Source organism: Miscanthus floridulus, chromosome 6 (assembly GCF_019320115.1).
Source record: "Miscanthus floridulus cultivar M001 chromosome 6, ASM1932011v1, whole genome shotgun sequence".
Classification (NCBI taxonomy): Eukaryota; Viridiplantae; Streptophyta; class Magnoliopsida; order Poales; family Poaceae; genus Miscanthus; species Miscanthus floridulus.
Genome location: NC_089585.1, coordinates 98098381 through 98168898, shown reverse-complemented (window position 1 = coordinate 98168898; position 70518 = coordinate 98098381). Strand labels below are relative to the sequence as shown.

The following is a 70518-nucleotide window of genomic DNA, read 5'->3' as shown; positions in this document are numbered from 1 at the left end:
TCCTCGAACACCACAATCTCACCTGGTTGTGGATCGGGGAAGCTTTCCCCTTCCAGCACACACCATTCCGTGAGTGCCTTATTGTGGAGCACTCCCATGGCGACGAGGTCTTCGATGGTCTGCTCATTGCTCCGCGATTTCCACCACTCCTTCGCCATGACTCCACCTTTCTTCTGGGCATCTCTCTTCGCCATTAGTCTGTCTTTACTAAAGAGGTGGATGCAGTGGCGAGCGGGTTGGCGATGATTTTCGGAGGAATATGGTTCGACAAGAGGAAGAAGAAGGTTGCGGCGGCGAATGACAATGGGGAATGGTATGAGTAACTTACCAGATCTACATTATAAATAACAAAGAGCTCCGTCATTTTGTCCACCCGAGATTATTGGGAGACGTGTGCGCACGCCGCAGATGGTTGTTAACACAACCTCGAGATCTATGCCAATAAATGTGCCCCATCGTTACCAGTGTACGTGCCTTTTCGTAGATAGTGTAAGAGGGCCCACACAAACGCACCTCCATACAGGTGCCAAGCGACTGTTTGCCAGAAAAGAGTAAGAAGACAGAATGACGTACTATACCCATTTGCTTTTTTGACCAGACGTGTCAGACTGGACTTGGCAGAGAAAGGAGATACATAAATACACCAAATAAATACATCAATGGTGTTTGTATTTTCGGTGCTTGTCTTGTGCTCAAGGATGGATCAGACCACTGCCATGCTCGGGGACTGCACAGACCACTGCCGTGCTCATGGACTGCCAAGACCACTGCCGTGCTCGGGGACTGCCCAGACCACTACCATGCTTGTGGACTACCAAGACCACTGCTGTGCTCGGGGACTGCCTAGACCACTACCGTGCTCATGGACTGCTAAGACCACTATCATGCTCAGGGATTGCTCCGACCACTTTTGTGCTCGGGGACTGCTCCGACCACTCTCATGCTCGGGGACTGCTCCGACCACTGCTGTGCTCGGGGACTGACTGACCTTTGCTTGGAAAATGGTCCTCCTCGGCTACATGTGATTTGTACTCACATACAGTTGAGAGACATTTATTTAGACCTTGCTACAAGGCTCATATTTCGCCTTCCAGCAAGCTCGGGGACTACATCGGTACGATGCACCTGCCGGTGCATCTCGTTTTGCCTGTACGGCAATTGGATTCTTAACTTCAGCGGACATTCTTTTTAGACCCTGGCACCACGTGCCTATGTCACCTACTACCAGGCTCGGGGACTAAGTGGGCACACTTCACCTTGTGGTGAAAGTGTTTGTTTAATCAACCCCTGTGCTTTGAATGATTGTAAGGATTATTAATGTGCTCGGGGACTGTCCCGACCACTGCTTGAATAATGGTTCTCCTTGCTACATGTGATTTGTACTCAAATATAGTTGAGAGACATTTATTAAGACCTTGCTACAAGGCTCATACTTCGCCTTCCAGCAAGCTCGGGGACTATGTCGGTACGATGCACCTGCCGGTGCATCTCGTTTTGCCTGTACGGCAATTGGGTTTTCAACTAAACTGGGAATTCTTTTTAGACCCTGGCACCACGTGCCTACGTCACCTACTACCAAGCTCGGGGACTAAGTGGGCACACTTCACCTTGCGGTGAATGTGTTTATTTTTTCGACCCCTACGCCTCTGATGTTCAAGGACGCTATGTTTCAAGACCACTTACATTTCTTTTCAGAAATACAAGTGGGCACACTTCTTAGGACAGAAATCTTTTTCTTTTTTCTTAAGAGCACCATACATTCTTCGGACAACCTACTTCTCCGGTGATGATGGTGGTCAGAGACGTCAAGGACTCAAGCTCTACTTGTCGGAGAAGGTTAAAATGGCGTGTCGTAGCATAATGCATGATGCTCGGGGACTAGCTGTGGGGGTATTAACCCCTATACCCTTACGGCTAAGCTTGGGCCAGCCCGGATCAATGGGTCCGGTCCACCCGAAAGACGACGTGCGGCCCAGCCAACCTGATCGGAGTCCCGCACAAGGAGTCAAGGCGGATTTGGCGATCAAGCAGGATCCTGGTCGGTTAGAATAGGAATCCTTATCCGGCCACATATGGCAATTGTAACTAACTAGGATTGGTTTCTAGATCTGTAACCCTGCCCCCTGGACCATATAAGGCGGGTAGGGGATCCCTCTAAAAAACATCTCTCATTGACATACAGCAATACAAATCAGACGCAGGACGTAGGTATTACGCCTTCTCGGCGGCCGAACCTAGATAAAACCTCGTGTCTGTCTTGCATCACTGTCTTGTTTGTGGCTTGCGCATCTGTCTGCCGACAATCTACTACCTTGGGTATACCTCTAGGTAGACTACCGACCATATTTCATCGACACACTCATGGGGCCATCCTTTGTCATTAGGGTGCCTTGGGACGGCCGTCAAAACCATCGATGGGCCAGCCCTCGAACTCCTAGGCCTAGGTGGGCCAGAGAAACATTTTTTGACCCGTATCTCTTTTGCCAGTAAAGAGTCCTAGTCTACCCAGGGAGGCAAAATGTCCGATGCATCTTTGAAGGGAAAGGATAGGGATTGCGGGCGTATATCCCACAACATGACGTGGTGGCAGATCATGGTAGACATGGAGATCTAGGTGGATGGTTGACTTCCTCGTATCTATTGCCCCTATAAAACCTAAGGGTTCACCCCCAGGGTTTCATACTTTGCCTCTTTGCCTTTGTATCTACAACCTCCACTGCCAATCACCTAAGCCTCCTACATCTGTGTCTTAGCCATCATTGAATTTGCATCCACCCACCCCAATCCCCCAATGGAGCCATGGTGTCGCTCTGATATCACCCTCTAGCACCTAGAGGGCCTCATTCGTCGTGGTCTTCTTTGCGCTTGGACTGTCGCTGAGGAGTAGCTACCCGATGATGAGGACATGCCATTGTCGCCCGACGGCTACATCGTATCCTTTGCTCACTTCCATGAGTGGGGATTCACCACCCCTACACACAAGTTTCTTCGTGGTTTGCTGCACTACTACAAGGTAGAGCTGCAACACCTCAATCCCAATGGAATCTAGCACATCGTGGCATTCGTCGCCATGTGTGAGGGATTCTTGGGGATCGGTCCCCACTTCGACCTATGGCGGTACTTCTTTGTCGTCACCCTCCTAAAGAAGCGGAAGAAGAAGTAGGAGCTGATCATGCTAATGGGATGCGCCAGCATCCAACTCTGCAACAATCGGGTTGGCGAATACCCGGTAATGTGTCTGTCGACCTCCAACAAGGGGTGGCATTTGCATTGGTTCTACATCAAGAATGACGTGGCCGCCCCCTGCCAAAGTTCACCGAGCACCTCATCGAAGAGGCCTCAGACTCATGGAGGAAGTGGGAAGTCCTAGAGAAGGATAAGAAGAGGATCTAGGACCACCTCACCACCCTCTGAATCTTGAAGGAGAGGGGCCTGAAGGGGTCAGGCATCATCGGCGCATACCATATGAGGAGGGTGGTGTCATTGATGAGGCATGCGCTTTCCCTACACATGATGGTGCCCAGGGCATCACTCGATGGGACAGTGCTCACCGAGGGAGCGCTCTCTGCCTCCTAGGTAGCATAGTGCATCAAGGAGGTGATGGAGCCTCTGCAGGATGATGCTAGCTCTATCCTCAAGTTTGTGTATCTGGTGCTGGGGCACCCCCAATGTGGCCAGAACTGTGGTACATCATCTTCGTAAGTTTTCTTTCCTCATGCCTATTATTTAATTGAACTCCCGAGCTCTTGATGCTAATATTGAGATAGGGGGACCAGCCGAAGAAACTCGTCCTTATGGATCACCTGGCTCTGTTGCCGAAGGACCCATCCATGATGGTGGCCAACCATGCTGAGGCCGAGCGGTAGAGGAAGGTGAAGGAGGACGAGAGGAGGAAGAAACAGCAGAAGCTGTGAGCATGGGTGCGAGGGGAGGACACGAATAGTGATGACGATGATGATGAGGAAGATGACAAGGTAGTTGCCAACATCGAGTGGGATGACCTAGAGAGCGAGGATACGCTGATAGGTATCCACTCGTCCTTGTAGGGACCATCCCGTTTCATGCAGGGGGAGGCGAGTCCGTGAGGCCAGAGGAGGCGGGCTAGATCGTTGGCCCATCCTCAGAACCAGTAGGAGCGGGAGGATTTGCCGCCATGCCCGAGGTGCTAGCAGAGGGGGGTGGCCCTATTGCTGCACCAAAAGAGCCAGTAGGGGCGGGTGGATCTTTCGCCATGCCTAAGGTGCTGGTGGAGAGGGGTGGCTTCACTGCCGCACCCCAAGAGCCAATTGGGGCGGGTGGATCTACCGCCATGCTCGAGGTGCCAATGGAGGGGGTGGCTCCACCGCCGTGCCCTGGGATGCAAGGGAGGCGAGCCCCTTTGCCCAAGAGTAGGGGGCAGGCTCAAAACGGCCCTACCCCAATGAGGTGGAGCAAGACCTAGGGGTACATCCCCCAAACGTATCCTCCACCAAACAGCGCCAATGTAAGTCATTGACTCCTCTATTTTTTTCTATTCTTCTCTATTTTTAGCATGACTTACGCCTTTTGTTTCTTGCAGCATCCTAAGACGGGGCAACTTTTTAGCGCTGGCGCCCAAGAAGAGCGTTGCCATTTAGGCCAGGCGGCAGCCGGCAGCCGACGTCGCTCCCATTTTGGGCAGGAGTGGTGCCAGTGTTACTGCCTCGTCGATCGATCAGGCATCACCCGTGGTGGTGCCCATGCCCTTAGTGGGACAAGTGGACATGAGGGCTCAAAGGACACCCTTGGAAGTCATTGAAGAACCAGCAATGAAGGCAGTGCCGTTGCCAATGACGGGTCAGTCGGAGCTTTGGACCGCACTCATGGTGCCAACCTCGGTGGGTATGATGCTATCGGATGAGGCCCCATGGAGGCAGGTAGAAGTGGTGGCGGCCATGACAAACGGGCCATGGTTGGATGCCATTGTGGCAGCGCCCAAGGCAGCAGCGCGAGCCACACCTCTAGTGGCCCAAATGATGGCTCTCGATATGGGCCAGATAGAGGGGGACATAGCTGAGGGGTCCCCAAGCGTCATGGCGGTGGTGGAGAGGAGCAGTGGGGGGTCACCCTTGGCCTTGGTGTTAGGAGGCAGCCACTCACCCACATAGGGCGAGCCTCTGCTCTAGTGGATAGATCCACAAGACCCAACGTCGACACTCTTCTCGCTCGATGATGCTACTGAGAGCATAGAGTGGGAGAGTCTCAACAAGGGGATCTCAGCTATGCTAGAAGCTCTGAACCAGTCTAGGGGTGCCCTATGCAATGTCATCATTCCCACTGGCTAGGTAATCATTTAATCTTGCCTTTCTCCCTCTTCTTTCTTCATGTATTTTTGTGTTCTAACCATCATCTTTTTTTAGTCCCTTATCGCTCGCAGCCAGGAGAAATCCTAGTTCCTTCATGAGTAGAAGGAGAGCTAGGACTGCCTCGTTGAAGAGGCCTAGCTACGTGGGATTGTGTTTGCCTAGCTTGTTGCCACCCAATAGAAGGTGGCCAAGATGACTCCCCTAGCTGAGGAGGTGGCCAGTCTTCGGCTACGGGATGTCGAGGCCCGTTGGGACGTAGAGGAGGCCAAGAAGGCATTTGAGGAACTATCAGCGAGGGCACGGTAGGATGAGTAGGAGGTTGCCAGAGTCCAAAAGGAGCAGGACAAGCTGCTCTAGTGGGACGCCGAGACCCACCAGTGGATCCTCGACCTCCTAACTGAGGCAAAGAAGGAGGAGGAGCTCAAGCTAGGAGCTGAGGAGAGGTTCGCAGCCCTATAGCAGAGGTCGAACCTAGATGTTGAGATGGTGGCCCATATGTGCAAGGAGCGAGATGAGCTATGCCAGACTATGGAGAGGCTCTGCTCAAAGCATGGCATGGCCTATGGGGAGCACGACTAGGCCATCTAAGAGCACGATGACGCATAGTAGAGGATCGACTCCCTCTAGGCCAAGCTTGGAACCATGGTAACCCAAAGACTAGAGGCCAAGAGAATCTCCGCCATGCTAGCCATGGAGCTCACCAAGGCACAAAGGAGCCTTCAGGTAGAGAGTGATGAGCACGATCTCCTACATGCTGCCCTCAAAGTGGTTTGCGATGACCTAGAGGTGGCACGGCCGAAGGGGACCTGCTTGCTTGTGGCCTGTGCCATAGATATCACGACGCGGGTGCGCTAGCTTGAGAGGGAAGCTCTTCACTCTGGATCACCCAATCCTTCGCCATCGCCCACTCTCACTATGCGAATAGTATTAACTTGGAGACAATGAGCCTTGGCTTTGCACCTGGCTACGAAGCCTCCAAGCTAGATGAGATAGAGACGGCGGTGGCTCCTCTCGCACGGAACCTAGTGGATAAAGTTCAAGTCATAGTTCTCCCCCAGAGGGGATAGTTAGTCAAATAGATTGGATGAGGTTTATTGTAACCTATGAACAAGTGTCGATCCTTATATATCATAAAAACAATTTTGTCATTTTGTTTTGTTTGATTGAATTTGTTTCCTTCCCTTTTTGTATGCGAAAAGAGAAGGCTCACGTATTTTGACCCTTCCATTCATTAAGACCATTGGGCCCGAGGTGTAAGGGGAGAACTTCGATCACGCTGGTGAGCAAAGACACCATAGCCACTGAGGCGTAGGTGTTTTTGTAGTCCAACCAGACATGATTAATTATTCATTTCCACAAACTTTGCCGCTAGGCTTAGCGTGAGGAAGAGGTCTAATGTGGCGACTATTTCAGAAAAGGTGTACCTATACCTTTATCAGCCATCGAGTGAGATTCGACCCCTTGTCGTTGCTGAGGTCGGATGTCACTGAAAATCAAGGGGAGGATAGCGAAACTTAGGAGAATGCATCTCTTGTATTCACATGTACCCTCCCCCTAGGATCTTAACTATCATTCTATGATCATGTGTTAGGTCTCCTTGCAAGTCCATCCTTCCTCAAGCCCCCGTGCGTGGCAGGGATTCGGTCAAGGGTCGGCTCATTTTTCTGACTATCGCCCTGTCCATGGTTTCCACAACTAGAGGGGTTGAGTTAATGTTACTTGCCTCGGTGGCTTGAGTGACGTGCTCGGTGAGCTCGCTAATGGGCATGTTCGAGCAAAATTCAGTTCCGTCGCTTGTGATGGGGTCGGCAAAGCCCTCGTGTGGCATTGCGTTGCTCCTTAACCCGCCTTCCAATAGATTCCCCCACAATGGAGATTCTATGGGCTCAGCTAGAGGCTAGGATTGAATGAGAAGGTTGAGATGAACTTGTCCTCTTCTAAGCGAGATGGGCATAGGCCGCTGAGGCTCATTTGCGTTTCCCCCCTGGTTCTTTGTTCGACACGAGGTGGCCTCAGGCCCTCCATGAGCTAGCCTTCGACCCTCAGTATTTTGATCTAGGATCGGGCGGCTTGAGCCCCCGAGCCCCGTGGGGTTTGGTAGGGGTCGGCCGTAATTCATGCGTCACCCCATCCTCGGTTTCCACAACTGGAGGGGCTGAGCTAACGACACTTACCTCGATGGCTCGAGTGCCATGCTCGGCAAGCTCTCTAACGGGCATGTTCGAGTGGAATCTAGGTCCATCATCCGCTAACGGGGTCAGTAGAGCCCTCATGTGGCATTCCACTACTTCTTAACCAACCTCCTAGCAGATGCTCGAGCTATTCAATAGGCTCGGGTGGCCAGTTGGCCTCTCCTCGATGGAGATTCTGTGGGCTTGGCTCAAGGTTAGAATCTAACGAGAAAGGTCAAGATGTCTCTATCCACTTCTGAGCGGGGTTGGGCAAGGCCACTTGGGCCCATCTTGTTTTTTCTCCCCTGGCTCTGTTTGGCATGAGGCAGCCTCGAGCCCTTCATGGGCCGGCCTTCGAACCTCGGTCGATCGCCGTTCATATCAAATGAGACAACTACCACTTCATGACGTGACATGAAGCGTTGTGATGCAGTCATCGCATGTGCAATGCTTGGATGTATGGGATGATTGAATGGACAAATGTATGAATGATCATAGTTAAGAAAAAATGGGGGTTGGTAATGTTACCTCGATGGCATCAGTGACGGGTTCTGGGAGCTCTTTACTAGATATGTCCACGCGGGGTTCGGGTATACTACTGGCATAACCTGCATGAGTCTCCCATTCTTCCATATATGTTTCTAGGCAGCGGGCTAAGCTGTTTGATTGATTTGGGCGACCTGACAACCTCTCCTTGATGGAGATTCAATAGGTAGGCCCCTCCAAATCCTTTCTGAGAAGGTGGGGGTTAAGGTTTGGAGTGCGGATACAAAGACTCTGATCGTGCTGGTGGACAAAAATGCCGTAGCCACTAGGGCATAGGGTCCTAGCGGTCCAACCAGGCCTAGTCAAAGTTTGCGCCCACACACCGTGCCTCTAGTTTTTTAAACATAAGGAGGAGTCGGGCAAAGAGAATGTCTAGCGAATAGACACCCTCGCCAGCCCCCGAGCAATACCCGATCCTCTACCATTATTGGGGTCGAAGGCTCGGTAATGAAATTAATACGTAAAGTAAGTAAGTGAGGATGCTTATCTTTTGGCAATGGTCTTGAGCCGTCCGATCGACCTAGGCACTAGTTTTACCTCGGCGGTAAGAGTGTTGGGTTCGAAAAGCCTCCCCCGGATATGAGCGTGATCCTATCTGTTCCTTATCCATTTCTCGTTAGTGGCCAAGCTATCCGATCGACTCGCGTTACCAATCGAGACAAGATTCCCCTGTGGAAATAGAGGATGAGAACATCCCATGCAAGAATTTAGTTAGGCAGATAAGCCAAGCATCGAATTTGTGAAAAATGGACGAGCTCTTCGTTATAGCAAACAACCTTTTAGCTCTTCTCCCTCTTTTTGTAAAAGAGGTTTAGTGCATTCTGACCCTTCCCATAGTTAAGGTCATAAAAGCTCAGAGTGCGGGTGAGCTAGCTCTAATCACACTAGAGAGCCAAGGTGTCATAGCCATTGGGGCATAGGTTTCTCATTGTCTGACCAGTTATACTTAGAGCTTGTTCCCGAAAACCAAGCTCCTAGGCCTTAATGTGAGAAAAGAGGGTAGGCACAAGGAATTTTTGTAGGATGAATGTACTCATATCAGCCCCCGAGTGAGGCCCATCCCCTTACTGTTGCTAGGGTCGGATGTCGCAAAGGATCGGGGAGTTTTGATAATGAAACTGATAAGGAAAAGTGTGTTTATTAGGGGTAAAAGAGACATAGCTACTCGATGTCCTAGGCATTGGTGAAGATTTCACCGTCGATGGTCTTGAGCTTGTAGGTGCTCGAACGGAGCACCTCTATAACTTTGTATGGTCCTTCCCATGATGGGGAGAGTTTGTGGTGATCCTTGTTGCTCTGGATGAGGTGGAGGACCAAATCCCCGACGTTGAAGGCCCGACCCCACACTTGTCGATTGTGGTACCATCGCAATGTCTGCTGGTACTTGGCCAAGTGGAGGAGGGCAACATCACGTGCTTCACCTAGCTAGTCCATGGCATCCTCGAGGGACGCCTTGGCTCCCTGTTCGTCGAACGCCCTGATCCTTGGCGCTTCATAGTTGAGGTTAGTTGGGAGGATGGCCTCGGCACCGTAGATCATGAAGAAGGGTGTATAGCCGGTGGCTTGACTAGGGTTGTCCTTAGGCTCCAAAGTACTAAAGGAAGCTCAGTGACCCATCATGCGCCAAACTTGTTCAACCAGTTGAAGATTCTAGGCTTAAGGCCCTATAGGACCATGCCATTTGCACGCTTGACCTGCTCATTCATTCGGGGATACATGACGGTGGCCCAATCGACCTGGATGTGGTATTCATCGTAGAATCGAAGGAACTTCTTTCTAGTGAATTGCGTGCCATTATCCATGATGATGGAGTTTGGGACTCCAAAGCGATGGATGATGTCGAGGAAGAACAACATGGTCTGCTCAGATTTGATCGTGGAGATCGGCTGAGCTTCTATCCACTTGGTAAATTTGTCTATGGTGATAAGCAAGTGGGTGTCGCCCCTAGGTGCTTTTTTGAGAGGTCCGACTAGATCAAGCCCTAGACCATGAATGGCCAGGTGATGGGGATCATCTAGAGTGCTTGGGCCAGTAGGTGAGTCTGTTGAGCATAGTATTAACACCCTTTGTAGGTGCGTACGATCTGCTGGGCGTCCGCTATAGCGGTGGGCTAGTAGAAGCCCTATCAAAACGCATTTCTGACTAGGGTTCTAGGCATGGCATGATGACCGCATATCCCACCATGGATATCATTTAGCAAATGCTTCCCCTGTTCAATGGGGATGCAGGCTATAGGATTCCAATGTGGCTTCGCTTGTATAGTTTGTCCTCCACAAGAACAAAGGACGTGGCATGACGTGTGAGCCGTCGAGCCTCTGTCTTGTCCGTTGGCAGTGCGTCACGAAGGAGGTAGTTGAGGTAAAGTGTCCTCTAGTCGACTAGAGGGTCAGGCTCCATCACTGGGTCCTCTTTGACCTCCATGACTTCAGGGCCAGATGGAGCTGATGGTTGGTCAGCCCTCGGGCCTAGATTGGTCGGACCATCACCGCCCCATTCTGACTCCTCATAGCAAATCAAGGGTTTGTGCTGATCGCTAGCAAAGATGCCCGTTGGCACTGGCTCTCGCCCAGATGCTGCTTTTGCAAGCACGTCGGCCATCTCATTGAGATGCCTCAGGATGTGGTTGAGCTCGAGGCCATCGAACTTGTCCTCCAACTAGGGGACTTCTCGGTAGTACACAGCCATCTTTATGTCATGGTAGTTTGACTCCTTCATGACCTGGTCGATGACCAGCTAGGAATCTCCTCGAACATCGAGGCGTCAGATGCCTAACTCAATGGCAATGCATAGGTCATTAATGAGCGCCTCATATTTAGCCACATTGTAGGAGAAGGGGAAATGGAGACGGACCATGTACATCATGCATACCCCGAGGGGCAACACAAAGACCATACCTACGTTGGCGCCCTTCTTCATTAGCGATCCATCGAAGTACATCATCCAATACTCTTGATCAACAACTATTGGTGGCTTTTGGACCTCGGTCCACTCTGTGATGAAATTAGCCAACACATGGGACTTGATGGCCGTCCGGGAGGCATACGCAATGCCCTGACCCATTAGCTCAAGTGCCCATTTTGCGGTTCTTCCCGTGGCATCCTGGTTTTGGATGACCTCATTGAGGGGGAATGACATCACGACTGTCACTTGAAGTGACACGAAGTAGTGGCATAGTTTCCTCTTGATGATGAGGATGGCGTATAAAAGCTTCTAGATTTGGTGGTAGCGGGTCTTTGAGTTGGATAGGACCTCGCTAATGAAGTACACAGGGCGCTGTACTTTGAGGGTGTGCCCCTCTTCTTGCTACTCCACTACCAGGGTAGCGCTGACCACTTGCGTGGTGGCCACAATGTAGAGCAGAAGGGGTTCTCCATCGGTAGGAGGAACCAGGATCGGGGCCTTCATCAGACGTAGTTTGATCATGTCAAGTGCCTCCTGGGCCTCGGACATCCATTCGAAGTGGCCAGCCTTTTTTAGAAGTCGATAAAGGGAGAGACCTCATTCGTCGAGGCGCGAGACAAAGTGGCTGAGTGCGGCAAGGCATCCCACAACTCGTTGTACTCCCTTTATGTTCTGAATTGGGCCCATCCTAGTGATGGCTGAGATCTTCTATGGGTTGGCCTCGATGCCATGCTCAGAGACAATGAAACAGAGCAACATGCCCCTCAGGTCCCCAAAAACACACTTCTCAGGATTGAGTTTGATGCCATTTGCTCAGAGTTTTGCAAAGGTCTGCTCAAGATTGGCTACGAGGTGGTCAACCCATTTGGACTTGACTATGATATCATCAACATAGGCCTCAATAGTTCACCCGATGAGGTCTTCAAAACACTTGAGCATACAACGCTGGTATGTAGCCCCAATGTTCTTTAAACCGAACGCCATTGTGACATAGCAGAACAATCCAAGGGGGGTGATGAAAGATATCATGAGCTGGTCGAACTCTTTCATCGTGATTTGATGGTAGCCAGAGTACGTATCAAGGAAGCAGAGGGTTTTGCACCCCGAGGTAGAGTCAACTATTTGGTCTATGCGTGGTAAAGGAAATAGATCCTTTGGGCATGCTTTGTTGAGACCCATGTAGTCAACACACATCCTCTATTTCCCACTCTTCTTTCATATAAGAACAAGATTGGCTAACCACTCTGGGTGGTACACTTCCTTAATGAATCCAGCCGCCAAAAGCTTTGTGATTTCCTCACCGATGGTCATGTGTTTCCCCTCGTCGAAGTAATGCAGGTGTTGTTTTGCCAAGCTTGGAGCCTAGGTAGATCTTCAAGGCATGCTTGATGACTTCTCTTGGAATGCCAAGCATGTCCAAGGGTTTCCACACGAAGGTGTCTTTATTGGCGCGGAGGAAGCCGACGAGCGTGCTTTCATATTCGAAGGAAAGCGTGGTACCAATGCGCACCATTTTTCCTTGGTGTTCCTAGGGTCTATGAGGACTTCCTTAGAGCCTTCCGCTAGCTCAAAGGACTCAGTCGACCTTTTGGGGTCGAACGTTTCTTTGGTGACCACTTTTATGATGTCCACGAGGTCTCCGGAGGCTACGATCGCTGTGACGTGATCGCAGCACTCGACTTCACACTCATAGGCACACTGAACGGATGTGCTGATGGTGATGACCCTGCCTAGGCCCGGCATCTTTAGCTTGAGGTAGATGTAATTGGGCACGGCCATGAACTTCATGTAGCATGGTCGCCCTAGGATGGCATGGTAAGTTCCATGGAACCCCACCACTTCAAAAGCAAGAGTCTCCATCCTATAGTTGGATAGACCCCCAAAGGTGATGCGTAGATCGATCTACCCAAGTGGCATGGCCTGCTTTCTAAGCGTGATGCCATGAAAGGGCACTCTGGTCGACTGAATGCGCGCTCAGTCAATGCCCATTGCATCGAGCGTCTCGACGTACATGATGTTGAGGCTGCGGCCTCCATCCATCAGTACTTGGTGAGCCACTTCATGCCGATGATTAGGTCAACCACGAGTGGGTATCTCTCTAGCTACAGGATGCTCTCTAGATGGTCGGTCCGATCGAAGGTAATAGCAGACTCTGACCACCGGAGGAAGGTAGGTGTGGCCAGTTCAGTCGTGTAGACCTCATGACGCATGATCTTCTGGCGGTGCTTGGAGTCATAGGCCTCTGATCCTCAAGAGATCATGAGGCAGCCATTCGGTGTTGGAAAGTTGTCATCCTTCCCCTCAGCGTCATCCATGGTAGGGTCGGGGTCCTTCCCATGCTCCCCTTTGTTGGAGCCTCCAGACAAGAACCACTTCATAAGGGCATAGTCCTTGTATAGATGCTTGACGGGGAAGGCATAGTTCAGGCATGGCCCCTTGAGTAGTTTTTCAAAGTGGTTTGGAGTGTCCTCCATGGGTTTCAGACCACCCCTATGGTCAGCGGCAGCCATGAGAGAGCCCTCACGCCATTGCTTCTTGTTCTTATTTTTAGTGGGATGGTTGGAGGCACCTTTGCTAGCATCCTCGTCCCTCCTTGCCTTGCCATTGAGGCAATCGAAGATTGCTCCGATCGCTTCTTCACCCGAGGTGTGGCTGGTGGTGATGCCAAGGAGTTCCTTGGTGGTTTACAGACCTTTGTGTCCTAGCTTGTGAACCAGAGACTCGCAGGTGGTCTCAGATAGGAAAGCCCCTATAACGTTAGTGTCGGTGACGTTAGGTAGCTCATTGCACTAGCAGGAGAAGTGTTGGATGTACCCACAGAGGGTCTCACTGGCCTTATGTCGGTAGTTTTTGAGGTCCCATGGGTTCCTAGAGTGCTTGTATGTGCCCTGAAAGTTTCCCACAAAGATCTCCTTTAGGTTCACACAACTCTAAATTCTATTAGACGGCTGGTGTTCAAACCATGTTCATGTTGAATCGGCTAAGAACATTGGAAGGTTGCGGATAATGAAATCATCATTATCCACACCATCGGCTTGGTAGGCAAGCTAATAATCCTCGAGCCATAGTCCAGGGTTTGTCTCCATAGAGTACTTTGGGATGTTGGTTGGTGGTCGGTACCTTGGTGGCAAGGCAGCGTTGAGGATGTGTCAGCCAAAGGCCTAAGGCCCCAGTAGGCTAGCGCTCGGGCTTTAGTCCTCGCTGTTGTCGTAGCGTCCACCACGGCGAGGGTGTTAGCCGTGGCTAGCTCCCTCTCCTAAGTCATTGTGAGTACGCCTACGAGCATCAAGGGTGTTATGTGTGTCACGGTTGCGGCCGAGATGCTAATGCACAAGGACCGCGGCACGCTGCCCACTGCTTTGTGGCACCTAGTGGATTGACGCATCCCTACTAGGATGCTCAGAGAGCGTGCACTAGCTGGTGTCAAGCTTGCGTCGCTGAGACAATGAGCTCTTGGCCTGATGCACCGCCACACGCACGAGCAGTGTGCAAATCTCGCGGTGGGCCTAACGATCCTTGGGCGTTGCGGCCTCTAGAAGGCCATGGAGTAAGGCCACAGCGGCAGCGATGTTCTAGCTTACCCAGACAAAGCGAAGGAGGGCTTCATCGTCTATGATGATCCTCTAGTTCACGTTGTAGGCCATGGCGCGTGCGCGCCAACCGTCTCCGCGGCGCTCTATCTCCTAATCGAGCTCCACGCATTCCTGCTCAAGCTGGAGTCATGCTTCCTCGATCTCTTAGTGTTGGGCTTTCAGCTGCTCCATAGGCATGCGTGGTGGGGCCGTAGTCTCCCTCTCGGCCTCGTTATTGAGGTCATTTGTTGGGGTAGCCTCCCCCTCATGGATGCTTTTGACGTGCCCCTTGGGGGTACCCATCATGAAGCATTCATGAGAGGGGTGATGGCTTCCCCTGCTAGAGTCAGAGCCAGAGGGTGACTCTGGCTCCTCTGCCAGGAGGTCATAGAAAGATTCTATGATGTGTTCGATCACACCCATGAATTCATCATTCGTGGGAGGTGGAACCATGTGTTGTGGCACACGGCGGCCAATGGTCGCCGTGGTGTTGCGGAGACCAAATGGAAGCACTATCGGGTTGCTCCGTATGAGGTGGAGGCGATGTGGGTCCTCCCTAGATGGCTAGGGTCCTAGGGAGACGCCGAGCTAGTGCTCAAGCCTCCCATAGTCGAGGCCAATGGAGGGGAGAGGTTGGATGGCGGTGTGAGCCAATGCCAACTCTCCTCCCACCATGATGATGAAGTCCAGGTCCTCGAAGCGCATGTGTGCGCCTGAGACCCAGCTGATACCATGGTTAACCATCCGTGGCATGATGTTAATGTCAAAATGAGCAAAGGTCCCCTACCTAGCGCACCAATTATCAATGTTTCGAGTAAACATCGAGTAAATTTGTGTTATTACGCGTCTGGCCTAGATGATCCGCCCCTGAGGGCAAATAGCGGCGCCCACAACACTATAAGACAACTGTCGGCGCCTACAACACCGTTTGGGCTCTGACATGCCTAGAAGGGCTTAAAGCGCCCATCTTGTCATATCCTAATGGTACTTTTCTACAGGCGTGTAGGATATGGTCCTCGGTATTGCGATTGACTTGAGTACCCTGCCTTATCTATGTGCGTAGTTATGAAGGAGCAATGAGCAAACATCAAGAGAGGCAGAGCCAGTCCCCGAACGTCGGGCAAGGCAGAGCTAGCCCCTGAACATCCGATGAGGTGGAGCCAACCCTCAAACATCGAGCGAGGCAGAGCCAGCCCTCAAACATTGGGCAAGGCGGAGCCAGCCCTTAGACGTTAGGTGAGGCGAAAACAACCCTCAAACATCAAGCGAGGTGGAGCCAGCCCTCAGACGTCGGGTGAGACAAAGCCAACCCTTAGACGTCGAGCGAGGTGGAGCTACACCCTAGATGTCAAGCAAGGCAGAGCTAGCCCCCAGACATTGGGCGAGGCAGAAATAGCCCTCAAACATGAGCGAGGTGGAGCCAGCCCTCAGACGTCGAGCGAGACAGAGCCGGCCCTTAGACGTTGGGCGAGGCGGAGCCAGACCTCAAACATCGGGCGAGGTGGAAACAGCCCTTAGACATCAGGCGAGGTGGAGCCAACCCTTAGACATCGGGCAAGGCAGAGCAAGCCCTCAGATGTTGGGTGAGGTGGAGCTAGCCCTCGAACATCGGGCGAGGTGGAGCCAGCCCTCAGACATTAGGTGAGGCAGAGCCAGCCCTTAGACATTGGGTGAGGTGGAGCCAGCCTTTGGATATCGGGCGAGGCAGAGCCAGCCCTTAGACATCGAGCAAGGCAGAGCCAGCCCTTAGATGTCGAGTGAGGCGGAGCTAGCCCTTAGATGTCGGGTGAGGCAGAGCCAGCCCTCAGATGGCGAGCGAGGTGGAGCTAGCCCCCGGATGTTGGGCGAGGCGAAGCTAGCCCCCAGACGTCGGGTGAGGCGGGGCCAGCCCTCGGATATCGGGCGATGCAAAAATAGCCCTCAGATGTTGGGCGAGGCGAAGCCAGCCCTTAGACATCGAGCAAGGTAGAAACATTCCTCAAACATCGGGCGAGGCAGAGCCAACCCTCAAGCACCATCCAAGGTTGAGACGACCCTCGAGGGCCAGACGAGGCGAAGCCCACGGCCTTGGTGGCTGGATGAGGCGATGCCTAGCAAGAGGTGCAGTCGTGCTCCTAATGCTAGGACAAATCAATGTTGATAGGTATTAACTCCTCCTCTTCGAGCACCCTAGTATTGGTCCCTAACAAAATTGTAACTCAACGAATTAACATGTAATACATTCATAATTGAATGCTTAAGGGTTATAGCAACTTTACCAAGACCAATCACATCCCCTTTTGAATTGTCCCCAAAGACAATATTTTCATTTGAGTGCATCATTGGGGAATATGATGAGAACATACTTGTTTCTCCGGTCATATGATTTGCACATCTACTATCAAGCACCCAACTTGATCCATTGGAGCAGTATGCCTACAAAACAAGTTTAGTTACTAGATTTAGGTCCCCAATTTGACTTGGGGCCTTGCATGTTAGTCACAAGAATCTTAGGAACCCAAATAGAAGTATTCATATATATGTTGGTTTCCTTTCCAATATATTTTGCAACCACTTTCCCACTGTTGTTGTTCCTCAAAATAAAGCATGATGTTAAGCTTTATCGAGGTGCATAAGTCTTCGGTTGATAGGCATACTTATTTTTGGTAGCTCACACTGATTCCTTAGGCTTATAGAAAACCTATTTCTCCTAGTACACCTTCTTGGGCTTAGTTTGATTAGGAGCAGATTGGTAGCCTTCCCATTTTTGTGGGGTACGGCACTGTCGCCCTTCACTGTGGCACTATCACTATGTGGCACTATCACTTAGGGACGCTGCACTACTGCGATCTGTGTAGACTGATCTGTGCGAATTTTACCCTTCCTTTCAAACTACACATACTCATAGTCATTCACTATCCTTCTTCCATTTGTTTTGGCTCCTTTTGTGTGTCCAAGCCCATGCTTGATTGAAGGATGCCTTCCTTGCTTGAATTGTGGTCCTTTTGATTCATCATTCTTCTTGTCATTGGATTGAGTCTTACCTATCCACCCTTTTCTAATGACTTCATTGAGCCTAGCAATTTCCTTTCTCATAGCCTCCATGTTTACAAGATTAGTGGAATGGGCATTCAAATCAAGATTAAAACATTTTCCACAACCTTGACTAGTGGAGGGAGTATAGGTTTCCTTTGCCTTAGGGATATGTGAGTTGCTATCCCAAAGAATGTCATATTGCATCTTAAGTTCTTTGTGCTTTTCATCCAAGTCATAATACTTTTTCTTGAGAGCTTTATTTGCTTTCTTTGTAATAGCATGGTCCTCGTGCTCTTTGGCCAAAGCCTTGCGCAAGGATTCCACCTCACTTCTCTCTAATGTAAGAGCTTCTTTGCTAGCAATGTAGAGATCCTCTTGTTGGATAAAAGTCTCTTCTCTAGATTCTAGCTTAGCTTGGACACTCTCTAAATCCCCCATTAGCTTAGTAATGAATAATTTGGTCTTTCCATCCAAAATTTTAGTTATCATATTTATTTCTTCATCACTAGAGCTATCACTAATATCACTACTAGAGATATCACTAGGAGTAGTAGTCATCACTGGACATGTCATTGAAGAGCCTTGGTGTGGGGGATGACTTGTGAATAGCAATAGTTGCAACCTTCTCATCCTCTTTACTTGTGCTCTCTTTAGTTGAGCCCCATTCATGCCCAATGTGAGCCTCTCTAATGTACTTCTTGTTCTTTTTACAGTCAGCCTTCTTCTCTTTCTTGTCCTTCTTGTATTTATTGTCCTTGATCTCATATGGACACTTGGCAATGAAGTGATCGGTGCTTCCACAATTGTAGCATGTCCTCTTTTTCTTGTTTGGAAAGCTTCTCTTCACTACCTTGTAGCCTTGCTTCTTTAGCCCCTTGTGATACCTCTTCATAAAGAGAGCAACATCATCAACTTTCTCATATTGATCATCATCATTTTCACTTTCACTTGAAGATGATGTGGTCTCTACTCTTTCTTGAACTTGCTTGCTTGCTTTGGGCTTGCTAGTTGAAGCTTGTTGGTTGATCTTGGACTTGCTTATAGAGCCTTTCTTGCTTGATTTGTTGGCCTTGAGAGCTATATCTTTGATCTTGATGCCCTCTAACTTTGCTTGCAATTCTCCAAGTTTCTTCCTCTCATTTGCTTCTTCTCTTTGCATGTCAAAGGTCAAGATCCTCCCAAGTACATCATTTGGTGTGAAGTACTCAAACTTCTTCTTATCTCTAATTAGAGTGACTACGGTCTCATTTCTAGGTGAATAAGCTTCCAACATAATCTTGATAACTTTGTGATCATCTAGCTCATCACAACCATAGCCTCTAATCTTGCCCACCATCATCATCAACCTATCAAACATCTCTTTTGGCCCCTCTTCATCCAAGATTATAAACCGGTTGAGCATTGACATCAACAAGTCAATTCTTGTCTTTCTCACTTTGTCAACCCCTTCATGTGCTAGGTGCAAAGTGTCCCATATTTGCTTGGCAACATCAACTCCAATACTCTATTGTACTCATCACCATCCAAGGCACTAAGCAACACACTTATGGCTTGACCATTGAGGTGAATGATTCTCATCTTTTCTAGTGTTGGGTTCTTAGAATCAACTGGTGGCTCAAATCCATTGTAAACAATCTCCCAAATGTCGTGGTGAAGACATATAAGATAAGCTCTCATCAAGTGCTTTCACTTGGCAAAGTTAGTCCCATTGAAATGAGATAACTTGCTTGTGGGCACATTGATGAAAGACCTCTGATCATGGTTAGTCATAGGAATAGAAGAATAGTTAAAGCATACAATGACATATTTGTTGTTGTTGGCCTTGCCCTTTCCTTTCTTCTCCTTCTTCTTCCCCTTTGACATTTGGTATGACTCATCATCATCTCCATCATCAGAACTACTTGATATGCTTGATGATGTAGTTGTTGCCTTCTCTTCTTCTTCCTAGCTTCTCTTCTTTTTCTTCTTACTTCTCTCTTAAGCCTTCTTTCTTCTTTCCTTTTCTTCTTCTCCTCTAACCGCTCCTCCTCCTTCTTCTCTCTTGATTCTCTTTTTAGCTTTCTTGACTCATTCCTTCTTCTTCTCTCATTATCATCGAGAGCTCTTTCAGCATCGATAGCCTCAAGATGTGGTAGTGTGGTGTTGCTCGCTGTCGACGCGCTCAGCTCACTGTTGTCTGTGTTGACATCCACCCGCTTCACGCTACTAGTTCCTCCTCCAGCCTCCATACCTCACACGGTGAAGCGTATATGAGGTAACCTGCTTTGATACCACTTGTAGGATCTCTGGTTGGCCTAGAGGGGGGTGAATAGGCCTATCAAAACAAACACTCAAACTTTTATCAAATTCACCCTGTGGCACTGCTGCTCTGGAGGGCGGCACTACGAGACTAGAATAGCGGCACTACCGCACCTACAGACAACTTCGAGTCACAGTTCAAAATTAGTGAACGAAAACTTAGATCGGAGAAATTTCTTAGCTTATTGCAGGTATTATAGTCATAGATTAAGAGCTAGAATGAGTAGGAACACCACACACAAGTAGATCGACTAGAAACCATAGAAATCACCACAACCAACAATATGAAATGCAAGTAATGTAAATCAAGCATAAGTGACATAATGATTTATCCTGTGGTTCGGCTCGCCTCTAAGGCTTGCCTACCTCCACGTTGTTGAGGTTAACCACTAAGGCTTAGGGCTTTTCAAATATTCCTTGTTCTCAAATCAAGAGACTTAACTCTTGAGATGAGGGGTGAGTATACTAGCTTCAAGAGATGGTTACAAACATCCCAGAGCTGTCACACAAGTTGGCAAGCTCCACGGGCGATGCTCTAGCGGCTAGGAGCTAAGCTCCAAGAGTAACAAACACAACCGCCAGCCAAAATGTGAACCAAGTGCTCTTTTGAGTTGAGAAATCAAAGGAGTTGCTCTCTAATCGAGTTTTGGACCCTTTTCCCTTTAGGATTGATGGGGAAATCAATGGATTTGCTTGGGGGCTTGAGGTCAACAATGGAGAAAGAGAGAGCTCCTTTTTTGTTTGGGCATGCTGGAATCAGTAGGAGGAGGAAGAGAGACGTTGGGGAGGAAGAGGATGGGTATAAATACCCCCTCAGCCCCAACGGTCACTTAAATCGCGGCAGTGCCACGGCTTAAGTGTGGCAGTGTCGCACCACGCAAGACAGCAAGGGTAAGAGTGAAGTGTAGACTGTCTCGGCTATGAATCTGAGGATACATGTGTATGTTTGAGCACTTGGTAGCACATATTAGCTTAAGCATTGTGTCCCCCTTTATAGTATGACTTTTCCTATACTTAAATTTAAAATATAAAAGAATTTAAACCTCCTTTGAGTTTGAAGCCATCTACATTTGTAATTGGGGGCTCCTCCGTTTCGTATAGCATCCTTGAACATAAATTCCCTGCTTGTCATCTCGATAAATCTCATTACACTACACCACAACACCGCATCACCGTTAGACATCTGACGCTAAAAATATATTTATCGATGGATGATCTGACACTAAAGATAACTCACAAATGATCTATCGCTAAATCCTCATTTAACGACTCATTGTCTATCGCTATAAGTAATCATATTTAATGTTAATCCATCTGTCACTAAAAACAGATATACCGTTGATCTATCTGTCGCTAAAAAAATGGGCCCCGCACCTAGCTCAAGCACCCAAAGGTAAATGCTTGATACTGCAACGGAAGATTAATTGAATGACAAGTGACTATAAACAACATTGGTCATAATACAACCACAAGCCACAAAACCAATCATATAACTTATCAGGTCTCTAGCAAGTAATAACTTATTGGAGTAAATGAATTTACCTTATGATCAACTTGTTATACTTAATTGCAGAAGTGTAAAGCTGACTTAATTTAATAATGAGGCTATTAACTTTAGTCTTAAATTAATCACAAAAAAGGTCTTAAATATTTGTTATAGCCTTCCTTAAGAATGTCTAAAACTTTGCATTATGCCCAAGAATGAGCCTTATAAGTATGACTTAGGACAATAAACAACTTATTAGTGGACAATAGAATTGTGATAATCAATAGTTGTAAATAACTTTGGTAAAAAATACAACTATGAAAGCCACTAAAATAAAGCACAAACTCAATTATAAACATTTTGCTTAAGGAGGTTAAAACTTATCACTTAGAGAATAAATAAATACTTAGAATTAGAGAAAGAAAAATACTTATGCCTTTTTTAAATAACTTAAATAGCCCACTGTTCAAACTTAGTTTAAATATGGCCACACTTAATATGAACTTTAATTTCTCCACCAACTAAATTTTTTCATTGGTTCCAACTTAATCGAAGAAAAGAGATTAAACTTATGGTGGGAATAATATATTATGCTTAGGAAATAAAACTTATTTATATATATACTTATGGAAAAAGGCTTAAATAAATCCACTTAATAATTAAACTTAGTCTTAACTTTAACTATTATTATTCTTAACCACTGACATACTTGAATAATTAAATAATTCTCAGCCCGTTGATTCCAATCTAACCAGAGAATATTTCTTAATGTTCGCAGTGGAATCAACTAATATTTATTTGCTTATTAGTCTTAGTGCTAACCAGTGCATTAATTAAATAATAGAGAAGCTTATTGAAAATTGAAAAGCACATTAAAAAGGAAACTTATTTTGGTCCGACTTAGGTTGTCTCCAGTAGGAGACCCATTTTGGAACCCAAATCCAAAATGGTTCTTCGACACAATATCTATAGCCTTCAACAGAGTACTTATATGGAAGACCAGAGATAATTATTTGAGTCAACAATCATGATTCAGTCACATGTTTCTATTTTTTCCTATTTTGAGAATTACATGCACCTATGCTAGCTGAACATTTTGTCCATCGCAACTCACTGTCTGTAAATTACATTCTTCTTAGGTAGATTGGAGAGGAGACGAGCAGACACTCAACTCAGGTGAACACACTCTGTAATTGAGCTGATAGCTTCTCTGTATTGCATACAAGTGTAAGATATTTAGTGAATTCTACAACTGGATGTTACTGTTTTCATGTGGTGTAACTAGGTTGAGCAAGTAGTGATATATATAACAACCCTAACTGGATCTTTGATTTATTTTTCCAGTTAGATCATCCATCTTGAGCAGAGTTGAAGGCAGTCCAAAGTGAATGAAATCTTCTACAAAGAAACATACCTGGTCAGTTTATGCTGATTACATTTTTGTCAATTTTTTGTTTTTTGTTTTCACAAACTGCCACAAACTATAGGTTAGCATGTTGTTTGACTAGTTGCAGGACACAATAAACAAGTGACTCCATTGTAGCTTGGAAAATAATTATCTATTCATCTCTTTTGGTACTAGCAGGTTAGTAGGCTAGTAGTAGCCAATAGCTATTCGATTGTACTGTAATGCAATCTTCGGGATTGCAATTTGAAGTTCGTTTCAGAGTAGCAGCGAGTGATTTCCTCCTCTGTCTTGCAAACTCCTTTTTCTAGCTACAATATTTTATAATTCAAGTACCCATTACATGACATTTAATTGGTTGGTAGCTTTCTATGAAAATCAGCAGCATGAGGTCCTTTCTCTGCTTATTTAGCTAACTTTTAAGTGTAAATCAGCAGCCTCACAGGGAATGTATAACATGTTAAGTTATATAAATTAAGAATAGCACTAGCAATACTTAACAGGTCCTTGCACAAGGGATCATCTATTTATGCAAAGTTAAGAACAGATACTTATTATTTTAGCATGACCTTATATGAATTTACCTATTTATGCTCAGGTTGTTGTTGTCCAACATGTAGGGAGCTAGCAGAGGCAACCACAGAGCTCACAGTACACGCCACTACAGGACAAGGACCTGTCCTCATGTTCAAGCCAAATAGAACTAGGATGTGGCTAGGCTCTGTGGTGAGTTGCATGGCTCTAACGATGTAATTAGATTTTTGTCAATTGCTAGCACATAAAGGATTGATTTATGTAGTTCAATATTCAATTCAACAATCTTATATAGTTCTGTGATATATAAACTATTTTATGATATATAGACTATGTGATACATACTGTTGCAAATAGATCCTAGATTGTTTTCCTTTACATGGGCTGCAATTGCATATTTTTTATTGAGAAAAAGCTTCCTGGAAACTTGAGATAGGAGCTGGTGATATATGTACAGTTTGTAGGCAAAAAATGATCTGACCTTGAGATAGGAGTCGTGATAATTATTTATTTATTTTTTATTCATCTAAACTATTTCATTGAACCCTGATGCAAACAAGTAAAAACAAGAGATATGACGAGATCTAATTTGCATGTGTTTGTACCGCAACATTAGCTTGAGTAGCACAAGTGTTAATTGACTAGTTAGATTTCTTTGGAGCATCTATTTACTACATGATTTGACTTGCTCGGCACATAAGTAAGCTTCAAAGATACAGAAAACAAAGTCTCAATATGAGGCCTTCAATTTTTCTCTAAGTACCAATCTACATACACATTATTTAAGATCCAATTAATTTAACAAAAAATAAAGCATAGTAACTTTACCTGATCATGGATCTATGTTAACATGTTACTGATTGCATCTTAGGTTTTGGTTTCATGGTCTACTACGGTGCTAGTTAGCAAGTTTGTGGATGATTTGACACTCAAAGCTGATTTAGGTGCTAGTCTATCTCTTTTGGATACAGGTAGCTGATAATGTAGACTTATCATTGATGAATCATTGATTCATGTTTGTAATGGCTGACCATATATGTATGTCTTAGTGAGTGTTTGGCTGACCATATATGGATACGGTGCTATTTGTATGAGAAACGTGCACAATGATGTTACTTTTGTATTAATTTACAGCCAAATGGCCTTTTATTTTTTTAAATGCATTTAAATGATCTCGTTAAACCATCAGTCGCTAAAAACATTTGTAACTTCAAATTGTCTGTCGCTATAGAGTATTGGCAGGCTATCTGTCGCTAAAGAGTAGCAGTAGACTATCTGTCGCTAAAAAAATTCAGGGCAACGAACTATCTGTCGCTAAAGATTTTCAGGTACAGGACTTACACCGTCTACAGAAGTATATCGCTATAACTTTTTAGTGTCAGATTGTCTGTCGCTGTAGCCGCTTTTAGCGTCAGACCGTCCATCGCTAATCTTGGTGTTGTGGTGTAGTGTTAGTTCTCTAATTGCGTGGTCATTATCACCAAAACCCACAATTCTTGCTTGATTGCACTTTCACTCCCTCTCTACCGCGCCTCCCGCTAGCCTTCCTCTCCACCGCCGCTGTGCCCGCACCGCCACGGCGGCTCCCCCATGACCGCATCGCCGCAGCGTGCTCGCCATGCAAGACCGCACCACCCAATTAATGTTGTCGTCTCTACCACGGGCATCACATGTGCCCTATAGTCGGGGGTAGCCGCTCACCGAGGGCCGCACAGCCACCGGTCCGCTACCATCCCCCTTCTCCACCGCGATCGCATAGTCGGCTCCCCCTGTGTCGTGCTTCGCCCGCCTGGCTGCCATGTTTTGCTGAAAGCGCATGTTGCAAGAGTATGTTTCGAGTGTTTCATATGTTTCAGAGGTATGTTGCAAGTGTTTCAGATAGAAGTTGCAAAAGTAGATCAAGATGTCGTAATGGTTGTACACGTATGTTGTTAAGGTCTGTTATCAATGTTTCATCTGTGTTTTATAGATGCATGTTGCAAGTGTGTTTATCTGGATGTTGCATATATTTCACACATACGTTGCATGCGTTTTATCTAGATGTTGCGTATGTTTGCAATGGTTTTCAAATGTTTTTAGGTGTGTTTTTTTCAAACGTTTCAGAAGCATGTTTCAAGTGTTTTATCTGTCTTCAAACGTATGTTGCAACTGTTACATTTGGATATTTCAAAAGCAAATCGGATGTTGCATCTCTCCTCCTTACCTTCTGTTGCATTGTCTCATTGTGTCCTCCTCTCTGCGCCGGCAGTGCATCCATATGATGTTGCGGCCGGGTCCTTCTGGATCAGAAGCGCCGCCCCCTTCCCCTCTTGTCGCTCGGGCGGCGCGGGCCCCGCGTGGAGCACGAGAAATGGAGTGCAGCACGTGGACGTCCGTCCGGACGTACGGGCGCTAGCATTAGCGGAGCCAAGATGAGCACCTCGGGGGGCTAATCAATAGAAATTTAGAACAAATATCGAAGATTAACGATGAAATCACGTTTTTGCTACAGTAAATGTAAAGAAAACCGCCCGCTGGATCCGCCACTGGGCGCTAGCACTGCCAGGACGAACAAAAAGCTGCTAGTCAAGGAACATTGCTGCACATACAACTATTTGAGGACAACTGCACTACTCAAGTTGCGTTTTAAATGTGATGGTTAAGATCACATGGATGGAAACTCAAAATTATTTAGTTTCTATTTATATCGCTTCTCAAAATTATATTGATCCAACCCGTTTCCTCTCTGTCCAAAATAAATGGAAAAAGAGACAGCACCAAAAAAAAAGAGTACCGCTATTTTACACAACAAGGTGAATATGAATAGAGAAGAAACACCTATGAAACTATGAGGCTATCAGAGAAACAGCCTTTGCCATCTCTCTGTTTGGCTGGCCTTGACCATTATTGACTGGCACCGTCAGCATACGTAGCTCTCTTCCTGAATGGTCTCCAGCGTGGGCCGCCTGGACCGCCGTCCGCCGCCGCTGAGCCGCTGCTTGAGCTCCTCGATCTCCGCCGCGGCCGCCGCGTCGTCGACGGCCATCTCCTCCAGCTTCGGTGCCCTCCGCTTGGGCGCGTCCATCTCCTGAAACCCAAGGGACCCGGCGGCGGCGGCGGCCTCGAGCACCTCGGGCGGCGCGACGACGACAGCGGCGACCTTGGCCGTGGCGGCGGGAGACGACGCCGGCCTCATCCTCCTCCGGCTCCTCGTCGCGCACGCCTGCTTCTCCCCGCTGGCCACCACCGCGGCAGCCAGGCGCGCCACGTCGGCGGGCGCCACGGGGGCGCCCAGGCGCTTCATGGGGAGCGCGGCGTACAGCGCGCCGCGGACGAGCGCCTCGTCCGCCGGGAGCGCCTCGATCCGCCGCCCCGGGTGCAGCGCCCGCGCGTCCGCCAGGAAGTGGCCCGGCGCGTCGAGCATCAGCTCGGCCGCCGTGGCCGGGAGCGCCACCTGCCGCACCCGCCCGTCCGGGAGCACGACCCTCGCGCCGCTGCTGGCCCTCCCGGCCCCGGCCGCCGTCCCCGCCAGCGTGCACGACGCGAAGTTGCCCATGGAGCTCGAGGAGGAGCGTAGGAGTGTGTGGGAGGGGGGCCCGGCGGTTTGCTGCGAGATTGCGTGCGTTTGGGTTTGGCTGCGTTACGGTGGGCGATTTTATATAGGTGGAGTGTGTCGTCGGGGGGGGGGGGGGGGGGGGGGGGGGGGGGGGGGCCGAGGGAGAGCGGCTGCGAGCGGATGGCGGATGGTGCTCTCGCCTGCCTGGGCTTTGCTTGCGGGAACGCGTGCGATGGAAGTGTGCGGAGAGCCGGAGACGGTGACGGCGGTGGTGATGGGATGGGACGGGCTTGTGTTGTGCTGGTGCGTGCGAGAGGGACGGACAACCAAAAAAGTTTGGAGTCGAGTCAAGGGGAAAGGGGTGCCGGTGGTGGCCAGGTGGGTGGGTTCAGGTCGCCGTCGAGGTGGAATTGCGCGTGGGACCGACCGACCAAGGGTGCCGCCGGGGGTCCGGTCCGGTCCGGGTCAGGTTGGGCTAGTCGCTTTGGGGCTGGCACTGGAAATCCAATGGGCATGGCTGCTTCCGCCGCCGGTGGCGCGACGACGCAGCGTGGTGGACTTCCGGAGGACGAGGTGTGTTCAGAATTGTTTTTTCCTTTTTCGTGTCAGCCAGCCGGTCCGGAGCGCCGGGCACCTGAAAGCTCAAAGCCTGGATGGAACCTGCTACCGCTACCTGTCTATACTCTGTAGTCACGCACAGCTATGGGCGTTTGTATCACTTCGGGGGTGTTTGGTTCCGTAGTCGTTTTTAAAATTCAATGCACATCGAATATTTAGAAACTAATAAAAAATATTAAATATAGATTAATTACAAAATCAATTACATAGATAGAGGCTAATTTACGAGACGAATTTTTTAAGCCTAATTAATCTATCATTAGCATGTGTTTACTGTAGCACCACTTTGTCAAATCATGGACTAATTAGGCTTAAAAGATTCGTCTCACAAATTAGTCATAAGTTATATAATTAGTTTCGTAATTAGTCTATATTTAATACCACATGCATATGTCCAAATATTCGATGTGATACAAATTTTAGGAGCTCCTGAAACCAAACGGGCCTTCGCCAGAGGCCAGACCAGAGACAGATGGCTTCATCGGAATTCACAATTATTGCATATTCCTGCACATTTCCTCTAGATATTTCCTATACAACAGGTGCCTGGAATCGATCTCGAGTGTCGCTCTCCACACGCTGACGAGAGGTTTCGAGGATGGGCTTGTTGGTTGGATGTGCTATCTGTCGGTCTGGCTACAGAAAAAAGGGTTTTAGGGAAGGCAGGTGCAGGGCCAAAGTAGCGAGGCGGCGAGGCCACCGCCGCCGCCTTGCTGGCGAAGGAGGACGGCGGTTGAGCCAGAGAAGAGAGAGAGAGAGAGTCGAGACGGGGGCTAGACGCGGTGGTCCGGGAGGTCAACAAGGACAGGGATTGGTCAGCGGTAGCCAGGGACGACTTGTTCGCTTGAACTTAGCAGCCAACTTATCAGCTAGAATCTACAGTATTTTTCCCTCACAACAAAACGGTTTCTGTCGGCTGATCAGCCGGCTTTAATACCAACCGATCAGGGCCGAGGGTGTTGCGTTGTTTGATGCTTTGTTTCATCGTTTGTTTTGAGATGAACAAACACAGCTAAAGGAAAAAAGATAACTAGCCAATATTGGATGATGGATCGACGGTTTAGAATATCACATGATGGAAAACGATATTATAGCATTGTTTAGTAGAGCGGTTAGAAAGGCACTTCTCAGAGAAGCTACGCAAATGAAAAAAAAAACAATGAGGTTAAAATAAGCTGGTCTAGCCTAGCTTTTGCGTCTTAGTGCAAACGGGTGTTGTCGATAGAAACGTGGCCCGAAGAAAGCTGAGAAAATATATATCGTTTGCACTTAGTTTCACCTTATTTTGGTCATAAACAATTTATAAGTTGTACTAAACAGGATTTGTAGGCGCATGAAAGATAGCAATTCCTTATATAAGTTATATTCGTATTCATTCCATTTCATGATCAGATCGGCTGTTTATTTTCAAAAGTGAGCTGAATTACTCTAAAGTTTTTAGAGTTCTAAAGTTTAGAGTGGATGGTCATAATCTCATGGAGACTCGCCCTACGCAGCACGCACGATAGAGTGGATCTAAAGTTTAGAGTTCTAAAGTTTTTTTTTAGATTTGGGCGAACGGACGGTGGACCCGGAGTCCCTTCCACGATTGAGTCAGTCAGCTTTGAGTAAGCAGCACGCACGAGCTGGCCATTCATCTCGTCTTTCCCATTCACTGCCGCAGGTACGTGCCAGGACTCAATGTTTCCCTTCACATTCCAAAGCACAGCTAGCTTGCACGTAGAGTACTGTCAATGGAAAGGGCACACTGACAGTGACAGTCAAAGTGTGAAACCAGCTACGAGCTCGAGGATGCTCAACTGCATGCAGCTCGCATGACTCGAGTCGTGAATAGCATCTTGACTCGACACCTGCGCATCGGAGGGAGCATCTGAGCATGACGTGACCCAACCGCAATGTAACCAGAATGTCGCGGACGAAGCTGCTGCGAAGCTGCGCGCCCGGGCTCGCACCTCGCCGTGCGTCAGTGGCCAGTGCCGGCGGCAAGTTGCGACTTGCGACTTGCAAGGACCTGCTAGCGAGCCGGGCCGAGCACATGAGTGGGCGTAACTGTGCGCGTCTGAATTATGCGCCTATGCGATTGCGCGTGTGGACTTCACGGGGGCCGCCGGGCGCCGGGGCCCCGGCGTGGCTGAGTTGTGCCTCTCATGGGGATGCGCACCGCGCGCGGTGTGCACGGCGGTCGGTCGGTGCGTGCGGTTCGCTCCGGCATCCGGACCCACCCGGCACCGGCGTCAGCAGGACACCTTCCGAGTTCCGACTTGAGGCTGTTGGCTGGCTTCCCCTTGAGGCCTTGAGGCCTTGATCCGAGGCGACTTGCACAAGAAATGCAGTAGCTCGTCGACGTCGGGTTATTACCGAAAGAAACAGCGCACTAATGACTGGTCACTGATCTGTCATCTTCATCTCTGCTCACTACTCACCACTGCTAGTGTTCGAGTTGGGGAGTCAACAGACAATGGGTGTATGTAGCCATCGCCCATCTGTTGCGTAACTGCGTTATGACACGGCGGTTCAATATTTGGGCCGGGCAAATCAGGGGACACACAATAGGCTAGCAAGTCCTTGGTGGCCAGCGCACCCGGTAACGGCCAGTGATCCAGTGAGCACATGGTCATGGGTGGGTGTCATGGTTTGGTAGTTCCACAAGGTGCTGCGTGCCCAACCGTCAAATCACAACCACTGTGCCAATCTGTGGCAAGTAGTTTTGACACCGAGCTCGTTCGTGCTTGGGTAGCTATACGGAAGCATAGGTCAATGCCATTATCTTATAGCTTTTTAAACCCGACTTTGACCACACTGACATTATAATTTTGTACTTCTGTGCTCTGCTCTGGCCACTGGCATTAACCTTACAAAAAGGTGCTGGGATGCTGATTGCTATCGGGCACACCGCACACACTGCAACTCTCAAAGATTTGAGCACACTCACACACTACGACAGATTCCAGGATGACGATTCCTGGCGATCAAACCAGATTATCCTAAAGATTTGAGATAAAAAAACATAACATGCGACAAGATAGTTGGATAACAGTAATAAACAATAATAACAATAACAGGTCATCGACGATGCAACCAGATGAAGCTATACAACTTAGGATACGCGCACAGGCTCAACTCTAAAACTCCCTTTTTACCAGCAAATATGGCTATGAATCAGAAATTCAGAATAGTACTGCAAAGTACGAACGAGGCCGACTACTATCGAGTATCGACCAACAGGTAACATTGGCCTCTGACGAAAAATCAGTAAGTTCAGCTTTCAACTACGTAATAACTGGGTTTTAGGCACCTAGGCCAAGGTGAATGACCAAGTTAAGCCACTTGCCTGGCCAGGTAGACGGCGAGCCGCCTCTCTTCGAACGAGTACTCGATGTCCCCTGGCAGTGCTGGCGACCCTGCCTTCTCCTGGAAAAGGGTTGCAGGAGTGGCTATGACCCTGTTAGCCATAGCTGGTGTCACCGCCAACTGCATAGGAGCCGTCACTGTCACCGGCGTTTTTGGATTGAGCCCTGCAAATTTCTTGGGGGTTTTGTTCTCTTCCTCTGTGTCATTGGAGATGGGCCGCGCAGGCACCGATGAGACATTGTTTCCTGGCATGATCTGGGCAAAAGGCTTGCGTGGTGTTTCTGCCTCTCGCAGAGAGCTTGCGTTGAAAGACAACTTCTTCACGGGAAGACCAGCAATGTCCAAGCCTCTACTACCTGAAAGTGCTAGGTTCGATCAGAAGTGAATTGTATGCAAGTCAAAGTAAGTTTACTAGGAGATGAATGGAAAAGAAATTGCAGTAGATGAATGGAAAAGGAAGCTTACTAGGAGATAAAGCGCCCAAATCTTCAGCCTTCTTGGCAGCACGAGCTGTCTTGGAGTGCATTATGTCTGTTTTGGGGGCTTGCGTTGTGGGTCCACCAAGAGACAGTCTTCCGTTCACACCACCCATGGAGTGCCTAGGCGCCTTCTTCGTGCTTTGTGGCTTAGATGGACTTGGTTTTGATCCATACAGTGCTTCCTGCTCAGCTTTGAGTTGATCCTGGATCTTCTTCTGATCCTGCAAATCAGAATAAGGTATTACAACATATTAACTCCAGTTAAAACTGAAGGTTTATGCAATGTAGAAATTTTTTGCATGGAAATATACCCTCTGCCTTTTCTTCTCTAGCTCTTTCTCCTGGCGAACGATCATGTACTCTTCAAGCATTGACAGAAGGCGGACCTGAAAAATATTGCATGAAATACATTTTAGCAAAATATTAAATAATCCAAGGAATTAAACATCCAAGAAAAAAGTACGGGAATAAGAAAACTTACACCATCATATGTGAACTCTTTTCCTCTTTCTGTCTCCCAAGCTACAATTTTTGTGGTCAAAACATCTACCAGTCCTGTTTCAGGCATGGCAATGGTAAATTGGTTGCAACTATGACAGAAAAACATTCTATGAACAGAACATAATCAGTGAAAGCTCTAATAGAAATCTAACACAGCAATATTACCTGGGATCTTGTTTACCAAAATGCGAGCTTTCTCAGCCCTTTTGAGTGTCAAGTGGGCCCCTCTCCCGGCATTATAACGATTGTCATCCTATACATGTCATGTTCAGGGAACCATTACTATCCAGTAAACAAAAACGGAACAGAGATTTGCATATAAAGTTGATCAGCATTGCTACTTTGTTGTAATCTTCCAGCCAAGCTTCCTCCTCACATGCATTCAGCCATCTTTCAACCTTCTCGAGGATATCCTTCCGGCTAAAAGCTTCCTCTTTCACTGTGGCAATGTGAGCCTCAATTTGTTCCAGCACCAGCGAAGGATCAACAGCTCCTGTAGGAAAAGGCAAAGGTGGATAAGATCGTTCTCATGTTCCCATATTTTTCAGGTCTGCAATACATTTTAATGGACACAAGTTAACAACCCAGGATATGATCCTTACCTGCCTCAATAGCCTCATCGCTAAATTCGGCTGCATAACCCTCCTCGCCAATCAAATGAGCACGTCTCCTATGCTCTTCCAGTTCTGTCTTCTTTTTCAGAACAAGGTCTTTCATCTTGCTCGCTTTAAGTTGTTCAAGCCTTAAAACTTCAGATTCCACCTACATTTTAGATCAAGATATAATCTCAGAACATTCCTAGCTCAAACATAGAAAAAACATAGCAACAGTGGCATGAGCAATATCTAAAGAACAATGAACTCACATAGCTGAGGAAGTCAATAGAGAGGGTGTTAGGCTCAGTTATTTCATGTTCTGAAGCAGCAATATTGCAGGTTACATTCTGGAACATCTGCTGCTCTTCAAGTGGTGTATCCATGAGATTCCAAAGTTCAAGCATGCTAGATGCCAAATCTTGAAGCTGTGACATTCAGAATTTCATATTAACAATGTTAAAGGCACTGAATAATTGAAAATTGTTGAGGGTGGCCTGTGCTGAACGATCGGAATTTGACACTAGTGAATGCGCTGAATAATAAAAAAAATTATGGTTGACTGCGCTGAATGATTGAAATTCCGAAGTGATATAAAGAATGCTAACCTTTTGCATCCTCTGGACTTTCAATTCACGCAATCTGTTTACGGCTGATGCAAGACTCTCAATTGTACTATTGCTTAGGTTCTTTGATCCATCAGTCTCACCCAGGCTAGGGTGCACCTCATGAACTGTTTGTTTGAAGTCTACACCAAGCACCTCGCATAAGGAATGCAAAGTGTTAAGATGTTCCATCACTTGTTTCAGCCGATCACTCTGTCAAAAACAGGCACAAACAATGAGATTTATAGACTTGCATGAGCAGTGAAGGAAAATAATAGACATGGGGAGTAATACTCATTGGACAAATAAAGCGGAACAAGTGATGCTGACCTTCTCCTTCTGAAGGGATTGTAGCTCTTTTGTTAGCTCCTCCAGCTTTCTCAATGACAGATCAGACTGATCCACAGGAATTCTAAAGGGTGAAAAATCTGCAGGCCTGATTTCAGATGCAACCTTCTTAATTTGCTCTATGACATCAACAAATTGCTCCCATCTTTCAGCTTTCTTCTTTCTCATCTCCTCCAAGTATGGGACAATCGCATTCAATTCCTCCCTCAAACCATGTAACTTCTGATTTGACTGCCATTTAAAAAGAAAACAAATTATTGATGGAGTCACTACTGAAATATTCAGTTTTCGAAGCAGAATGCATGCAGTTCCTGACTTCAATATGGGACAATTTCGTTCTGCTACTCCCTTAAACCATTCACGTTCTTATTGTACTATAACATTTTTCATCAAAAAAAGGTAGAGCCACTACAGTTTTTTTTTTTTGGTAAGCCTTCAATATAGCAGAGTACGAGTGACCTGCACATCTAGCCAATAGCTATCACACTATCACAGCCCTAAAGTTGCAATGGCAGTAAAAGAGATCATGAGAGAAAATTCTGTAGACTATCCTTCTGCAGTACAGCGGTAGTACTCAAATGTTATTTGTTTCTTTCATGGTATATGGTACTTCAAACTTTCAAAGCACAGAAACTAACCTGTCTAACATGTATCGGTGGCTCGCCCATGGCCGAGCAGATGCCAGCGAGCTCGGCCTCTGCCTCCGCAATGGCCTGCCGCAACTGGGCCCTGCACCGATTGGCCTGGTCGACCTTCCTCCTGTAGACGTCGAGGCACTCCTGCTCGAGCTCCAGCAGCATCCGGTCCCTCGCCATGTCGGGCTCACCGACCTCATCCCAAATCACCTGACACAACCCAGGAAAAAATACCTGAATTCATCGCGGACCGGGCGCGCCGAACGGCGGAATCAACAAAAAGGCCGGGGGAAAACTGTGGAATTAGAGAGAGGAGGACTTACGTTGAGCTCCAACAGGAGTGAATCGCACGTCGTCGACATCTGCTGCAGCTGGTCCTTCACAGCGCTACTCATAGCGAGAGGGGGGACGCCGCAGCAGCACCCTGCAGACGAGATTCCACAGATCAAACGCAACTTCGCGGCAACACACACATACCCCCGCGCGCGCACCACGTACCGCAGAGCAAAACGGTTCCACCGCGCTGAACAGGAAGATGAGACAACACCCCACCCCCTCTATCGAAACCTAGGGTTTCAGCTCAGCGGAGGCTGTACGCTACGCGGCGGGCGACCGGATCCAATCCCCGGGCGAATCGCAAGTAGAATACTCACCTCTTCACCACCCGACGCGGCCTCGTCGAGCGGGCGGGGCTGGGCGGGGCGAGGACGGGCGGCGGACTGTCGCCGGAGGGAGGTGGTGCGATCAGGCGCCTCTGGGGCGAGACCGCGAGAGAGTGGAGGGGGGAGGGGATGAGGGAGGAGGCGTACAGTGGTTTGAAATGTTTTGAAATAGGCTAGGGGGGAGTCGGGAGAGGCAAGAATGGCGGAGAAGATTTGGGGTTCAGGACGGGGACAGCGGCAGAGAGCCGTTACCGGCCGGATCCGGAGGTATCCCATCCTGAGCCCTCCGTTTTGAATTCAACGGCCCGGATGGCACATTGACTCGTTTGAGGGAGGTTGCCAAGTGGATGCATCATACCTGGTGCTGACGGGTGGGGTCGGTGTGTGTCAGAAGCGGAGTAAGCGAACTTTCTTTATGATAAGAGGTTTATGATTACATATCGTGGTTAACGTTGAGATCCGATTGTGTGATGCAAGCACAAAAAGGATAAAAAAAATAACATACTAAAGGGAAAAGATCATTGAGATGAAAATGAAATTTTACAAATTGCTAAAAAAATTATCAAATCAACTTCACAGGGCATGATTTACTTCAAATTGTCATGAGAATCAAACACACAGTGCAAACCTTGTAAGTAATAAATCAAGAGAAAGGGAAACGATGACTTCTTATTCAATTACATTTTTTTTGAACATGGAAGAAACTCCATTACTCAGAACCTGATGCCAAATCATTGGCCACCAGAATATTTATACAAGGTGGAATACTATCCATAATCGGATTAGTACCCGGACATAACTTCGCCCCAAGGGCAGCTAGACTGTGAGCAACAAGATTACAAGAACGGGTTTTATGTGCTACGACAAAACTAGAAAAATTGATATGTAAGCACTCCTTCAACTCCCATAGCAACCCGCTAGCCGAGCTTCGGTCAAGAATGGGCGCATTTGCCGCTTGAGCCACCATCAGTGCGTCGATCTCCAGGACCACCTTCTGAATCCCCAACACCACTGCCCGCTGAAAAGCTTGTAGACAGGCAATGATCTCGGTATGAGCAGCCTCCAGAACCTTCCCTAGCTTGCCGTAGCCTGAACAAACAACAGTACCATCGGCTCCTCTCATGACATATCCCCAACCCCCAGCTAGATCCTCCTGGCTAAAAGCCCCATCACAATTAATCTTGGTAAAATCAGTCGGTGGCTTAGACCATGCCGGCTTCCTTCGACTTTGGACAGGTTCGGCTTGTACATTCTTCAGAGAGGCCCATTCTTCAGCATAGCAATTTACTAACCGTGCAATCTGTCCCAACTCTTTTTTTGCATCCCCTTCGCGAATCCTGCATCGTTCCGACCACCGAATGTACATGAGAGTGATCACCCGTCGCTGCACGTTTTCCTTCAGTTTCAGAATTTCCCAAACTAGCTCTTTGGCCGAAATAGCTTGTGCTAGCCGATCCCTCAATTCTTGCAATTGCAGATCGTCCCAGACCCTTTTCACATGCTTGCACTTAAAAAACAAATGAGCTCCATCCTCATCCAGACGCCCACAAAGGACACAGCCGGTGTTCAACTTAATACCCCTTCTTTTCAGATTAACACGCAAAGCCAGGCTGTTATGGCTCACTCTCCACATAAAGTGCAGCATCTTTTTTCGGTCAGTCAACTTGCCACAACGGTTTCCATAGCTGGTCGCCATTGTTTCTGTAAATGAAGAAGATCCACCACTTCTAGGTGCATTGCATCTCTCCCTATCTGCAACATGGACTTTATAGGCTGACCTCACTGAAAACATACCATTTTTATTATAGTGCCAAGCAACCATATCATCCATTCCCTCATGTACAGGGATACTTAATATAATCTCGGCGTCTTCTTGCCGAAATGTAGCTCGGACCAGCTCCTCATCCCAAGACCCAGTAGCTGGATCAAAGAGTTCGTGCACTCTTGTCAAAAGATTTTCACCCCTCGGTATGTATGGTTTCCTCCATTGATCTCTTGGAATCCATTCATCAGTCCAGATAGAGGCACTCGTCCCATCACCTATTCTCCGGATTAAACCTTTTTTCAGAACCTCAATCCCAGCCAGGATACTACGCCGAGTATACGACATATAAGCGAAATAATTTGAAAAAAATCTCCTTAACCCCCTAACCTATTAATAGTTGTCTACTTCATCCCCTCACCTATGAAATCATATATTCCACCCCTTAAACTATTGAAAACTATCTAAATAACCCCTAAGACGATTTTGAAAGCGGTTTTTGCTGATGTGGCATATTAAAAAGTATATACATAACCCCCTAACATATCAAGGGTTGACTATATACCTCAACTATAAAACATTCTTAACGCATCTAATAATGTTCAAATTACCTCTTGGATTGTCTTGTAGGACTATTTGGACATCGTATCCTACCACATTGACCTAAGCACCATGTTTGCACGCAAGCTCATCAGCTTCCTTTCTCTCCCTACTCTTTTTAGGCTTGTGTCGCCACCCGATGAGCACCACAAATGTCTCTTGCTCCGTCTCATGGCACTCCACGAGGGCATTGAGCTAATGCAGTATGCCTGCGCCCTTGTCACCCGTTGCCACCTGATGAGCACCACAATGTCTCTTGCTCCATCTCATGGCACTCCTCGAGGGCATTGAGCTCATGCACTACGCCTGCGCCCTTGTCACCCGGCTCCTCCCACATCTGGCGAGGCCCAGTCCTTCGCTACGACAACTGGCCATCCCATTGATGTGCATCGTACGATCTAGTGGTTGTTGTGTGACACATTGGTAAATCGCCTGGTGAAATCCAACTTGACTTGGTGACAAGTTGCCTAGTTAACTCTAGTGCTATGTATGATCTGATGGAGACTAAGTGACTTCCTAGCAAATCGTTGGGTGGGCCAAGCTTGACTTCTCATAAGTTGGCCCAGCCTCGGTATTGTTGTGTATGATTCGATGGAGACTTTGTGACCCCCTGAATATTTTGGTATGTTCCTTCCTAACTGTTGGAAAAACATGTCAGCACAGAGGCACCATAAGATCCAGTGCAAGTAGAGGAGACCAATGGATCATCCCATGATTGTTTTGTCTTCCAACTTTTTCCAACAACTAGCAGCTCCTTCAACCTCTATATAAGTGCCTCCCCTAGCTCATTTTGAGCTGCTCTTCGACCCCGTTGTTGCCAACACTTGTATAGCCAAGAAGTGAGAATTGAGAGTTCGCCTTGAGTGCCACCGGTATTTTTGCTTGGATCTCTTTGAGTTGAAGTTGAAGACTTATTACTCTTGGTGATTGCCATCACCTAGACAGCTCTGGGGGATGACTTGGTGACCTTCCTGGTTGGAGTTCTTGTATGGTTTCAAACTCGCTATTCCAGAGTGGAGAAGGAGTACTCACTAGTGAAGTGGAGCTTAACCAAGTTTTGATGACTCTTCGGTGCTCCAATGTAGACTAGGGGATTGTAGCAACAACTTGATACCAAGGGGAACTCAGGTTGTCTCTTTGCCTCTCTTTTGATCTTGCATTACTTTCTGTTTAAGCTCTTGCTTTGCTTGTTGTGTGCAAATTCTCTTCTTAAGTGTCAACTAGGTTTGCTTGTTAGTGTGCTTAGCATATGTTTACTTCTTACACACAGACTTTTATCTTAGGCCCTCTTTGGCAATGGCTCGAAAGGCTTTAGCTTCTTCTACCACGACTACTTTAGATGTACTCTGTGGCAAGAGCTACTTTTCTCTCTTCAATCCAGAATGAACCGACAATCAAGAGAAGCCAGTAAAGCCACGAGGAGAGGCTTCACTAACTTCTACTACAGTATCACTACGGTGCAAAAGTTGAAGCCCCACAAATCCACCAAAGAGGGTCTTTATTCATGAGATTCCCATTAGTTATTTATCTTGCAGGATGTATCAAACATTGTGTGAAGCCCTTGATAAAATTAGATGTTCCTTTATATACCTTGCTATGTAATTGGTTAGCTATGACCTCAAGGACAGTATCATGCGACTCTTCTCTTCCCACGTGGCACGAAGTGAGATAGGTTATACAGTCGTTTGGAAGCAACAGGGTCCGCATACTCCCTGTCCCTTAACCAAACACAACTCATCCCTTATCATCCCATGAACCAAACACTGGAGTTAAAAACATATCACAAAAAAGGGACTGCACAGATAACAAACTGTGGAATCGGCTCAGAAAAAAAAAAAAAAATGAACAGGTGACCTCATAACAGCTATTAACATGCGAGACTACAGTATTTCTGTGAGAATTAACAAGTTTATAGTTTTGCCGTCATCAAAAAGGATAATTCTTCCTCAAAGGGCAGTAAGCCAAATGAAAATGTCGTGAATCCTTATTAGGGGGGGAAAACGGAGGGGAAACACATCCATTGGCAGGGCAGGGCCTCTTGCACATAAATACATGTTCTTGATAACACAGAATAAAGGGCACAATATGTTGACCTCCAAAAGTTAAATTTTTGCATTGCCTATGGAGACTGTTTATCATGCAGATTCCTTGGCAATCTTCTCTGCCTTGGCGATGACCTCCTCTATTCCTCCAACCATGTAGAATGACTGTTCTGGAAGGTCATCATACTTGCCATCCAAAACACCCTATACGATACAAAGGTTCAAATAGTCAACACTAACCGTAAAAGCACAAAAATGGGTGCTGCCATTTGCATTTCAGTAACGAGACAAAAATACTCATACATACACATGATAAGTATTCCTATTAAGATGATAAGATCTCTTAAAGCAGCTAGTAAAATTTGCAAGGCATTTTTTAAGTGTGTACATAATTAGTCATATCATATCATAACAAACCATCATGTGAAACTTGTGTTTGCTTTCTATATACGCAGGGTTTACCTTCATAAAAAAATCATAACTGGACACAAAATTTTTTTGCCCCTGTTAGTGTTCAGAATAAAGTACTCATGTGTATACATCACTTTGGACATGGGACAGTCTACAAGAGGTAACTTTTACTAACTCCTGCAATAATATGTTGTTGAAAACTATGATAAAACTCAACAACGAAAAACATCATATGACAAGCCAAATGTCCATTAGCCAACCTGTGGTTCATGTTAGAAGTAAAATCAAGAAGAAAAAAAACTACCATTATCAAAAACAAAAATAAAACTACTACACTTTTGTCAAAAGACGCATTTCCATAGACCACATCAAATAAATCATTAAATTTGACAAAACTTAATCATGCATTGAGTACAAAGCTGCAAGGCAAAGAACACCAACTGGATTGTTTAGCCAAACAATGATAATTGTTGGGGGAGAAACTGTTGCAATAGTACAGTTCACAATGGGCCAGGAGATAGGTTACAGTCATGACATATACCTGGAAACTTTTGACACTCTCCTTCAGCTCAACATACTTTCCAGGTGCACCCGTGAAAACTTCAGCAACATGGAAAGGCTGGCTAAGGAACCGCTGAATCTTCCTAGCACGAGCGACCGTCAACTTGTCATCTTCGCTGAGCTCATCCATTCCCAGAATGGCAATAATATCTTGAAGATTCTTGTAATTCTGAAGAACCTTCTGAACACCACGAGCAGTGTTGTAGTGCTCCTCACCCAGAACATGGGGGGACAACATTCTGGATGTGGAGTCGAGAGGATCAACGGCAGGGTAAATACCAAGCTCAGAAATCTGCAAAGAGACAACGCTAACATCGTACTCATAATAGCAACAGCATCAATTCGCAGAAATTCTAACTAGACATGAGGCAGGAATACCTGACGTGACAACACAGTAGTAGCATCAAGATGGGCAAAGGTGGTTGCAGGAGCAGGATCTGTCAAGTCATCAGCAGGCACATAAATAGCTTGGACAGATGTAATAGAACCCTTCTTTGTGGTGGTAATCCGCTCCTGCAGTCCTCCAAGATCAGTAGCAAGGGTGGGTTGGTATCCCACAGCAGATGGAATACGCCCAAGCAGAGCAGACACCTCAGAGTTCGCCTGACAGATAGTAGATACCAAATATACAAGTTTTCAGCTTTAATGTATGCAGAATCAAGGCAGAAAAGACATATGAGACTGATTAACTAATGTCGTCTGCATATCCAATAACAAGAATACCATTGCAGGTACTTTCCGGACATAAAACAGGACGTGAATCTACCTGGGTGAAACGGAAAATGTTATCGATGAAGAGAAGCACGTCCTGTCCTTCAGCATCACGGAAATGCTCAGCAACAGTCAAACCAGTCAGCCCAACACGAGCACGAGCACCAGGAGGCTCATTCATTTGACCGTAGACAAGAGCGCACTTGCTCTCACTCTGCCGCAAAGTACAATGTAAGGAAAACTCGCCACAGATATGAGAACCAACAACACATTCAAAATCCTGATCATTACCTGCTTATCACCAAGCTTAATGACACCACTCTCGATCATTTCTCTGTACAAGTCATTACCCTCACGAGTACGTTCTCCAACACCAGCAAAGACAGAGAAACCACCTAGATGAAGAAATAAAATAAATAAGCCAACATAAACACATGACAATTTCGCTGCATGCCCATCCAGCTCTGTAAAAAAACAAACCATGGGCCTTGGCAACGTTGTTAATCAGCTCCATGATAAGGACAGTTTTTCCCACCCCAGCACCACCAAAGAGACCAATTTTACCACCTCTTTGGTAAGGTGCAAGAAGATCCACGACCTGATAGAAGTAGAAGCCTTGAATTAAACTATGCACAATAAGCCTTGAAATATGAAAAGAACCTAGCAAACTAGACAGGCACACACTTCCAAAGAGGTGCACCTTGATTCCAGTAACAAGAATTTGCTGCTCTGTAGCTTGCTCGACGAAGGCTGGGGCTTCACGATGGATAGGGAGGAAGTGATTTGTTGCTAAAAGCAAGGAGCAATCAACAAAACAAGAATATAAGCGTGACTTTTAGTAGTGTATATGTAAATGTTAAACGTAAATCAATGTCATGAAGACTTACTTATATCTCCCTTCTCATCAATAGGCTCACCAATAACATTCATAATGCGTCCAAGCGTTGCCCGACCAACAGGGACCTAGAAACAGATATACAAGTCACAAATGCAGCACAACTGAGACATGGTTTGGAAGATGGTGTAGCACGGTAATTAAGAGATTAGCAACAACTAGGTCCAGATACTGTAAGAATCTAGAGCCTACATACCCAATAGATAGGTACAAAGCTTATATACGGCAGCTGTAACAAGTCATTTCGTGTGTCAATGACTTACTATAAGTTTAGTAGCTAAATCATAGAACACATAATAAGCAAGCCACCAAAGTTGCATGTGCCCATGATAAGCTGAGTAGATGAGAAAAAAGAGATGGGAAAAACTTTCAAAGATTTCCAAATGTTTATACTTTATTACGGCTACATGAAATTTCCTTAGTAACTTTATCAAAGTAACGAATGGTAAATAATCTTGACTCGTGATGAGACTATTAGTAGATTAAAACGTATATAGAATGGATCGGCATTTTTGAATTTTACTAAACCATGATGATAATGCTAGAGGCATATGGATTATCAACCAAATCAATACAGCATACTATCGATAAAAACAGTCGTAGATCTACAAAGCACTGACTGGACAACAGATGGATCCGTACGTCTAGATCAAACCTAAAACCCGCCGGTTTCACCGATTCGTCAGATAGACGTCCGAAAATATCAGCTCAAAACACAAAAAAAAAGGAACGGGAAATAAGGAAATGGGCTTACAGTGATGGGAGAGCCGGTGTTGAGAACACGCTGACCGCGGACGAGCCCCTCTGTCCCGTCCATGGCGATGGTGCGGACCATTTTCTCCCCGAGATGCTGCGCCACCTCGAGCACGAGGCGAATGTTGTTGTCAAGCACCTCGAGCGCCGTCAGGATTGGGGGCAGACCCTCGTCGAAGCGCACGTCCACCACGGCGCCGATGACCTGGCACACCTGGCCGATGGCGCCGGCGCCGGTGAACTCATCGGTGATCTTGCCGCCACCGGTTTTATTGCCGGTGGAAGGAGGCGGCGGAGCGGGAGCGGCCTGGGCCGCGGCGGAGGAGGCGTAGGCGGCTGCGCGGTTGAGTATGAAGCCCGCGGGGGACGGGCGGTGGTGGAGCGGCGCGCGCGGGCACGGGGACGGTGAGGCGGAGCGGAGGCGAGAGGCGGAGCGGAGGATGGATGAGAGGGCCCGGCGCGTGGCCATGGCCGGCGGCGAGGGGTCCGGATCTAGGTTTTCCTCAGAATGGTGTGGGTGGGAGTGGCGGCTCCACTCTGCGGGGAAGGGTGGTAGGGGTTTGGGGATCGGGGTTGGGGGTGGGGGTGGGCAATATGGAGGGATCTCATATGGAGGAGGGCGGGGAGGGGAGGGATTCCCGGCCCTTTTTTTATTTTTTGGAATTTGGCCTTTTTTTTTAAGAAAAATTTGGCCTTTTTTTTTAAGAAAAAATAATTTTGGTCCCAGACGTAAACTTATACATGGCGTCGAGGTCGGCGCCATAGATCTTGGCGCCGAAACCCACGGCCAAGTTTCTCTTGACGAGGCTGCTTTCATTTCTTCCTCCTACCTCTCAAGTTCTTCCTCTTCCTAGCCCGCCCAATCTCTTGAATCGACAAATTTGACCTTGAAACTTGGATTTGATCTATACATCTTCGCGAGCAAGGTATCATCTCTCCTCTTATCATTTTTTACGCATTGATTTGGTATATATTACGTCTATTTTACAACCCTAGATACGTTATTACCTAATGTTTGAAGTGATTTTTTTATTTTTTGTATTATATAACGGTAGGATGCCAAGGCGTGGTAAAGCTAGTAAGCTAAGATAATCTCTTATCATCATGTTATATTATATTTTCATTTATGTGCAACAAATAGAAAAACCCTAGGTATATGGTTTAATGTTCATTGCTTTCGGTTCTTAGAACAAATTTGGTTCAATTGTAGTTATGGCCGGATGACCGAAAATGCCTTCGACCCATTGCCTCTGCCTAGTGGTGTTCCAGTGCCCATGTGCTGGTGCAGTGATCCTTGCAAGCTAGCCAAATCCGATGAAGAGGACACGTATAGACAGAGGTATTGGATGTGTGCGAATTTTGCGTTTGAGCCTACACTTCGTCAGCGCCGCATTAACAAGATGGTGACAAATTGATGTTGTGCAATAATTATTTTATGTCAAATAAAGTCTTGCATTATTTATTTGTTTTATAACAATTACATTTGTTGCAGACCCCTCCACCGCTTTTGTGAATGAAAAGAGCACCTGTTGGGATTTAAGAAACTACGAGGATGTTATTAGCGCCCACGATGAGATGTAATGTAGGTGAGGGAAAGGAAGTGACATGAAACCCATGGTGAAATGTTTGGAGTTAGATTTGGAGAGATCATCTTGTGTACTATCCTTTTAAATGACGTGATGAAGTATGAGCTGGTTTGCTAGCTTAACCATTGGATCATTGGAGGTGTCCTAAGTACACTTGCTGCCTCACCAGCACGGGTTCCAAGAAAACTCATTACAGCCTGTTTGGAAGGCCGTATCGTATCGTGGATTATTTACTGCTGGCTGGTTTGGTGTGAGAGAAAAACACTGTTCTCGGCTGGAAATTTATGATCGTTTACGAGCAAGCGAACAGGCTGGTCTGAGCGAACGAAACTGTCTCTAGTTTTTGTAAGGATTCTGCTTGCTACTAAGAAGCTTACTTGTCAACCAAGCGATCAACTATCCTATAGTTTCTCACCCGGCAAGGCGAGGCGAGGTTTGGTCGAGGATCCAAACACATCCTCTCATGTGCTCTCTCCAAAGTAAATATTGAATGCAAGGCATCTAGCAACACAGAGACATGAAACCTCAGTTTCTAAATTGGTTTACGGATATTCTCAAATAATATTGATCATCTCATGATGTTTTTTAGCTCCCGTGGTTAAGGTTCTCTTTGGCATGATTTTTGTTGTGTCTTTTCAACTGGCTCAATTAAAAGCTCTACAAAATGAGCATATACAAGATCGGCTTCTGAAGTCAAACCAATATAAAAATGGTGAAGCTGAAGCCGTTTTTATCAAGAAGAAGACGTCAAAACATGGCTTTTCATCGCTTTACTGTTTTTCTAAAGAAGTCAAACTCTACCAAAAAAAAAAAAGCTTTAAGGATGTGTTTGGTTTAGCTTTTGAAAGATGCTTCTGCTGTCAAAAAGTAGAACCTCAACCCAATAGGTTGACCCTGAAGTTGCTTTTTTTAGACGCAACTGCTTTCACTTTTCTTTTCTTTTTTTTTCCAAAATGGATGGAAGTAAAGACATGCTCCCTCTGTCTTTTTTTCAGAGTCGTTCTAGCCTTAAACCTGGTGCATCGAAGATGCTTTGGACCTGGACGCTGCCTGTGTCCATGTGTATGGAAGAGACAGTGAATGAAGACAGTTTACAACCATGCCAGAACGACTCTGAAAACGGGACAGAGAGAGTATGTCGCAAAAATTGTTTCATGAAGATAGGAGAAGGAGATAGCTTTTATAGTCGTTTGAACCAAACAACTTATAACTTTTTCCACACCACATAACTCATATAAGCTCTTTTACATATCACAATAACTTTTTTTATTTCACGGCTTATAGCTGAAAAAATAGTTTCTGCTGATTTACTCTCACACGAAATCATTATATTATCTATTCATAGAGTTTATCCTGGATAATCATAATTTGAATCACTTCTTATGGAGAATCAGGAAGGGCTCTGCCAAACTTGCCATTAGACACCTTCTTTCCCTTTCCATTGCCTCTCGGCGCGCGCCATCACCACCGCGCCATGCCATTCTCCGCCACCGCCGCCGGCGCCTCCAAACCCTAAACCCGCCGCCGCAATCAATGGCGTCCCTCGTCTCCTCCCCCGAAGATTCCAAATCGCTGTCCGTCACCACCTCGTCGCTCTTCCTCTCCTCCATCGCCTCGCTCCCCTCTTCCCACGCCTTATCCATCCCCACCTCCGCCTCCACGCCTCTCCCGCCCGTCCCGGCCTCTGTGCCTCCCACCGCGCTCATCCCGGGCTCCCGCTTCCTCGTCGACGCCTTCCGCCATGCCGGGGACTTCTCTGTCGCTTACTTTCTCTCGCACTTCCACTCCGACCACTACAGTGGCCTCGGCCCTTCCTGGCGCCGCGGCCTTGTCTTCTGCTCCGCGCCAACCGCACGCCTCGTCTCATCCGTGCTCTCTGTCCCGCCTCAGCTCGTCGTCTCCCTCGATGTCGGTGTCCGTATCAGCGTTGATGGGTGGAGCGTCACCGCCGTGGACGCCAATCACTGCCCCGGCGCTGTCCAGTTCCTATTCGCCTCCCCTGGGCCGAGCGCCGAGAGGTATGTGCACACCGGTGACTTCCGTTACACAGAGTCTATGACGCGCGATGCTAACCTGCTGGAGTTCGTCCGTGCTGATGCGGTGTTTCTGGACACCACATACTGTAACCCCAAGTTTACATTCCTTTCGCAAGAGGATTCTGTGGATTACGTAGTGAATGCAATCAAACGTGTGAAAGATGAGAGTTCAGTATCAGGAGAGCGTGTGCTGTGTCTGATCGCGACCTATGCGGTCGGCAAAGAGAGGATTTTGCTGGAGGTTGCACGGCGCTGTGGGTGTTCAATCCATGTGGACAGTAGGAAGATGAAAATTTTGACAGTGTTGGGGTTCGGTGGGGAGAATGGCGTTTTTACTGAGGATGCGACAGGGACAGATGTGCATGTTATTGGGTGGAATATCTTAGGGGAGACTTGGCCCTACTTCCAGCCGAATTTTGTGAAGATGAAGGAGATCATGATGGAGAGAGGGTATGCGAGGGCTGTCGGGTTTGTACCAACTGGGTGGATGTATGAAACCAAGAAGGAAGGTTTTGCTGTTAGGGTGAAAGATTCACTCGAAATCCATCTTGTTCCTTACAGTGAGCATTCAAGCTACAATGAGTTGCGCGACTATATTAAGTTTTTGCACCCAAAGAGGGTGATCCCTACTGTTGGCGTGGATGCTGGGAAGCTCGATAGTAAGGAGGCAGTTGCTCTGCAGAAGCATTTTGCTGGGTTGGTCGATGAGACAGCAAACAAACAGGAGTTCTTGATGGCATTCCATCGTAGGTCGGTAGATGCTACTCATAGCTGCAAAGATGTGGTTGCTAAATGCTCGAACCAGCATGATAGGGAGGATGCTGCTTTGTTACCAGCAATCACTTCTGCTTCTGAACAACAGGATACTCTGAGGGAAAATATTACGCAGGAAATGATTAAAGAACTATCAGATTTCCTACCCTCGTGGGTCAGCCAGGAACAGATCACGGACCTGCTGATGAGTTCAGGTGGTGATGTTGTTAAAGCAGCATCTGATTTTTTTGAGCGGGAAAGAGATTTCTTTGAAGAAGCAAATGTTTCTTGTAATGACACACCCAAGTCAGAGAAAAACCATTCTTCTGATCATGGGTCTTCTGCTGATGTAAGTAGTCAGCAAGAATCTCCTTTATTTTCGCAGAAGCCAGTGGAATACTCTGCAAAACTGGTAAATTTGTCTCCTATGAGAATGAAACTAAATACTCCCAAAAAGGTAAATAAGAGGGGTTCCAGCACTACAAAGAAGCCAAAAAAGAAAGGACGATTAACTTCCTCAACAGAATCTGGTGGGCGCAAGCAGTCGACAATTACAAATTATTTCATTAGAGCTACAGAAGCCACAGAAGGTGCTTTTAAAAGGGTAAGGACTGAAAAAGTAACTGTGGAGGCACATCAAAATGTGGAAAATGGTGATTGGTTAGCTGATACTGCAAAAACACAAGATCAGAGTTTAGACCAGCTTCTCCAGATTGTAGATGGTAGCATGTCTAGAGAATATGCAGTTTCTTTGCTTGAGAAGGCAAATGGAGATGTGGCGGTAGCAGTTGACATATTTTACAGTTCAAGTGAGAGTAACAATGTAATTGGCGTTGATAAGAATATTGTGCTGCAGAATGCACAAATTGAAACTGTAGATAAATGTAGTAAAACAGACATGGCTAGTGATTCTTCTCAGGCTACTCCAAAGATGTCAAACTTACATGTAGGAACTTCTTTAGCACATGCAGATTCTGCCAATACATCACTGCCAATTGAAAAGTATCTACCTATTGAGCATGGTTAGCTGCTTATTCCTGATATTCTTTAGCATCTTATTTAATAGTTAATCATGCCATATGTATCTGCATTTCTGCAGCTTGCTGGACAGCAGGACAGCCTGCACCATACTTGCATTTGGCTCGCACATTTGATTTGGTTGAAAAGGAAAAAGGAAAGATCAAAACTACCTCAATGTTTTGCAACATGTTCAGGAGGTTTCTGAATGTTTACCTCTTTAATTGTTCTATACATGTTGATCGTCCACCGGATATGTTCATTACTGTGGGGAAATGCTTAACGTCTTACCTTCTGGAATGCAGTTTGCTTGCCTTATCCCCTGATGATGTTCTACCTGCTGTTTATCTATGTACTAATAAAATTTCTCCTGACCATGAAAATATGGTAAGTACCTAACCTCTTCCCCACAGTTACTCTTTGTTTACCCACTTTTCAAGGTCTCTTTGGAATACGGAAATCTGGTAGGAATTTTGGAGGGAAAGGAATCCACCATCACTAGATATGATGTTTCCTAAGAAATTCATGTGGGAATGCTATATAACTAGCTCCAGGATTGGGAGGTTTTAATGGGAAAGGTCTTATATGCCCCTGTATGATTTTTGGTGTTTATATTTTGGTTTTTGTAATCATATGCCAGTGCCTGTTTGCAATAAATATTTGCATCGGCAAAATATCTTAAATAAATGTGCGTCGTATATACATACAATGATAATTCCTTTAACAATAATCGATTACATTACTAAATTTACTGCTGATAATAAAAATAAAAGGCCTATCTGCCATGCTAATTTCAGCATGATACATCACAAGATTAGGCTTCACCAATATGGTGCATGCATCACTTTTGTTGTGAACGGCCATGCCTTGACCACTCTGCTCCAGCACAATTCAGATTATTTTATCACTTTGATTTGAAGAGTGCTCACCTGCAGTATACAGATTCACAAGGAACAAAATCACATACACATTTTGTTCCGTAAATTACATATCTAGCTTAAATAAAGTATTCACACTACCAGGTCCCAACCAATTCAGTGGCAGAACCATTACTTATGTCAACAACATTCGATAAAAATAGGGACAAAGATTTTTTGGTGTCCACTATCCAAAGTACTAATTTGTCAAAAAATCTATACTAGGCTTCAATGATTGCAAACACTGCATGAGAAATTCAATGATATATCATGCAGGAGATTTTCATCGGCCATGAAAAATCTATAATAATTTTTTCTTTCTGAATACACCTAATCAAGTCTTGTCTCAAATCAAATACCAACTGAGGACATCCTGTAAATGAACCATGTGGACTGCACAACAGCTGAACAGCAGGGAGTTTTTTCTTTTCTTTTCTGAACACACTAAAGAAACTGTACCGTTGCACTGCACTAGTAGTATTCAGTACCAACATTCCAGCCGGAGAAGACGGGGAGCGGCTGTGGGGTGGCCACCAGTGACCACAGGCTGGCCTGCCGTGTCTAGCAGCTAGCCGGCAACGCCTAGCCTCTGGGCACACGGCCCTGACTGTTGGCTGCCTGGAGCCTAACCTGACCAAGCCGGGTGCAGCCCTGCAGAGGAGGTCGCCGTTGGCGGCGGCTGAGGGGGCCGGGGCAGCCCAACCCTGGGGGTGCTTGGACGACCGGCGCCGGAGATGATTTGGGGACCAAAAACGAGGTCATCCAGCAGAGCATCGTCGGATCTATCCGTTCCATCCATCACCTTGCCGGAGCGCTGGCTGTGGTGGCCGGATGTCGGCCCCTCATTTTGAGAGTCCAAGGTGCATCCGTACTTGCGCCAGGATCATGCACAATTACACACAAATTAACAGAAATGGCACACAAATATATAATAAAAAGGTTCCAAGCTTTATTGATATCTAAAAATAGAGTCTTACAACAGTGGCCTGAAGGGCATAGCCATAGGCTTACAAATCTAGCGGAAGACTACAGCCGTGAAGCGGCATTTATTACAACATGGTGGTCTCTAATACGATGGTATTTTACAACGTAGCGATATCCTATTCCACAGGCAAGCTCGAGCGCGGTCGAAACCCTAGCTTCGATGACTGCTTCCTACGATTGTGATCCTCGTGTAACTCCTAGTCCTCGCGGTGCGCCTCCTCGTCATAGTCATGGTCTTCCTCGAGGTTGAAGTCTGTGAGTCAACAACGGGTGAGTACATACGTACTCAGCAAGCCCTAACCATAGGGTGGAAAATGGAAGTGGGGTGGAGTGATCATAATTAAAGGTTGGGACCTAGCAGAGTATTACCATTCTCACTAGTTCTCGGGTTAGTATCAAGGTTTCATTATTCACATTAACCAGTTTCATTACACATAAAAGTAAGTCTAATCATAGTATCCCATCTTAGCATCTGCCTATTCCAAGGACGTGGCTATTCGAATAGGTTTAATAAACTCTGCAGAGGTGTACAAATTTCCCCACATGATAGGCACAATCTCATCCATGATCAGTGGACGGAATAGGCCTAACGAGACCCCGTACCCAAATGTACGCGACCTTAGATATCCATATAACTCTACCACGGCTTCTCAGGGGTTAACGCACTAATCTCGGGAGGATACCAAATCTTCCCATCGCATAATCTCGGATGATACCAAATCATCTAAAAATAATAATATGGGCTCGAACGCGGCCAAAACTCAAGGGGCTTAACGTGGAGGATCACATAGCATCCACGCCAACCGGGCCACGGAAGATCACATAGCATCCGTGCCTTCTCCTGATATTCCGCTGTCAACACCGGCCTCCTAGTAGAAATTATACTTCTATCTAACGAGGTGTGAGATCAAGTCTACCTATATTAGACATGTGGCTGTACGTAATATCTCACTAGGCGAGAGGGACTACGAACCGGTCCTTATGTGACTGAGGCGAGTATCTCCCGCAGGAACCCTCACTAGGCGATCCTGCCAAGGTAATATATCCCACATAAATTACCTCCACTCGCCCTCTGTCGGGGTTTAGTTTAGGTTTACCAATTTTAGGGTTCACAATTATTATCCATAAGTTCATTTATATCATGGAGCTCATAACATAACAAAATAACCATTTATCGCAATTATTAATCGCATTATAACAATCGAGCTCATATTCCGGATAATAATTATTCAATAAGCAATTCATTTATTTAGTAGCAAGTAAAGCAAGGTGGAAGGGGGATGGGGGAGCTAGGACTTGCCTTCGTTGTTGTATCCTTCCGGCACGTCTACGTAGTCCTAGTCCTCGTTCTCTTGGTAGTCACCGTCGTCTGTCGGGCGTAGCTATCGTATAAGACTACCGCCAAACATAAAATAAAAGGGTAAAAGCAAACATAGAACAATATGGTGGTACCAGGTAAAATAGATAGAGCTAGATTTTAGATGAATTTTAGAAGTGGTTTCATGTGAAACGGAGTTAGGATGAGGGAGATATGTATTTTAGAAGTTTAACCTATAGTTAAATAACTAGGTGGAATTTTACATGTATTTTCTTGTGCATGAAAATATGTGCAAACTACATGGTTAATTTCCTTAATGCATCTAGTTAATTTATAAATTTTCTGGGAATTTTTCTAAGTAAGAAATGGATTTATAGCCCTCTCTGTACACTAACCGGGTGTACCTAGCATTTTCCTATCGTGTATCCTGTGCGGTGTGTGCGCGCGTGTCTATGATAGGTGGGGCTGGGGGGTGACGGCGTTATGGCCGCAGGCCCACGTGACAACGAGAGAGTGAGGGAGAGGGAGTGACGGACGGGGACGGACGGCAACGGCGACGCCGTTATTGCTCGGTCCCGCACATTAGTGAGAGAAGAGAGGGAGGGAAGGGAACGACGACGGACGGGGGTCGCCGGTGCGGTGATGGGAACAGGGGAGGGTGGCTCGGGCTCGCCGGAGTGTGTTACGCCGGCGACGCTGAGCCCCAGTGCGGATGTTGAAGTGGTGAACGGGGCTTGGGAGGTCAAGCCGCAGCCGTTGGGGTGACCTAGGTGATGGGGAGTGACTGTGGTGGCGGTGGCAGCTTGCCGGAGTGAACGCGACGGCACCGTGCAGTGGACTCGGCCATAGAGGCCTTAATCTAATCAACCAACTACGTGAACGTGAGCACGGGTGAGTGGCGAGTGCAGCGAGGGTGGTGTAGTGCCCAGTGTGGCCTTGCCAACGATGGCCGACGGCCATGGTGGCTCGGCGGAGGGGGGTGCACTGTGGCGGCTTGACACACAGGAATAGACGACCAACTAGCTAGAGCAGAAGGTAGAGGAGAGGCTCTAGGACTCACCTGCCACTCCAATCAACCAATGGCACAGCAGCGAAGGGGAGAAGAGTGGGCGGCTCTAATGGCTCCGGCGGATCCTGAATTGGGAAAGTTGGAGCAGAGTGGGGAGAAGAAGGGGAGAGGAGAAGTGGAGGGGGAGATGGGGTGTTCCCGCCCCTGGCGTAGCTAGCGGTGAGGAGGGCGAGGCCGGAGCATCACCGGCCGGGCCTATTTATAGGCCGGCAATGGCGGTTCTGGCAGCGAGATATTTTCTCACCGTGGGCTTATCCTCTTCGCGCGCGTGCGTTTGAATTCACTAGGTCGCTTCGCCACAGTGCGAGCTTATCCGCGCGCGCGGCCGAGGTAGCTTGGCGGCTACCCATGGCGGTACGGCTAGGGGCGGCCATGGCGCCGCGTGTCAATGGAACGCCAGTGAGAGGGAGAGAGGAGGGGAGGAGCGTCTGTGGGGCCGGGAAGCTTCGCGAGGGAGCCGTCGTTCTTATCCATTCGGCGCGGGGTGGAGCGGGGCGCGGCAACGGCGGCGTGGCCAAGGCGAGCACCGCGACGCGGTATTTGCGTCGAGCGGGAGGAGGTAGACGACGATGCTGACCTGCGGGTCCCGTTCGGCAGCGAGAGGAAGAGAGGGAAGAGAGAGAGCGGGCGCGGCGCGAGCTGGGCTAGGGCCCGAGTTGGGCTGGCCTAGTGCGGGAGGAAGGGAAAGGGGGAGAGAGAGGGAATGAGCTGCTGCTGCGGGCCGGGAGAGGAAGGGGCCCAAGAAGCTTTTCTCTTTTCCTTTTCCTTTTCCATTTCCCAGATTTGTTATGCATTTGTTTGAATGACTTTTGAATTCAAATTCGAAAATGTAAGTATGCAAGGTGTACCACCATATGTTCAGCAAACAAGCAAGCCAACATTCACGCAATTTCACACAAGTAGTTTTGTTCCTAGTTATCCTATTGATACTAAATAAATTTCCTAGTTATCCTATTGATACTAAATAAATTCCTAGCTAGGTTATATTTATTTGTTTTATGTAAAGTTTTAAAAAGTTCAAATTTTTAGTGGTTTTTAAACTAGGTCAAAATTCAGGGTGTTACACCGAAATAGTGGGCGGCGGCGCTAGGGTTTCTGGAGGAGGAAGGGGCGGCGCGAGAGAAACGTCAGGGAAGGGCCGGGCAGACAGAAGCAGTCACACAGAGAAAGGAGAAAGAAACAAATCGGTATTTGTGTAATGGGTGGCATTGGTGGGTAATTTCTCCCAACTCCATGAGGAAGTACAAAAGTCCAGGTTCTGGAGTACCACTTGAGGAGCTCCACAAAAAACGTGGAGTTGACCTCCAAGGCTTCAACTCCACCTTTTTCTTGGAGCTGGAGCAGAGCTGGAAAACCTGGAGTGGAGCAGTCCCAAACAGCCCCTTAGAACGGAGGGAGTACCTTATAGTATTGAGTTGGGATACTTCTTGTAGATTTGTGTCAAAACGTAATTCCATAAAAGTATACATTTGCTATACTTTATGCCTTATAAATATATATTGCAGTGAAAGGTACTAGTCAAAGTTATGTTTCTGAGACCCCATGATGTCCAAAACATCACATATTTTTGGCTGGAGGGAGTACATTCCAGATCATAATTTAATTTTTATTATGAATAATCTGCATATCAGTAGACAAATTGATTATATTTTTCTGGTTGATCAGTATTAATGAAAACATGCATTAAACCATTGCTCAAAGATTGTAAAGTTTGAATCTTGATATGTGTGCGCTCCTTATAAACCAGACTGTGCGGGAATAGTTTACAGTATGATGCTCTAAACGTTACACATTCTTTCCTTGTTCAGCCTTTTCTCTTTTAATATAGTTTTGCTATGCATTGTCATAGGGCGGGCCTGGTGCAAGTGGTAGAGTCTTACCGCCTGTGACCGGAAGGTCCCGGGTTTGAGTCGCGGTCTCCTCGCATTGCACATGCGAGGGTAAGGCTTGCCACTGACACCCTTCCCCAGACCCCGCACAGAGCGGGAGCTCTCTGCACTGGGTACGCCCTTTTTATTGTCATAGGACATGCGAATACATTAACCCCATGTTTGTTACTGAAGCTAGGAACTGAACATTGGTGGGAGTCTAGTTGTAACTACTCTGGAGGAATCATTAGGAACCAGCAGATCTAAAATACATGAAATGTACAAAACTTACGGTGATCTTGGTAAGTACCAACTTGTTATCTCATATTGGTAGTATAGAAGAAAAAGGCTTCTAGTGTAATCTTTCGCAATTTTCTTTGCAAAGTGAAGACATATGGATTCATTCGCTAGACTTATGGCAAGATCCAACATCATTGTGTAGTTTCATTCATTGGCTGTTCCTGATTGAGTTGCCATTTATAGTAACAAGTATCAACAATGGATGAATTGTAATTTGTAGGTAATGTTGCCCAAGAATGTCGTCAGAATCAAACGCTACTTTCTCCTCCCCGCCCTCTCTCGATTTGTGATGTATATTCCACGCTTCGGAAACTAAGGTATTACTTTCAAATTAAAACTATCTGCCAGTGGCCCTTCATGAATCTTGCCAAGCATTTCATGCAACTGAAGATTGCTTTTATATGAATGGCTAAATTTCAATCGTGGCTAATTTGAATTATATCCAATCTTTTTATGTGGTAATTACTAACTACGAAGGGCGGGCTTGGTGCAAGCGGTAGTGTCTTACCGCCTGTGACCGGAAGGTCCCGGGTTCGAGTCGCGGTCTCGCATTGCACAGGCGAGGGTAAGGCTTGCCACTAACACCCTTCCCCAGACCCCGCACAGAGCGGGAGCTCTCTGCACTGGGTACGCCCTTTTTAATTACTAACTACCCCAGATATCATGTAATGCAACAGCAATTTCTGATTATTTTGTACCTTCCATTTTGTAACATGTTGTGCAATCTCATACGACACAGGGAAAACCATTTTCTGATATATTAGTACAGAGCAATGGATATGACAAATAACACATCTCGTCAGTAGAATCTGCTTAGGTTTGACATAATACTTTTTTTAACATTTTTTCTTGTGCTAGATGTTATGTGTTGGGGAAGTATAGAGATAATAGAAAGGATTGCGGTGTGCATTATCTACTTGAATAAAGTAACTGGATGCGGCCCTGGACTTTGTCGGCGTGACGGAGATGTAATGGCAGCTTGACGTCGCCCCAGCAAGGCAGGGCACGGTGGGATACACAATGAATCAATCTAATGCCTGCCTAACACTCGGCCGGTCTCTGCTTATATACATGAGCCCAGCCCCAAAATCTAAACCAACTGAATTTGATTTGGTAACAAACTAAATGGCTTGATAGCTAGGGACTCTTTTCCTGCCTCGGCTTCTCCTTCTGTTTTTTTTACGGTTTTAGCGGAATACCTACATGACACTTAGTAAAATAAGAAAATCTATCTGTAAGATGCTCCAGTTTTTTGGTTGATGAGGTAAACTCAGCCCTTTGCTTCGACGATAATAATAAGATTCATATTTTGCATGATGTTGTTTATTTTTATGGGATGCTCTGACAAAGGATTATCTTCAATTCCTCTTTACATCGTCAAATTTTTTTTCGTATTAGTGCAATATCAGGTAGTGGAAGTTCTGGGAGGAGAAAAATACTTGTCTTGCATCTTCTTCGGTCCTGTAGAGAAACAGAAATAAAATTTCTTGTCAGAACACTGGTGAGCCATCCATTCCTTTCTGTTGTGTACTTTGCAATTTTTATTTGAGGCGATATTGCATGTAATGGTTGCTGGTTGTACTTTGGTTCCATGTTTTTGGTCTTAATTGCTTATATTTATCTCTCTCAATTTGAAGTTTTCAAGTATTGATTTATTAATACACAACTTCCTTGCATTCACAAAAAAAATGAAATTCTTATATATTTGCCCTTACTGTGTTGGAGATCAACTTTATGGTGCATCTCGCTTTTATTGTTACTCCTGCGACATGTTTCTATGTATGTTAAATTAAGCTACAATTTAGTATATAATAGCTTATTCATGTTGCCTTTTACTGTGTAACTTCTAATAAGCTCCACCACTTCTCTGTTTTGTGTGTGGCTTTGTTTAACTTCAGGTTCATAACTTGCGTATTGGGGCTATGATGAAGACGATATTACCTGCGCTTGCACATGCTGTTGTTTTTGATAGAAACTGTGCAGCAGATCCTGTGGTGTCCTTGGAAGGCATAAAATCACAACTACAGGTTTGTATGAACGCGAATTTTCTTTTGTGCAAATTATATGTTGGGAAGCCTTGAGCTTGTTCATGACCCTGGTGAACCCATAAGGTGAGAGCTTGGACTTAGCGCAGAGAGGTCTTAAGTTTTTCTTAAAAAACCACACTACACCAGTCAATTGGGTAGCCTTTTGCCTTTGTTATCTACCTTTCTACAAGCAGTTCATATCCCATAGGCCTAACATGAAGGCTCCATTCTCTTGTTTACTAGAGTGCTGGAGGAAGTTCTCTCTTTATTCTTTTCTCGAACAACGAAGGAGACTTGCGTGTAATGCACAACCCTCCCCCAACCCCACCACCACCGCCCACACACACATAATCCCAACAAAAGATGCATTATAGGCAGATTTGCTAGTGTAGGTGCCAGAGCTAGAAAGCCTCTAGATATGCTTATCCTGAACATCCAGTTGATGAGTTGAAGGTCAATGTTCAGGGAAAGGGCATGTGGGAAGACGAGATGGGCAACTCATGGATTGGGGTCATGAGACAGCCATCTCGCTTCAGTTCTGCACTGCTGCTCTCCTACTCCCGGTCAGCCTTTCCTTGTCAGTCGCCACCACAACATGCTTCTCCTCTGTCTTCTTCGAGCCATCATCAGGTCTCTCCCTTGTGAAGCTCTCTGCGTCAAGGTGCATGCCAAGTGCCTAATGATTTGATTGGTCGGTGGCTCGATGCTTCAACTGTTTTTTCTGTCGAGCACATTGCGGCAAACTGGAAGACCACATCTCGCTGCTTCCATTGTAAGGAGGAAGGTCATAAAGCTCTGGCCATTGCAAGCAGCCCCGGCCCCTTGGAGGTCAGCGGATGAGTGCTCAGTTGCGCCAGCAGTTGTTCCACCCTGATGGTGGTATGCAGTCAGCATCTTCCCCTCCATCTTCAGTTCAGTTGGAAGCTGCATCTTCATCTCTGTCCACTCGTGACTGAGACTTCTGGTCAATTGCGTGAGGTGTAAATTGCCATTCCACAATCGAGGGAGATGGAGGAGTGTAGGGGGTGTCTTCTCACAGACTTTCGTCGCTATCACCGCCGTCTCCTGTCCATTGGTGTCGTTGACGCATTGTCATTCAATTTGAGGAGGCTCTTGCACTTGAGACCTTATCGGCACCACCAGTCATGTGTGTGAAGGATTCATGGTCTCACTCTAAAGCCATCGATGGTCTGGAGACGAATCCAGTGACTATGGTTTGCGTTGCAAATGGGTGGGGTCCTAATATCATATGGTTCTTGAAGCATCTGTTGGTACCACCTCTGTTGGACCCAAGGGTTGTGGTGGTGAGCCACTCCCAGTGGTTTCTGAATCCCATCTAGGCCTTGTTTGGAAACCGTGTATTGTATACATGTGTGGACTGTTGCACCTGTAACTCCCTCTATCCCAAAAAGAATGTTATTCTTGCTTTTCGAGAAGTCAATCCATCTCAAATTTAACCAATTATATACAAAAAAATACTAATATTTATGATGTGTAATAAGTACCATTAGATGGATAATGAAATATATTTTCACAATAAACCTATTTGGAGATACGAATGTTGTTGATACTATTTTCTATAAATCTGGTCAAACTTAAGAAAGTTTGATTCAGTCCAAATATAAAGGGCGTACCCAGTGCGGAGAGCTCCCGCTCTGTGCGGGGTTTGGGGAAGGGTGTCAGTGGCAAGCATTACCCTCGCCTGTGCAATGCGAGGAGACCGCGACGCGAACCCGGGACCTTCTGATCACGGCGGTAAGACTCTACCGCTTGCACCAGGCCCGCCCTTCAGTCCAAATATAAAACGACATTCTTTTTGGGACTGAGGAAGGGTTAGTACCTGCCGTCCACCCAATCCCCGGGCTCAGATTTGACCCACTTGGGAGCTGTCACCAGTCTACACATGTTTGGGATTCCACACCTGTTATTGCCTGGAGGCTTCTTTAAACATGTATAATAATAATCGCTGATCTTGCTTGTGGGCTTCATGAACATGTACATGTGTGTGAAGACTAAAAAAGTAAATAATAAACATTAAAAAACAAAGCCCGTATAAATAAATAATCTGATAGAAAAAAAAAAATAAAAAGCTACAAAATCAGAAGACCACCAATAAAAATAAATAAAATTAAAATACATGAAATATTTATAGCTGAACCAGAATCATTGGTTGAGCATTCATCCATCCAACCAATGACAACAATGAATGTCGTGGTTAGTTGTTCGAGATAGATGCAGGACAGCCGACCGTCTTGCAAGAAGAGGCCTCCCACACCCAGGCTGTTGACCACTTTGCGATCAAGACAAAGAAGACATCAATCACCTACTATCAACCTGCGTCTTTGCTTGTGAATTCTGGTTCTTCCTCCTGCGAAGAGTGGGCTCACAAGTGCTTAACCCCCAGTCTGATGAGACCTCCTTTGATGATTGGTGGGACAGAAGTTCAAATGCAGTGGCTGCTCCCTTAAGAAAGGGCCTCAACTCCATCATTATTCTGGGAGCATGGACTTTGTGGAATATTCGTAATCGGTGTGTGTTTGATGCCGAATCTCCAAACCTAGCTAGAGCTCTGTTGCTCGCTGGTGAGGAACTTCTCTATTGGACCTTGGCAAGGGCACGAGGTATCAATAACCTCCTTGCCCAAGGGCTGAATGAAAGTTAATTTTTTGGTCGAGGTCGCCTTCTTTGTATGCCAACGGCTAATCTGTTTATTTTGGACATAGTGGTGTGAGTGGGTGTGCCTTGTATGGGTTCTTATCCCATTTTTTCTTCTTAATATAATGATACGCAGCTGTCCTGCGTGTTCGAGAGAAAAAAAATAAAAATCACACATGCATGTTTTTTTAAAGTCCGCTACATAAGTGATAATTTAAAGTCACCTAGGTTTTTCCAGCTCCAAAGAAATTCTAAGCATTAGACAGCAATAGATAGTTTCCTCTTCAACCTTCATGCATTTTTGAAGTTTGAAGTACCTGTAAAATACAAACATCACTATATTTAGCTAAAGATTGGTCATCAATTCTGCTTGTTGAATAGAACTTGTCAATGAAAAGTGCAAGTCCAGTATAGATGTGTACTGCTGTACTGGACTACTGACTATACAGAATTAACTACAAAGTGGAAGTACATTACAGATGTGCACTGGACTACAGAGAATGAAGTAATGAACTACAAAGTCCAATGCAGATGTGAGATGTGTACTGGACAACAGAGAAAAAACTACAAAGTGCATGTCTAGTAAACAAAATACAGTTCAACAAAGCGCACAGTGCTATAAACGAGCTACAGAGAATTGTTGAGCTACAGCTAATGTGTCCATGAGTCTGCATTAGTACGCCTACTAGAAACTGCATATTAAAGAACCAATAGGTTAATGCAAGAGAGGTATAACATAAATATAAGTTGCTGTAAAAAATGGAATGGACTTCCGATGACCAGTTGACAATTTAATTCACCACTATATTACCGAATCACCAACTTGCACTTTAATTTAATTAGCATATCATGATCAAATCAGACTGAGTATAGACCAGAGTATAATGGCATATTGGTACATAATATAAATTGGCAATTGAAGCGGCAAGACAACATGGTAAATAGTTTAAACTGGCAATTCAAGCAGCAAGAGAATGTCACATTTACTTACCTACCTTCAAACAGAGCACCTGCTTTTCAAGGCCCTCACAACACTGTGGTGGCATGCAAGGTGAGGGGCCGGCAGCAGTCATGTTTGGTTGTAATAAGGTCACTGTACTTGGCTATTTTGGCCTTTCTTCTCATAAGTGGAGATATTCCACTAGGGCACTGCTCAGAGGGTCCTTTGACATCGCTAACCCAACAGTTGTTATCCAACGCTTCCTGTACCATTCTCTTGTTGATAATTCTTCCAGGGAAGTTGTCTTGATTGTCTCCCTTACTAGAAAATTTCTTTCTAAATAGAAGAAAGAGGATTTGGACCACTGAATTAGATCCCTATATTTGATTTCCAAAGTACACACATTGTTCTGAACCAATTTTTTTGTCTTTGGATCTTCCTTTTTTGCGCAGAGTCTTTCAACTGAAGTTGCTGAGGCATACAATGTCCTTCCTAATCTAGTAAGTCACTGAACCTATCACTTGAGTCATATACATTTATCATGGTACACAATTTCCAAGCTTTGCTTACATCCTAACTGTTTACATTCCAAAAAAAATAGATTCATCCTACATGAAATTTGTGGATTTACCCAAGCTGTAAGCCTGCAAACTTCATCAGGGGTGGATCTATCTAGGATCAGTCCAAAGGCTGTACTGTGTCTCTTGTAATTGGTTAACTTCTCATTTTAAAAGTAAAATTTGTACTAACTTTAAGACTAATAAGCTAAATTTACGTGAATTTTTCTGGACTGAGTAGATGCACTACTGATCTTCACTACACAACTATGTCTACAAAATAAGGTTGAAGTCAAACTGTAATTTGGAGTAATGCTCAAGTCTCAACTCTACATTATCATTGTACATTCACCTTTTTAAAAGGTAAATGCATGTCATTTTATATATATCAAAAGGCATTGTCTCCCTTGAAATAGAGAATAGTTTGCTCCAGCCAACAGTAAGGATGACCATAGTCTATTTGTATGATATAAATGGCACAGATGGTAGCTATGATGCTTTGAAGGTGATATAAATATTAACTTTGTGTAAGTGCAACCGGCAAATAGTGACAGTTATACTCAACTCAAAATTGAAATAGGATGCTTCAAGAGACGTTACTTATGCTGACAATAATACAATATTTGTCAGGATCTGCTCATTCCTTCTCTTCTGAGAGAAGGCACTGCATTTTCAGCTTCATCCTTAGCAATGGTGCCTGGCACACCTATTCCGCCTATGCTTGCAAGGTATGTACATGTCTGAATTGAGCGAAATGTGATGCTGTTTCTATTATAATTATTTGTTTATTGTTTTTTCAGAATTACTAACGGGTTGACCCAATCGTTGAAAGCTTTCCATGGCAGATCATTTACTTGTGAGTACAAGTATGTCCATTGCTCACTGCCTCTCTAAGATATTTTTTTGGCTAGAGCTACTTAAATAACTATATGGCTATTTTAACATTAAATTAATTTTTTCTGCTTTCTTATAAGCAGGTTTATCCTATTTCTAAAAAAACATGAAATTATTTTATGAATTGCTAATCACAACCCCTGGGATTCCAGTTGTACCAGGTTTCAGAAAGGTTTGCCCTGAACCACAATATCTTCCAAGACTGTAGCTTAAACCTGAGCTTTCTATTATCCCTGAAGTCCTGAGTTCAGACTCCTGAGATGGAGGAGAATGTTTCAAATTCCTGACAGTTTGAAGAGTCAATAACCAAGAAAGAAATAATTCCTTTATCTTTAAGCATAACTTGTCTATATTTGAAGGATCATGAAAACTCTATAGCGCTGAGGAAGCAAGTTGGGATTTGGGAGGGAATATGCCCCTATTCATGATGGTTGTTGAGCCTGCATAGTTTATACGTTCATTCCTTTTACCATACAACATTCAGGTCTATAATTTGTATTGACCAGAAGTAGTTACTCTCACCAAGTGGCCCATGCTTGGATCCCCAGTTTATTAGAAACTCTCCAGATACAAAAACACTGAAATTTTCTCATTAATGTCACTTCTAGGTATGATGGTCAGCGTGCCCAGATTCACAAACTACCTGATGGATCCGTGCGGATATTTTCAAGGCAAATGAAAGAATCAACTTCCAGATTTCCTGATCTTGTGAACATGATTAAGGAGCTGTGCAAGCCTGAAGTGTCCAGCTTTATACTGGATGCTGAGGTCAGTTTAATTCTGAAGGATTTGCCATCTCTACACTTTTGCCCTCAAACTATTTTTGTTATGGTTTTGCAAATCTAGGTGGTGGGAATTGACAGGAAGAAAGGAAACAAGTTGATGTCGTTCCAAGAACTATCTTCAAGAGAAAGAGGGAACAAGCATTCCTCAATTTCAATAGAGAACATAAAGGTGAGTATGCGATTTACTGCATCATTACCACTTTGGACTACCAAATGTTGTTATGGGTTGTACTTTTATGTGACTAATGCCAGTGAGTTTAGAACTTTGAGGAATTATTGTAGTTGTTCATTAATTTCTCTAATTGATTCGTTATAGTTCACAGCTTTAACTGAACAACATAGTCCCATCCCAAGTCCCTAGTGACCTAGTTCTCTTCAATAATGGTTATTTATCACTACCAATCATCAAATATACTTGCAGCAGATTATGCATTTCAACAGTAGATATTGCCAGAGCTCAATAACTCATCCACCTTTATGGTAGATAAGTATCTCAATTGTCCTTAGCACAGAACTTATAATAGTTCTTGTGTTCAAACCAAATGCATTGCACGTAACAAAGGAGTACCTAGTAGGATATGGAGCATTTTTCTGAGTATGGACTCTCATTTTTCATATATTTAACTGAAAGCTGAGTCCATGCTTTTCCCTTAATCAATCTTATTATCCACCTGGTAATGTGACGTCCACTCTGCAGGTTGACATTTGTGTGTTTGTTTTTGACATCATGTTCCACGGTGGAGAGAGGTAAGAATATTGTGCACTTTTGAGTTTTGAGTCCTTGATTTCGTGGAAATCTCGGAAAGGACTTATTTGTAATTGTAAGAAGCAAACCTTCTCTTAGAAAAACTAAGTAGAGAGCATCCATTGCTCATTTGCTTTACTCTATGGCGGTAATGTTATTAACTGGATTTAATTTAACTGTATAAAAAAAAAACTCGACCAGGGGGGGGTTAAGACTGCCCCCGCAGCATTACAAATAAGATGAAGGACCTTCTCACCCGGCCGAGAAAACCCCCACCCTTACACAGTGGCTTTCCGTTGCCCAAGTGAGAATTGGGCCGGTGCCCCCCCAGTGCTTTGGTTATGGGGACAGGCGAGGGGATTTTTTTAACCTCAGCCTAAAATTCGCTCCCACGGGGAGTCGAACCTAGGACCTGAGGAGTGCCGCTGGGTCACCTAACCGTTTGAGCTAGGCGCCCTTTGGCAAATTTAACTGTATCACATTTCAATTACTAAGTTATGACATATTTAGTTTGCTGGTGATGTACAGTAGCTTATTCTATTTCCAGTTCATAGAATATGAATGATTCAAATTCATGTCGCATGAGGTGCCTAATGGAAATGGGGGAGATATGAAGTGCAATCTCCGGCTCTCTGCTGAGGCTGCCGTCACCTTTGGTTGGGCACCAAATCATGGCAAACACTTCCAGATTATTTCTTAGTTTACTCTACTTACTATTAAGTATTAAAACTGAAATTGATTGTGCTAACAGGAACACAAACTTATCATTTTTTATTAAGGAATTTAAAGACAAATGCTACCACTCGGAGCAATCTTATTGTTTTATTCTTACATACTGAAGTATGAGGTTGAAATTTTAATGGGGGTTACAATACTCAATAGTTTATGGTCTAGACCCTCAACTTCCTTTAGAATACTTATGTTGATTTGGTGTTTAAAATGGAAGGTAATTTCATAATTGCACCTACGAAAGTGATTGCACTTGGTACAGTACCATGGCAATATCCACTAAATGCTATAAAAGCAGCTGCATATTACTTCCTTCACGTGTATAACTTTATTGTCTTATTCAAAACATCAGGGGTTTAACAGTTTTCTGCTCCTGCAGGCTACTGGATTGCCCTCTTCGACAAAGAAGAAAGTGTATGTTTCAGTACTATCTAGAAGCACTTGCAAAGTTCTAATAGGAGAATTTGCTGCTTTGTTGAGTACATGTCTCAATGGGTGCCATTAAACTTCTTCCTGTGATTTTCTTTCATTCCAGACATTCATGACTTGTTCCAGGAGAAGCCAGGATATTTTGAGTTAGCTCAGCAGCTAACTGTAAGTTTCATCTAAGAATGAAGCACTTCCCTTTTCATGCATGCGTTGTTATTTTCAACATTATTTTGGTACTGTGACACTATTGAATCACCTTCTAAATCTTAATATGACACTTCCTTCTTTTCCATTCATTGAGACGTTGTCGATGTTAGGTATCTGACCTCTCCTTTTCTTTTGTTTAATTTTTCCCGTTATTTGCACTACTCTAAATTAAAATCTATGCTGTGCAGCCTGAAATATAGCATTTCAGCAGTGCGGCTTTGTAAATTAGAGATCATATCCTAGAAATCAAATGTTACTGTACATTGTGAATGACCTTAGCATGACTGCATGAGCATTCACATCTCCAACCTAAAGTTTAAAGTATACATGATTTGGTCTGGAATAACATGCAGCTTCTAATTGTCATTGCCATGAACTTGCACAAGTGCGCAACCTTAATTATTTGTTTTGTTTATGATAAGATTTGTTCATGGATGCTTGTAATTTCGCATGAATCAATCAATTTCTACCATGTAGGTAGAAGCCAACGAAGCTTCACAAGACAATTCTAGCACTTTGGCTAGGATGAACACATTTTTCAAAAATGCATGCCAGTCTTCTTGTGAGGGTATAATGTTAAAGACTTTGGATAGCGATGCTGGATACTCTGCTTCCAAACGCTGCGATTCATGGTTAAAGGTGCAAACATATTTCAGTACCGAACTGGTGCTTGATGTTTTTTTATTTCCTGAAGCTCCTGAAGTCTTATGCCCTTATCATTATTTTCAGGTCAAGCGTGACTATGTGGAAGGCTTAGGTGATAGCCTTGATTTAGTTCCAATTGGTGCATGGTATGGAAATGGACGTAAAGCTGGGTGGTAGGTTTAGTCCCAATCAGCTCTAGTTTCAACTTTTATTATTTTACCGAACAATCCCGACCTAGTGTGCCCAAATTTATCTGTACAGGTACAGCCCTTTTCTCATGGCATGCTACAACCCTGAAACTGAAGAGTTCCAAAGTGTATGCCGTGTTATGTCTGGTTTCTCAGATGAGTACTATAAAGAGGTACGAATAAATTGCTGCCTGGATGTTTCAATGGAACGCTTGTTCCTAGTAGCATTACATCTTTAAGAAGATGGTCAGTATTTGCTTACATGCTTGAATGTGGGGGAGCTGATCCCTTCAAGTGGTTCCTTTTCTTTTGAATGGTTTTGCTATTATAAAAAGGCGCACATCATTCATGAGTGATTGGTCATAAAGAATGAATGTTAAGAATTCGTATGATCAACAATGGAAATTAGCGCATGATTGTATGATTCTTCGTATGATGCAATTTACTCACAAAGTGAGTGCGTAGTTTTATGTGCCTACCTATTTATTTATTATAGATCTCTATTCAGTGGTAGCTGAGATATTGTCTACAAGACAAATAGTCTGTCATTTTATACTTAAAACTCAAGGCAGTTTCAAACAGTGTCAGATCTCTGTGCTTCTGCAGAAACACCTTCAATGGTTATGGCTTTGATATTTGGAATTTAATCTACAGATGAAGGAGTTTTATTCGGGGGAAAGGATACTGCCCAAGAAGCCTGTTTACTACAAAACAGATGAGCAACCAGAGCTGTGGTTCACCGCAGAACAAATTTGGGAGATCCGAGGTGCAGGTAACGTGAAGACCCTCCTATTAGCATTTCCAGGGCTTGTTTGGACGTGGATCGGGTGGAAATTAAACTAAGTTCCACCCCAATCCAATCCAACACACGTGGATTGAGATGGATGGATACATCCAACAAGGCCTGACATATGTTTTCAATACTTGTACCACATAAGCTAATGCAATATGTCAGTGGCGAAACGTGTGTTTATCTGCCTTTGTTTTTCCATGCAGACCTGACGTTGTCCCCTGTTCACCATGCGGCCATTGGGCTTGTCCATCCATCGCGCGGCATCTCAGTGAGGATGCCCAGGTACATCCGTTCAGTTCCAGACCGGAGTCCAGAGGACTGCGCCACGGCCGCCGATATTGCTAGCATGTTCAAAGCTCAGACCCGGAAGATGGATGTCAGCAGCGAGGGCCAGGAGTAGCGATGCAAGCGAGGTTGAGCAGATCGGCCCATTGCCATCCTAGCTTTTCTTTTGTTCACCAGTTTTTTGTATACAGAACGAACCAGGGTGAAGCACCCCACTGGTGAAATGGTGAAAACTGAAAAGGGTAGGACGGCAGTCAGCACTGATCCCACTGGCTTTCAGTTTTTCTTTGTACAGAAACTGAATAGGTCTCTTAAGCCCTCTTTCTTCCCTGTTGCAAAGAGGCTTCAGGACCATCTCGTTCTCATCTGGTACACGTTATTACCTAGTGTCGGGTACCATAAAAATGGGTCTCCTAAGCAAGAACCAAAAAAATCGCTTAGACCTTATAAATATCGAAGCCAAGAGACAACCACCGGTAAACCCCCACCTTATCTGAGGCCCGGCTGGACCACCCGGCCTACCTCGAATAATATTTGGGCTCACCCGAAGCGGGCTCAGCTTAGAACGAAACCACGAGGCCTCGGACGAGGTACCAGTTTTCTGACTCGCCTAAGATCTCGCGCCACAAGGCCTTGACGAGGTACTGATTCTCCGACTCGTCCGAGGCCCTGTACCACGAGGCCTCGGACGAGCACCCAGCTACCGACTCATTCGAGGCTGGCTCGGCATCAACCCGTCACCGCCGTCTTGACCGACTTCTCTGACGGGACGTCACATCCAACTAATGCGTTCAACCACTCCCGCGACGTCAGCCGAATGATGGCACGATACAGCGGAGTGGCCGACGAGACGGGAGTCACATCGACACCATGCCATCCGGGACAGGACGGGGCAAGGGTTATAGGCCGCTGTGCTCGGCACTGTGCTGCCTAACCCCTGCTCCAAGGACAGCGCGGCGTGGAAAGTCAAGTCCGGGTTCCTATAGCCTCGGAATCGACGTACAAGACCAACTGCACCCTCCGAGCCTCGGCTATCCGCTTTCGGGCTCCTGTAGCCTCGGGACTCGCGCCCGCCGAGCCCCTCACAATGGTTCAGCCTCTGCACCAACTGGGCCTCGGCTCTCTACGTTGTCAGCACTCTGGGACCGGCACGTCGTCCGCAGTACGCGCCATGCCCTGCGTCAAGCTGCAGGAGCTCCCACGTCGTGCACAGGGCCGAGCTCCTGTAGCCTCGGAATCAGCGCACCCGCGCCGTCGCATCTACCCAACCTCGGCTCTCCCCGCCGGTCAAACATACAGTGACCAGCACGCCTCCAACAGAAGAAGACGCGCATGCCACCATAGGAGCTCCCACGTCGCATAGGATCAGGCGTGACCGGCGCGTCGTTCTAGTGAACCGAGGACAAGACCGCTCCACTGACCATGCCGCCACAGTGACGAGTTGCAGGGCTCAGACGTACCGCCTCTGCTCACAAACCGCCCCGTAGCAAATATATGTACCGCCCCTGTGCCTCCCTTCGACTATAAAAGGGAGTGACTAGGGCCGCTTCTAAGGGGAGGAGACAGAGACGTGCAAGCAACGCACAACGCTCTGTAACACACACGCTCCCTCACTGCAAGAGATCAACATCTCAAGCAACCCACGCCACTCTACGTAGAGACCTAGGACTAGCTCTCTCTCTCTCGCTCAGCTTGTAAGCCCCTACTACAAGCACCTCGGTGCAAGGAATATAAGATCGCTCTCTCAGACTGGACGTAGGGCACCTATTGTCTGAACCAGTATAAACCTTGTGTCTCTTTGCATCACCATCCAGAATTAGGGGCACGCAGTATATTTTTACTAGTCGGTTGAGGACTCGCTGGACCCAAAACACCGACAGTTGGCGCGCCAGGTAGGGGCCTTACTGTGTGTCAGCTTAGTCATCCCGACAAGTTCCGGATGGCAGACCCCGTGCGACCACTGCGTCTTGGTATGGTGATCTGGTTCGGGAGCCTAGAGTTCATGTCTCTAGGATATGAGTACGATATGGTACTCCTCCCACCCAGAGCCCCATCGACCGTTGACGACATCACGCACCAGCAGCCTAGGCGCAGGCGGCGCCTGGGCCGCCGCTCTCATCACGCTCGCCAGGCATGACGCGGGCGGGACCACCCCGACACCGCGTGAGCTTAGGGTGACGCACCGCGCTCCGCCAGTATCCCATACCCGGCTGTTGGTACAGAGTCCCTAGCTGGGGACCTGTCTAGCTTAAGCCTGGGCAAGGAAAAGACCCCAGTGGCGCGCAGCAACGCCCCATCATCAAGCTTTGCCCCACCACTTCTTGAGGAGTTGACTCCGGCGGAGCGTAGCCCGGCGACGACATCATCCCTGTACCCCCTTCGGGTTGGGCAATGCCGCCACCTACGCTTCCACTTGCGCAGAGCCCCCAGGACGCCACCAACATTTTGCCCTCAACCTCATCGCCACAACCCCGACCCACACCCACGCTGACTCCTCGGAGGAGGACGAGGCGTGGGCCGGAGTAGACTTCTCTGGGCTTTGCGACCCTAAAGCCATGCGCCGCTTCATGGCCGTAAGCGACTACTGCTTCGGCTACTCCGACCCCGACGACGAAGACACTTACGATCCCACTCGTGAGTGCTTCAACGTCGAGCTCGGGGTGCCAAGCGTGAGCGATGAGGACGAAGGGGCAGGCAATCGCTCCCTACCCCATGAGGGGGCAGGCGATGCCACACCTCCACGCGTCGAGCCCCCCAGCAGCGTGGAACGAGAACCCCGCCCCAAGGAACTTCGACGCCTAGACCTAGAGCAGCTCCGTGAGCTTCAGGCCAAGGTCAAACAAGACCGACTCCTTCTACAGCAGCTCCGAGACACTCTCGAGCAGCGGGGTCGTGGTGATGGCGGAGCAGCTTGGCGGAGGGCTCGCGACGTCAACCACCGCATCAACAACGATGAAGGGGGCGAACAACCCCTGTCTTCAATCGCGCTAGCCAGAATGTCGCGACAGCAGCGATGCTACTCCTTGATGCGTATTCCGGTTACCATCAAATCAAGATGAAAGAATCCAACCAGCTCATGACTTCTTTCATCACCCCATTCGACATGTACTGCTATGTGACTATGCCATTCGGCCTCAGAAACATAGGGGCCACATACCAGCGGTGCATGACCCAGGTCTTTGGTGAGCACATTAGGCGAACCGTCGAGGCCTACGTGGACGACATCGTGGTCAAGTCTAGGAAGGCCAGTGATCTCGTCGATGACTTGGAGATAGCCTTCAAATGCCTCAAAGAGAAGGGCATCAAGCTCAACCCTAAGAAGTGTGTCTTCGGGGTCCCCCAAGGCATGCTCTTGGGATTCATAGTCTCGGAGCGCGGCATCGAGGCCAACCCAGAGAAGGTCTCGGCCGTGACCAACATGGGACCAATCCAAGACCTCAAGGGAGTGTAGAGGGTTATGGGATGCCTTGTGGCCCTGAGCCGCTTCATCTCGCACCTTGACGAAAAAGGCTTGCCTCTGTTGAAGAAATTTGGTAAGAAATAGCTATGGCAACTCCCTCACCACCTTTTGCCCGAAGGGCGGCTTAGGCTCCGAGGAAGTTTTTTGCAAGAGATATGTTCAAAGACGAGACAGAGGACAGAGGCTCGGAAATACAATAAAAACGATTAAAAAAGCTTATACACACAAGTACTTTAAAAGGCCTCGACAACCACAAGCGTCATGGTACAATGATGTAAGTCCTAATCTATTTACATGGCCCCTTTGGCCTAGGTCAAAACTCAGGGTCGCCAGCGTCGGCGATCGGCGTAGGAGGAACCACCTCCTCTTCGAACAAACTGGCTAGTGCCGTGCCAGGGGCCTCAGCCGCCTCCACTAGCTTCATGACCTCCTCCTCAGCCTTCTTGTCATCCTCAGCCATGACGTAACCGTCACTGATGTAACACCCCGGTTTCACGATCCTTTTAGCGTCCGATTTAGGCCTCAGTAAAGTTTTCGAAACGAGTTTCTCGGACTTTTGATTTAAAACGTATTCGACGCGATACTGCGAATCCAGTGTGACTTAGTTCGCGGACTCAAGTAAACGCTCAAGTTGAATCACGCCGGGCGTAGAAATAATTAGGAATGTCGAACGGCAATTCGAGCCAATCGATAGCAAACGGTTCGTTCTATTAAATTAAGCATGAAAGCAACGTTTATAAATAAAATAAAACCCATTCATAAATAGAACAATATATATATATATAGCTTTTGAATAGAAATTTAAATTCGAGCTTGCTGAAATTTTCTGGTGCCTAGACGTTGCAAATTAACTAAAGTAGTGAACCGTTATATATATATACACACACATATATATATATATATACATGTTACGGCAGTAACATTAAATCAAAGTACGTGCATGCATGCTGTCGATTATCTCATTCAATTGTTTGTTCGTACACATGCACACACACACACACACACACACACACACAC

At 46.3% G+C, this 70518-nt stretch overlaps 4 protein-coding genes across 6 annotated transcripts; 1 reads left to right on the top strand and 3 right to left on the bottom strand.

Annotated features, from left to right (window-relative positions):
• Positions 1-25909: 25909 nt before the first annotated feature.
• Positions 25910-26903, bottom strand: LOC136458741 (uncharacterized). Its single transcript, XM_066458673.1, has one exon. The coding sequence runs from the start codon at positions 26785-26787 to the stop codon at positions 26152-26154; it is 636 nt and encodes a 211-aa protein (XP_066314770.1). The 5' UTR covers positions 26788-26903; the 3' UTR covers positions 25910-26151.
• Positions 26904-30426: 3523 nt separating this feature from the next.
• LOC136458740 (65-kDa microtubule-associated protein 3-like) lies at positions 30427-34733 on the bottom strand. The gene is made up of 13 exons (XM_066458672.1): positions 34571-34733; positions 34241-34341; positions 33921-34127; positions 33265-33513; positions 32938-33147; positions 32602-32757; positions 32339-32498; positions 32078-32229; positions 31902-31989; positions 31717-31790; positions 31547-31621; positions 31222-31456; positions 30427-31112 (listed from the first exon to the last, which is right to left on the bottom strand). The coding sequence occupies exons 2-13, from the start codon at positions 34310-34312 to the stop codon at positions 30724-30726; spliced, it is 2067 nt and encodes a 688-aa protein (XP_066314769.1). The 5' UTR covers positions 34313-34341; positions 34571-34733; the 3' UTR covers positions 30427-30723.
• A 4058-nt stretch (positions 34734-38791) lies between these two features.
• On the bottom strand, positions 38792-42879 carry LOC136458739 (ATP synthase subunit beta, mitochondrial-like). Its single transcript, XM_066458671.1, has 9 exons — positions 42316-42879; positions 41554-41629; positions 41367-41455; positions 41147-41264; positions 40958-41061; positions 40722-40880; positions 40334-40558; positions 39936-40247; positions 38792-39187 (listed from the first exon to the last, which is right to left on the bottom strand). Exons 1-9 carry the CDS (start codon positions 42781-42783, stop codon positions 39077-39079), a joined length of 1662 nt encoding a protein of 553 aa, XP_066314768.1. The 5' UTR covers positions 42784-42879; the 3' UTR covers positions 38792-39076.
• A 2439-nt stretch (positions 42880-45318) lies between these two features.
• LOC136456394 (DNA ligase 6) lies at positions 45319-66429 on the top strand. Of its 3 annotated transcripts, none has more exons than XM_066456244.1 (20): positions 45319-47711; positions 47789-47906; positions 48012-48093; positions 54062-54164; positions 54383-54479; positions 55561-55663; positions 56061-56189; positions 60237-60284; positions 60972-61069; positions 61142-61207; positions 61844-62003; positions 62082-62189; positions 62718-62767; positions 63874-63908; positions 64030-64088; positions 64608-64769; positions 64860-64948; positions 65037-65136; positions 65618-65735; positions 65960-66429. In XM_066456244.1, the coding sequence occupies exons 1-20, from the start codon at positions 45434-45436 to the stop codon at positions 66154-66156; spliced, it is 4200 nt and encodes a 1399-aa protein (XP_066312341.1). In that variant the 5' UTR covers positions 45319-45433; the 3' UTR covers positions 66157-66429. The 3 variants fall into 3 exon arrangements, with proteins under 3 accessions (XP_066312341.1, XP_066312340.1, XP_066312342.1); XM_066456243.1 differs by having other exon boundaries at positions 63847-63908; XM_066456245.1 differs by lacking the exon at positions 61142-61207 and having other exon boundaries at positions 63847-63908.
• The last annotated feature ends 4089 nt before the right edge of the window (positions 66430-70518 follow it).

What these genes read in the sequence shown, in the direction of transcription:
- LOC136458739 (XM_066458671.1), bottom strand. Translation starts at nt 42,783, where the DNA reads ATGGCCACGCGCCGGGCCCTCTCATCCATCCTCCGCTCCGCCTCTCGC. An exon ending in TTAAGCTTGGTGATAAGCAG is followed by an intron (nt 40,881 to 40,957) that starts GTAATGATCAGG and finishes ACTTTGCGGCAG; the next exon opens with AGTGAGAGCAAGTGCGCTCT. An exon ending in CTACTGTGTTGTCACGTCAG is followed by an intron (nt 40,248 to 40,333) that starts GTATTCCTGCCT and finishes GTCTCTTTGCAG; the next exon opens with ATTTCTGAGCTTGGTATTTA.
- LOC136458741 (XM_066458673.1), bottom strand. Translation starts at nt 26,787, where the DNA reads ATGGGCAACTTCGCGTCGTGCACGCTGGCGGGGACGGCGGCCGGGGCC.
- LOC136456394 (XM_066456243.1), top strand. Translation starts at nt 45,434, where the DNA reads ATGGCGTCCCTCGTCTCCTCCCCCGAAGATTCCAAATCGCTGTCCGTC. An exon ending in GCATAAAATCACAACTACAG is followed by an intron (nt 56,190 to 60,236) that starts GTTTGTATGAAC and finishes TTTTTTGCGCAG; the next exon opens with AGTCTTTCAACTGAAGTTGC. An exon ending in TCATTTACTTGTGAGTACAA is followed by an intron (nt 61,208 to 61,843) that starts GTATGTCCATTG and finishes TGTCACTTCTAG; the next exon opens with GTATGATGGTCAGCGTGCCC.
- LOC136458740 (XM_066458672.1), bottom strand. Translation starts at nt 34,312, where the DNA reads ATGAGTAGCGCTGTGAAGGACCAGCTGCAGCAGATGTCGACGACGTGC. An exon ending in TAGAGAAGAAAAGGCAGAGG is followed by an intron (nt 31,457 to 31,546) that starts GTATATTTCCAT and finishes TCTGATTTGCAG; the next exon opens with GATCAGAAGAAGATCCAGGA. An exon ending in TTTGGGCGCTTTATCTCCTA is followed by an intron (nt 31,113 to 31,221) that starts GTAAGCTTCCTT and finishes TAGCACTTTCAG; the next exon opens with GTAGTAGAGGCTTGGACATT.